The following is a 68,683-nucleotide window of genomic DNA, read 5'->3' as shown; positions in this document are numbered from 1 at the left end:
TATATAGAACAGACAACTAATTAACGTAGGACTGGCAGAAAATGCATTGCATTATTCTGCACTAAGGCAAAAAAAATTGACTTACAGAGCATGTTTTCTTTATATTTGTCATTAAAGGTACTTAACAATATTGAAGAGATGTGTGGAGATAACTTTGTGCTCTAAAGATACTGCTGAATTTGCAATGAATTGCAAATTTGTCAATGAATTTACACTGCTTGCTTCCAATAATTTTTTGATCTGTTGTCTCAATGTCACAGCAAATTCCTCTTGAAAGTGGAAATTTACTATACACCTGTTTGTCTCTTTATAACATTGTGATAAGAATCACTTTGGCCCCACTTCTGAAATCCTGTGAAAAGCTAAACCTATTCAGCTCCTAAGCATTTAGTACTCACCTGAAAATACACCACTGATAACTCCACTTTGATCTGTCCAAAATTTACATTCACTGCTCATATGTCTCCACTGTCAGAGTCAGTAATTTATGTGTGGATTAATGAACATTAACAGAAGCAAGGAGTGAGAGTCTAAAAGTTACTACACCTAATACAAGGACAAGCTCCTGTTCTATTAACAAGATGTTTGCACAGGCATTTTGAAGTTTTGGGTTTCATTTTTATCCCTCCAACAGTCCCTTGAAAGGTACAATGGAGATTAATACTTCAATTATTTAACAACAGGAGAATTTCTCTAGTGATGTTTAACACCTCTCTGTTTAATATCTTTGTGGGTGACATGGACAGTGGGATTGAGCGCACCCTCAGCAAGTTTCCTGACGACATCAAGCTGTGTGGTGCGGCCGACACGCTGGAGGGAAGGGATGTGCCATCCAGAGGGACCTGGACAGGCTGGAGAGGTGGGCCCGTGCAAACCTCATGAAGTTCAACAAGGCCAAGTGCAAGGTCCTGCACATGGGTTGGGGCAATCCCAAGCACAAATACAGGCTGGGGAAAGAGTGGATTGAGAGCAGCCCTGAGGAGAAAGACCTGGGAGTAGTAGTGAATGGAAAACTGACTATGAGCCAGAAATACGCACTTGCAGCCCAGAAAGCCAGCCATATCATTGGCTGCCTCCAAAGAAGTGTGGCCAGCAGGTCAAGGGAGGTGATTCTGCCACTCTACTCCACCCTTGAGAGTCCAGCTGCAATACTGTGTCCAGCTCTAGGGCCCCCAATGTAAGAAGGCCATGGACATGTTAGAGCAAGTCCAGAGGAGGCCACAAAGATGATCACGGAGCTGGAGAGCCTCCCTTATGAGGCCAGGCTGAGAGGGTTGGGGTTGTTCAGCCTGGGGAAAAGAAGGCTCCGGGGAGACCTTATAAGAGGCCTGCCAGTACTTATAGGGGGCCTACAGGAAAGATGGGGAGGGGCTTCTTATCAGGGGGTGTAGTGCTAGGACGAGGTGTAACAGTTTTAAACTGAAAGAGGGTAGATTTAGATTAGATATTTGGAAGAAATTATTTTCTGTGAGGTGGTGAGACACTGGAACAGGTTGCCCAGAGCAGTGGTGGCTGCCCCCTCCCTGGCAGTGTTCAAGGCCAGGTTGGACGTGGCTTTGAGCAGCCTGGTCTAGTGGAAGGTGTCCCTGCCCATGGCAGGGGGGTTGGAACTAGATGATCTTTAAGGTCCCTTCCAGCCCAAATGATTCTATGATTCTATGATGCCTAATATTTTTCTGTAGAGATAGGCTAGTTATCATTGGCTTAAGCACTTGATTTTTTCATAAAATGGGCACTGTTTCAATGGTCATAAAGAAAAGCATGTTGTAAAGGTATGGCACCAAAACGCCTTAACCTCAAGGAATGAATATCCATCTGCATTGCCAGACAAACAGCCACAGCATACCCTGTCCACTGAACAAAAAGCAGCAGAACTGCAAATCTCTACCCTGTCCTGTCACTCACATATCCACTCCTGTATGCCGATGATACTGTACTTACTACCCCTGATTATAGACATGTCAATAAAAAGAGAATTTGGACCACACACATCTCAATTTGAGCAGAATTGATGCATATAGTTACTGAGTTTCATTTCCTGCTATTACTTGTTATGCTACAGATAAAATTGCAATTTCAGCCATCTTATCAAACCAAATCTCACCTTTAAGCACTTATCAGGCCTTAGCTAGAAAATACAGAATGCTGTTATAGGCAAGATATCACTTATCTCCTCATCTGTTTGTTGCCCAGCAAACTATCCCTGTTTAGTTTCATTCATAGTATAGGGCATACGTTTTGTACTCATATTTAACTGCTGAAAGGCTGGTGTCCCAGCTCCGAAGGAGCAGTTTTCAAAACCATTTGTGAAGACAACAAATACTTATCGGATTAAGCTCTTTTTACCAACATTATATTTAATTACTGAAATTATGAGACAGTTTAATTATAACCAGCTATGCAAGCTTACAAAACATTTGAAAGATAGTCCCAGGTTCAAATACATTTTCTTCCTTTGTTCCCACCACGAAGTACAGCAGCACAACCCTGAAGTGTACATCACGGTATTGCTGTGAAGTCTTTTTCTTTGGATGAAAGCTGGTGAGGAAGACTGATGTAGCAACAAAGGGCCATCTCCTGCAACCCCAGAAACAGTGGTTCATAGGAGACATGCAGAAAAAGAGTTGCTCATTCAAGTACAAGTTCAGCTGTTAGCCACCTGAGATCTGACTTTATAAACCCAGGAGAATACAACAACTACAGGTGCCTTCTTGGCCAAAATGAATATATTTGTGCCTCAGTAGCCAGTCTGACTGTGGTGCTTCTTTTTGTTAATGTGAGCCCACATTTAAATTATAAAGTTATTTCACAATTCAAAGCTTAGTGCCTAGAGCTACTTTCTGTGCTATAGAAAGCTACACTGTGATTTTCATGAAGAATAATACCTGTATTGTTTACAGAGCAGGGCTAGAGACAGCTCTGCTCACTACCACCTGCAGGCATTGAAAATTAGAACAAGTACATGCTTAATCATTTACCAGGGAAATGGAACAACTACAATAACAACAGAAAAGAAAAAAATAAAGGTTTTACTAGATTAAAACAATATTATGAATAATGCAATATGCTACAAGAGTGTCAAACACCAGCTCTTTTTAACCAAACTCTCAACAAGCAGTTTCTCAAACAAAACCCCTCATTTGCTAGTAGACACCTTTTTGGAGGCTGGCTACTTGGAGGCAGCTGAGAACATTTAGTGAGAGTAAATCCAATTGCAAGTGGAAGCTCAGCTTCTTAAAGCACTGTGCTCAATTATAGCATTATTTGTATATGACAGTCATAGGTAGGAAAGTGATTGGTAATTCTTTAGCTTTGATTTAGTACAGTGGGTTGATTTGGTCAAGCAGTAAAGTACCTGAGAGACTACCAGGTGTATGCCATTCATCACTGGCTGCCTCATACACACAGCTCTCCAGCTGGGCTTCTTTTACTCCCTGATTGGATGCACTTAGAGTGAAGGCACATTTTAGTCTACTCATAATATAAGCTGCTTCACCATGGACTGAAACAATAATGCTCAGGATCAGAGCCTGGCTAAAGTTTTCTTCTGGTGGGTTTCTGGTGAAGGTAGTTGAATCTCAGGGTAGCACCAAAAGGAACCCAAGAAGGTCTGAGCAAACCTGGTAGAATAAATAAATAAATAAATATTTCTCATTGTTTAACTTGTTAATATCCTTATTAGTTCAGTTGTTAATTAAAAGCAAAATAAATTTAATGGGAATTAAAATTAATAAAGGGCAAAAATGTATTCAGTTTATATGCACCGTGTTCTGAAGGAAAAGGCAACTGATGTACCTGTTTCATCTTGAAAATACAAATAAACAGCCACAATTAACATTATTAACCACATTACAAGGATATAGAGATTCCTTTCTTTCCATTTAACCCTTATATTAAAAACAAGATTTTTTTAGCATAATTACCGTCCTTCAGGATGTACAATTCTTGTACAGTAATTGTGTCCCAGGACACAAGAGGTGCCTATAATGCCTAATGTCCAAGAACTTGATGTCACAGGTGTAAGGTGCTACAGAGGGATAAGCAACTTATTTTTATTAATGACACCATTTTAACCTTGAAAGCTGTACTTCACATATTCTTGAGTATCAACACACTGTGCCGGTCAAGCAGCAATCAACCACCTATTGGATTTGCTGACATGCACCTCTTACAGCTGCTTACAATAGCATTTCAGACTCAGACAACCACCAACATCATGGTTTCAAAACATGTTGGATGGATTTTACCCACTACAATCAAGAGCTTCTGGTAATGCATGCTCCCAAAAATGTCTCTACAAAGGCAACCAATTTGGGAATGCTACTGGAATCAGGCAGAGAAGAAGCAAGGGAGCTGGCCTTGGGAATCCCACGGAATGGGAGATGCTGACCCATGCAGAGGAAGCTGGTTTGCCAGTCACTCCTCGCTCATTACAGACAATGAAAAAAGTCACCTGTCTCAAATAATTTCAGTTGCACATTATAAAGCTATGATGACAAGGCTTGCTAACCTTTATTTCTATTGTGTCTGCCTTGGATTCATGAACTTTGTCCCTGTACCTGTCCCAGGACAACTACTGGGATTGCCTCCCTTTCAGACAGGACCATTCTGGGGACTATGTATTGTGAGAGAGGCTGATCTGCGTTTTAAGAACAAGTGCAAATGCTTCTAAACTCCAGTGATCAATGATGTATTGATCATAAGTCTTCTTGAAAGAGAACATTAGAGGGAAATATCCACCACGAATTTGTGTCATCCATGTTTACTTGTCACCCCAAATTATTCCAGGTAAGCTGCCTCTTAATTTCCAAGAGTGGCATAAAACACAGTTCAGAGTTTCTAACAAAGCCCAGATGCACATGCAAATCTGTGGATAATGCTGTTCATAGAAGTATCATCTTGACCTCCTGAGCAACGCTGGCAGAGGTGCTCACCAACGGTACGGCCTGCATCACCAGCAACACCAGCACGCTCCCAACAACAAACCTGGCCGACACAAGCACCCTTGCACCAGTATTACAACACCTGCAATGAGAGCTTTTGCTGGCATTGCTAAGCAGGCCAGGGTAAGCAGTGGGGATATTTTCACACTTCCTTGCAAAAGTGCTGAAACAGCAAAACTGGAACAGTTCTCCAGCTCCAGCCTTGTTTATCTGAACTACTTGTGACCAAACTAATTTTAGTGCTCCCCAGAACAGCAGGCAGTGGGTGTCTTGGCTTGTTTCCTTGCCACACACAAACATCAAGGTTAAGGAACCTGAAAGCAAGGTCTTCCTCTTTCTTGCCCTGTCCTCCTTATGTGCTCATGCCTGCATGGAGCAGGACTCCCACCATCAGGCCCACTACAATCACGTAAGGCTTACGGCAGATACAGGATCACTGTAACAGACACAGATCATCGTCTTTGGGCGGGCCTTCACAACTGCTACATCCTTATATTTTCCTAGCCAAAGGAATAAAAAGGAAGGAAAAACCTAGTAGGATTTATGTATAACATGACAGACACTAGCATACATGGAGACAATGAGTGCTTTTATTTTTCTGTTAAATAAAAGCCTCTGTATTTTGTCTCAAGTGGGCATCCAAATATTGGGTTACCCCAACATTTCTTGGGGTTTGTATATTGTGTATAAAATATTTTGTATATTTTGCCTTCAGCATTCTCTGAGCTACTTGCATTTTTGCCATTGGGAAGCAGCAGCAGTTTATGATAAGAGGTCACCCGAGTAGTTAACCTAGTTTAGGGAGCTAATGATGCAATTGTAAAAGAGGGGGGAAAAAGTGCTAAGAGACCTCATTTTCATTTTCTTTGGGTTGAATGGCTTACTGGAAAAAAGTTTTTGTTCACCTGGTTTCACCCTTTAAAAAATGAAAAAATCTTTGGATTACTGATACATGCACAAGACCAAAAAAAAAAGGCTTTTGAGACCTATGTGAGTTTGTGGTGATAAATGGGTCAGTCTGGGCTCAGAGTCAGGATCTGTGCCCAGCTGCTACCGCTTCAGCATGTTTGGGGAACACAAAAAGAAAATACATATAATACAGCCAAATAAAGGTCACTAAGAGCCCTCTTTATTTCCAATGAGAAAGTAAGAGCCTACAGGGGTAGGAATAAATTAGGCAAAAATTAATAGCTTTTTAAATTCTAACTAGTAAGCATATCACCCAGAGCTAGGCAAACTGCTCAAAAGAAAAAAAAAAAAATCCAAACCCTATGATTTTTGTTTTTGAGTAGCTGGGAATACTAATCCAAGAGCTCAAGGCAAATACATTAATCCCCCCTAGCTATGCAGAAATAAAATGTTATGTTCAGCACTGCTTTCTTCAATGCCATTTTAACAAGCGTTTTTTCCACCAGCTTCCTCTCACCAATAAAATTTAATTTCTTTTAAATAACAAAATATTACCCTAAACAAAACCTAAGAAAGGTGGACATTAATTAGAAAGCATTCAAGTTCTGGCTTTGAGGTAGATTACATCTTTTCTACAGTTTAAAAACCACATTTTATTTTTTTTCTTTGTGTTCAAAGTCACCAGTGAGGTGCTTGGAGTCCAGCGATGTTGAAACAGGAGCACCCACACACATCCACAATGCAGGCTTTTTCCCTTAGCAGTGTTGGAAAATAATCTGGCACATGCACAGGTACAGAAAATGATGGTCTACCAGCAGTGCAAATGTAAGTTTGACAGCAAAGCAGAGAAGCACCGTAATGTCATGCCTGCATGCAGAAGAATCCATTTAATTACCACTCTGATAAACTTGATTTAACTTAGAAATAATAGAAGAGTGTCCTTGAGAAAAGGGGCATCGGGGTTAAGGAGTAAAAGTGTTTGAGTCCCATCCTGTTTAAAAACACCTGCAATGCTGACACTGCCCTTCCCAGTATCGTTGGAAGATGTTAACGTTTTCAGTATGGGTAATTATATTAATTTTAAATGCAAAGACAAGTAATCTTAACACATTTGTTCCAAGCATTTCTCAGTCACTAGAATCAAGCAGAACCTAACAAGCAGGTCTAATCAGCTATCACTTTTCTGTTATCTGAGTTTGACTTGCATGAAATTTCTCATGTAGATGAGAAGATAAAACACATTACAACAATCTGTCCCAACAGTTTTCTAAATACAAGACAAAGTTAAGAAAAACAAACTAGTCAAGAAAGAACCCTCCAAAATACTTCCTATGCTTTCTTTCAGCAAAATAAAGTTGCAGGAATGCAGCATTGCTCCCTTTATTTGTGTGTCATTTGACTCGGGAGATTTCCACAAGACATAAATCAGATTAATTTCTTCAGAGGCCTAGAATAAAGATCAATGCTCTTGATCTTTTTAAACCTTGTACCGTCTGCAAGCCTATCTAGACATACAAACTGCAACTAAAATCTTCCCCGCCTTGTCCTTAGTTCATTTCCCATTCCACTATGATTACAAACCAACTCTGATTTACCATAAAAAAGTTACTAGGAACATAGTGCACCGATGAACCTCGTGTTAACGTGATTTTTAAGAACACATTCATGCTTTCAAAAGTGTGGAGAGAAACAGAGACAGATGAAACCTCTTGAGGGGAATCTGAAGACAGGTGCTCTTCAAAAACCTTAATTTAATACAACGTTTCCTACAGATCAGAAAGTGCGGGTGAAACATCTGACATCAAACAAGCAGAGGATGGGGAAAGTTACAGTGGCTGAACATGGTTTCAGACTTAAAGAATTGATGCATTTGATAGGAGTGTTTTTCTTTCCTGCTTTCTAAAGAAATCCTGTGAGCAACTGTGAGTCTCTACTGATGTTGAACATCCCCTGGGCTAGGGAGCAGGTGTGTGGCGGTGAGGCAACCACCCTGGTGAGATTGATAGAAAATCTTCTGAGGGCCTTATGTGCTACAAGTCCCTCCTGGTTGAAGAGAAATGTTTCTGTGTGGTGGCAGACAGGCACTGTCTCTGCAGGGTGCCCGCTGACCCAATGACACACCTAGAGCAGAATTTCCACTTTCAAAAAAATACCAATAAAAAAAGCTTTCACCATCATGATTGCAAATGATCTTGAAAATGTGAACTGGGAAGGACTGAAGACATTACCTGCGCCTGTGTCCACAGAGACTTGATAAAGGCTCTCCCTGGGGTCTGCCCCTGTCCTGTTCTCCTCCCTGGGGTTCATTCCACACCCAGCATCCCCTCAGCACCACGAACCAACTAGCGCTGTTAAAAAAGAAAAAAACCAAACCAAAACAAAAAACCCTTTACTGAAACAAAGGAGTTGGGTTTGTCCCAGAAGATGTGACTCTCAGAAATGCTACTGAAGATTCAAATCTGTTCCAAGCCTCCTAGATGAATCTGGATTGCCAGGTGGTAAAACCAACCTGGTCTCTGCGGTCTTCACTTTCAGTAGGACCAAACAGTGTTTCTACAGCTCCTTCAGGACTGACATCTACTTTTCAATCTGGATGAGTACAGATGATCTCGGAGCTGCCCTCCCTATTTCTGCTCTACCCAGTTACACTCCTCTTGCTGTGTTCCCCCATCTCCTCAGGCACTTGGGACGATACTCATCACTGACAAGTCCCTCGGTGGAAACTCTGAGTGCTCTCAGCTATCACTCGCTCCTTTGCTGACTCTCTGCTCTTGATACTTCCTTGATATTATACTCCTCAAAACTTGTGCAGATTGTTATGACTACTCATCACACACCAATCATGTTAAAGCAACATATATTTCCTGCACAATCATGGCTGGTATTTGCTATGTCTTGAAATGACATTTTAGGAAGAAGAGATTCATTTAGCTGGTAACACCAGCGTGGTGGACACAACAGTGTGGATCAAACATAGCCCTTAGATGAAAATATGCAAGTACATTTATTCCGTGCATTATGTTTCCCTCTATGGAAGAAGTCTTGTTGTTTACACAATACAATTGAGGCATATGTCCAACAATGCTTGTAACATGAATATTTTTTAAAGATGAAGGAAGATAAAACCGAAAGCTCACTGTCACCGAGTAAGTTGCCTCAGAAATGAAAATAAACTTAAAATCATACCATTTTCCCAGGTGAGAAGCAAATCATAAAGACAACCTGATAAAAAAAGGAAAGAGGCCGGAAAACACTTATTCTCACCCAGATTTTTCTTACCAAACCTTGAAATCTAGCAAATGCTTAGATGATTTAAAAACCTGACAACAATGATACACATAAGAGACAAATATTTTTATTCAGTGCATTCCACTCCAAGTCCTCCTGATGTCAGGAGGACATGACTTGAGAGAGGAGTGTTTAAGTGTGAAGAAACCTTAGGTTTGCAGCTCTGGGCCATCACAAACATTAGACTACAAACTGGCGTGATAGGTGCCAGAGCTGCAGAAACCAGGGCCTAATTGGTCTAGGCTGTGTGCTGAGCATGGCAGGTATATTTGGTACATGATGATTTAAATTGAATTCCTCTTATTTTGCATCGCAGGTCATGCTTAAGTCAATTCCCTACCTATGGGCTATAATTCAGAACACAAACACCAAATTTGATGGTTGATGGAAAAACTGATACGCAGATGGTAAAAACAGCATTCCTTGTTTTCATTTTTTATTTGTATTGGATTAGTACCCAAAAGCTCCAGCTGGGATTAGGATCTGATTGCTACTGTCCTTGTGTGCATTATTCAGTGCTATTTCATTCTTGGCAAGATTTCCAATATACATATATATGTATATGGAAAAATATATATTCAAGAAAAGAGATGCAGTGAGGAATCCTTGCTTTCTTGGAAATTTTTGATAGAAAAAGTAATAGCAGTGAAAAATGGACTTAACATGTAAATGCAACAAACCCTTTTCATAACAACTTGTCCTTTGCTTAGAAATTTTTCTTTTTATTATTCTTGTCTTTTATTGTTTTCAGAGAACATTTTAAGTAGCAAAAGCCAGGATCCCTTAAACTAGGAAGATTTAAAGCTGTAACATATATCAATATTGTTTTGCTGAGCGCATTTTCTCTGTGAAAGTGGACAGATAATGATGTCTTGAACTCTTCTCTCATCAAGAATTAGGTTTCTAGTTTTCACTCCCAAAAGAAACTGGTACACCACAGCCTCAGTGTTGCCGTAATTTGACCTGATACAGTGTTGTAGTAATTTAATCGCTTCAGTAAGAGAACCATAAAAGCTTAACCCTTTTGGGTTTTGCTTTGTTTGTTCTCCCGTTCTGTTTTATTATTAGTGAAGAATGTGCAGCAGGCTGGGAGAGAGGAGAAAAAAAAATTAATAAAAATCAAGCTTTTTCCTAGGAAGGTCCAACTGTTATGTCATTAGCCATAATATTTTCAGGGCATAACCAGCCCAGGTTCTCCCTGACCCCATAGCATTCTGCAAAGCTGTGATGGATCCAAAAGCCATAGGGTGAGTTGTAGCTGGCTGCATCATTTGATACGCACCCTTACTGCTCCTCACATTCTCAGATGTGAGTTTGTCCCTGTTAGCCACCAGCAAGAGCAGATTAGGAAAAGGTGCTGAGCAACAAACAAAACCCAATGCTCAGGTTTAGTGCTGGGGGCTATGTTGTATATTATGACTGTGTTATGACAGTCACAGGGCTGATCCTTACCACCAGCGGTATTACATAAAGTCTCTTTGCTAGAACCCAGCCATTAGATTTGGATAAAGGCCAGCTGGATAATTACATTGCACCTTATTAAAATTTTAGAGCAATTTCAATTGGAGAAGAGTCTTATTATTGAGCCTTCCATGATTAAACTCTGCTACTACTTCCCTACTCTTGGTGTTATTTAAAGGACGTGTACAATAATCCATGCATAATCAGGGCCAGATAACAGATCCCATGAGAAGGAAGGGAGTAGCAGGGGAGGGAGGATGGTTTTTTGCACATCTCTAGGGGAGGCAATCAGGAGCACTGGCCCTTGCATCACTTGTGCGTGAATTGTAGCTGTCAAGTAGTGACCAAGACTTTGCATGGCAATGGGAACAGAACAGGCACAAAATCAAAGCCATCAATACACCAACCCCCTACTGTGTCTGGGAAGAAAACTGGGAGCAGCCATCACCAAGTATCACCGGAGTCCTGTATGTATCTGGGCTCTACCACAGTACAGGCTTTATGAACAGAGAAAAGAAAAATCCAGCTCAGCTTGTAAAACAGCATAGCACAAAAGCCCTGTAGGGGATATCTGCCTGCAGTGTTCACTTTCTTACTGCAGTTACCCTTCAACATTATGCTTGACTTTTTCTCTGTCTCCCCAGTTTTTTTCCTCCTTCTGTTTCCAAACAAGAAGACTGTTTTGCAAACAGCATATTCCCACTCTGCTCCCCAGATACAGCTTGTGGTGGTTTAGCCCCTGCCGGGGTCTGAGACCACGCGGCCGCTGCCCCTCCCCCACAAAGGGAGTGAAATACAAAGCCCCAAGACTGAAATAAGGAAAGGTTTAGTACAACAATGCAATAGCAACACAACAAACAACAACAATAACAGTAATAGTGATAGCAATGAACAGAGCAAAATAGCTACCAAATCCAGCAGTTTGAAGCACGATGTACAAAACCACGAGTGCACCGCGCTCCGCGCCAGGAAAATGTGACCTGCCAGGATGTGACGTCCGCATGGTATCTGAATAACCCGGCTAGAGCTCCCCCCCACTGCTGGGGAAACTTAACCCTATCCTGGTGTGGTGGTTTGACCTTGGCTAAATGCCAGGTACCCACCAAGTCGCTCTATCACTTCCCCCCCCTTTCCCCTTTTTTTCTCAATAGGGCAAAGAAGGGAAAGAAAATAAGATAGGAAAACAAAACAACCCTTGTGGGTAAAACAACAGCAGTTTTAATATAAGCAAAGCGAAGCAAAGGTCCGTGCGCGGAAGCAAAAAAAAGAAAACAGATTTATTCTCTACTTCCCATTAACAGGCGATGTCAGCCCTTCTCAGGAAGCAGGGCTCCAATACGCGTAGTGGTTGCCTCGGAGGACCAAGGGTGACCCCCACCCCCTTCGTCCTTTCTCCCAGCTTTATACTGAGCAGACGTCATATGGTCTGGAATATCCCTTTGGTCAGTTCGGGTCAGCTGTCCTGGTTGTGTCCCCTCCCAAGATCTTGCCCACCCCGTCCCACTGTGGGGGGCGGGGGGAAATGTCAGAAAGAGCCTTGGTGCTGTGTAAGCACTACTCAGCAGTAGCCACACCACCAGTGTGCTATCAACACCCTGCCAGCTCCCAACATAAAACACAGCACCATGAGGGCTGCTACAGGGGAAAACCAATTCTGGCTCAGCCAGACCCGATACACCTGGTTAAACCAGGACAAGCTTCATGTGAAGCTGCTTTTGCTGACTTCCTCTCCTCTAGTAACCAAACATCCTGGTTAACAACTTGTTGTCACAAGGCTTGTGGGGTATGGAAGGGCTGCAGTGACAGCCAGTGTGATATTTACTTCTTGTGCTCCAGCGTTGCAAGGGGCACTGTGAAAAAGGAACTAGTCCATACAGGGACACATTGAGCTCAGAGTGGCAATCCCTACCTCCCAAGGCAGGGGTGGCCCGCTCGTTACTGTAGCCCTGGCTGGGTAGATTACAGGACTGTGCAAAAGCTTCAGGTTGTGTTGAACACCACTGTATGCTATGGCACAGCCACAGAAAATGTGGCCCTTACACAAAAACTTTTCCCTCTCCATAAATATACCTGCATACTGGCTTCATTATGTAGTAAGTAAAATCAGTCCACCTCAATCACTCCCACGTGTTTCAGGGGATATAGTTACAAAGGGTGAGGAAAAGGCTGAGGTACTTAATGCCTTCTTTACCTCAGTCTTTAATAGTAAGACCAGCTGTTCTCCAGGTACCTGGCCCCCTGAGCTGGAAGATAGGGAAGGGGAGCAGAATGAAGCCCCCATAATTTGCCAGTGAAGGAAGAATTGGTATGTGAACTATTACAGGAGCTTGACCCCTACAAATCGATGGACCCTGACATTATCTGAGGGTGTTAAGAGAGCTGGCTAACGTCATTGCAAAGTCATTCTCCATAATCTTTGTGAAGTTGTGGAGATTGGGCACATCCCAGAAAACTGGAAGAAAGCTAATGCCACCCCCCATCTACAAGAAGGGTTTAAAGGAAGATCCAGGAAATTACAGGCCATCAGTCTTACTTCTGTCCCTGACAACATCATGGAATGACTCCTCCTGGGTGCTATCACAAGTCAAATGAAGCATATGATTGGGAAAAGCCAGCATGGATTCACTAAGGGCAAATCATGCTCGACAAACCTGATCACCTTCTATGACAAAGTAACCAGCTCAGTTGATGTGGTGGACATAGTCTACCTGGATTTCTCCAAGACTTTTGATACAGTTCCCCACAGCCTCTTCCTAGAGAAACTGATGTGTCACGGTCTGGACAAGTGGTCTGTGTGGTGGGTGGGGAACTGGCTGACAGGCCACAGCCAGAGAGTGGTGGGAAATAGCTCCTTCTCAAACTGGCAACCTGTCACAAGTGTGGGTCCCCCAGAGATCGATATTGGGCCCAGTGCTGTTTAATATCTTCATCTGGATCATGGGATCAAGTGTACCCCGATGAAATTTGCTGATGATACCAAACTGAGTGGGGAAGTAGACACTGTGGAAGGGAGATCCACCCTGCAGAAAGACTTAGATAGGTTGGAAGAGTGGGCTAACAAAAGCCTTATGAAGTTCAACAAGGATAAGTGTAAGGTCTTGTACCTGGGAAAACATAGTCCAGGAGTGCAGCACAGACCTGGCTGGGGAACAGCTCTGTGGAAAGGGACCGGGGGGTCCTGATGGACAACAAGCTCAGTATGAGTGATCAGTGTGCTGCAGCAGCAATGAAAGCCGATAGGATGCTGGGTTGCATCAACAAGGGCAGCACCAGCAGAGATAAGGAAGTCATTATCACACTCTACTTGGGCCTGATAGGCCACACCTGGAATACTGTGTCCAGTTTGGTCCCCGCTATACAAAAAAGCTGTGGACAGGCTGGAGAGGATCCAGAGAAGGGCCACAAAGCTGATCAAAGGCCTGGGAAGCCTGTCATATGAGGAAAGGCTGAGAGAATTGGGTTTGTTCAGCCTTGGGAGGAGAAGGCTTAGGGGGGGACCTTATCACCATGTTCCAGTACTTAAAGAGTGGCTACAAAGAAGATGGAGACCCCGTTCTACAAGGAGTCACATGGAAAAGACAAGGGGTAATGGGTACAAGTTACTCCTGGGGAGATTCCAGTTGAACACAAGAGGAAAGTTTTTCAGAGTGAGAACAATCAGCCATTGGAATATTGTCCCCAGGCAAGTGGTGGATTCCCCAAAATTGGACCTTTCTAAGATTCAGCTGGACAGGGTGTGGGGCCATCTTGTCTAGACTGTGCTTTTGCCAAGAAAGGTTGGACCAGATGATTCTTGAGGTCCCTTCCTACCTGGTGTTTTATGATTCTATGATAATCCAAGGGGAAATTATAAGCAACCTATTACACCACGCACGTCTGTGTATGGGGCTGGATGGGATCCATCCCAGGGTACTGAGGGAGCTGGTGGAAGTGCTCAGCAAGCCACTTTCAAACATTTATCAGCAGTCCTGGCTAACCAGGGAGGTCCGAGATGACTGGAGGTTAGTAAATTTGATGCCCATCTACAAGGGCTAGAAGGAGGATCTGGGGAATTACAGTCCTGCCAGTCTGACCTCGATGCCAGGGGAAGTTATGGAGCAGATCATCTTGAGTGCCATCACACAGCATGTACATGACAACCATGTGATCAGGCCCAGTCAGCATGGGTTTATGAAAGGCAGGTCCTGCTACTAATCTGATCTCCTTCTGTGACAAGGTGACCCGCTTAGTGGAGGAGGGAAAGGTTGTGGATGTTGTCTACCTAGATTTTAGTAAAGCCTTTGATGCTGTTTCCCACAGCATTCTCCTGGAGAAACTGGCTGCTCATGGCTTTGATGGGCGTATGCTTCTCTAGGTAAAAAACTGACTGATGGTCAGGCCCAAAGAGTGGTGGTGAGTGGAGTTAAATCCAGTTGGTGGCCAGTCACAAGTGATGTTCCCTGGGGCTCAGTACTGGGCCAGTTCTGTTTAATATCTTTATCAACAATCTGGATGAGGGGATCGAGTGCACCTTCAGTCAGTTTGCAGATGACAACAAGTTGGGCGAGAGTGTTGATCTGCCTGAGGATAGGAAGGCTCCTCAGAGAGATCTGGAAAGGCTGGGTCAATGGGATGAGGCCAATTGTATGAGGCTTAACAAGGCTTAGTGCTGGGTCCTCCACTTAGATCACAACAACCCCATGCAACACTACAGGCTTGAGGAAGTGTGGATGAAAAGCTGCCTGGTGGAAAGGACCTGGGGCTGTTGGTCAACAGCTGCCTGAATATGAGCTGGCAGTGTGTCCAGGTGTCCAAGAAGGCCAACAGCATCCTGGCTTGTATCAGAAATAGTGTGGCCACTTTTGGGCTCCTCACTACAAGAAAGATGTTGAGGTGCTGGAGTGTGTCCAAAGAAGGGCAATGAAGCTGGTGAAAGGTCTAGAGAACAAGTCTTATAAGGAGCAGCTGAGGGAACTGGGGTTGTTTAGCCTGAAAAAAAGGAGGCCCAGGGGAGACCTTATCAATCTCTACAACTACCTGAAAGGAGGTTGTAGCAAGGTGGGTGTTGGTCTCTTCTTCCAAGTAACAAGCAATAGTACAAGAAGAAATGCCCTCAAGTTGCACCTGGGGAGATTTAGATTGGATATTAGGAAAAATTTCTTCACCAAAAGTGTTTTCAAGCATTGGAACAGGCTGCCCAAAGAAGCAGTAGAGTCAGCATCCCTGGAGGTTTTCAAAGGACGTGTAGATGTGGCGATTAGGGGCATATTTTAGTGGTGGACTTAGCAGTTAGGTTAATGGTAGGACTCAATGATCTTACAAGTGCTTTCTCACCTAAATGTTTCTATGATTCTATGATTCAAGATACTTAATTTAAATTTCATATGCAACAGCAGTAACCATCAAGAGGTGTTGTTCAGAAAACACACCACATGCTTGAATTTGTGGTAGTCACTGCAAAAAGACAACTCACGGCTAAATGTTGGACTTTGAAGTATTGAAACAGCACTGAATTATGTACTAAATCCCAAATAAACACTGGAAAAAGTAGCAAAACATTTTATATTCCTTTATATGAAGTTGGAAGAAAGAAATTTTGTTCAGAAAATACAGTTGAAGATGGCTTCCTGGGAAGGTGAGCAGGAAAGCAAATTCTATTTCAGCTAGCAGTACTATTTATCTGAACTGAGCAAAAGTTAAATCAGGTTTTCTAGTGAGGCAGGAGGAGGATACCTAAGGATCAACAGGCAGGAGATTAATCCTAATGGAACTGGTAGATAAATCTCCATGCATCAACAACAGGCTCCAAACTATCCTAATCAGTAAAATCACACTAGCCCTGCTGCAACACTAACTACTATTAGCCGTGGTAAGGTAGTTACATGTTTTAGAGCAGATTTTACCTTTGTTTCTTGCACAATTTCTATTAGCACAGAAGCACTGCAGTCTTGAATGTGAACTGGGATTGCTCCATGGTGAACTTGGCTACCACCTTCATAGAAATGGACACTCAGCTCTCATGTTACATATCTTCTGTTCTACTTTCTCCTAATGATGTGATGCTGTTATATCTCCTCATATGATACATCGCAGACATGGCTAAGGCCCTTCTACATGTGCCTTAGTCCAGGTAAGGGTCTTGATTACTGAAAAAAAATGGGGGAAAAAAAAAAAGAGGCTATCTACTGTCTTTCTGTTCAAGGCTCCAGAACAGTGAGGGCTTTGAGGCCCAGCAAAAAACTATCTGTAGTGCTTCTGTACAGCACTTGCACTCTGCACTCGCAGGTAAACTTCTCCATAAACTAAAGTTGACTTCAGTATTGGAGCTGGCATGCTCATTATCACTGATTCCACAGAGACCAATATCATAGCTTCTCTTAGACACCATTTTTGGGGCCAGGATTATACCTTACTCTATTTATTTGTCCCTGAAGTATAGGGAAGCTAGAGCTTCCTAGAGCCAGATGGGTTTGTCAGCCCCCCTCAGCAAGAAAGAATCAGAGATGCCAGGGTGTTGCATCTAATGGTGACCCCAGAAATGGGTCTTCCCAGAGAGAACCAAGACAGGTTTACTTATCTTATTTAATAAATTGAGTCTGGAATGACACCTTGAAGTCCAGTGGTACAAAGTTCCCACTGGCAACCATTTAAAAAAGCCATTGAAACTGTTATAAAAGAATAGCTCTTCCAGTCTTCAAGTGCAAAAAGTTGCTGCTAGAAATGTAAGCCAAAATGTCTTGTTGTCTATATAGCTGAAGTGCTAAGGCTTGGACAATAGGCCCAAGCCAGAGTTGACCTATAGATGAATCCTGTATATTTTATAACTGATAACCATTGTGCTAACAGGTATTATACAACGTTATAACAAACCACCTGTTCTGATGTAAAAGGTGGAAGTGTTGAAGCCTGAGCAACAGGCCCTGCACCGAAACTGTTAACTCAGTATGTAATCATTAATGAAATCTGCATGGAGGATGGAGCTATGATGAATGTATCTTTCCCTTCCTTTGTATGTGAATAGAATAACAGAGTCATGGAGAAAGGTGTCTGTCCTCGAGACCTGATGTGAGACCTTGTGCATAATCCGATCAGATAAACAAAGAAACACCCTTAGCTTCTCCCTTGAGCCCTGACCAGCTCTGGGGGGAACATAATATGAGATTGAAACCAGATATTTCCGCTTAAAACAGAGGTGCCAGCTATTCTGGCTTGCTGATTTTGGGCTATATAAGGCTGGACCCGCTCACAGCGACTTTGGAAGCCTCACCTACGGGTGGACGCACCGCGTAGGATTTCCCACTTGCCGGGAAAGGCTCTCCAAATCCTCGCTGTAACCGGGGCTGCCCAGCCACTGCGGATCCGGATGATGGTAAAGTATGCAAGTGGTGATGGATCTTTCTTAATCCCTATTCTCTCCCTCAGGTAGTAATGATTTGATGCATGACCCTGTATTTTCCTATTTGTTTAGGTGCGCTATTGTGTCTTTTCGTACTGTATGTTTTCTGTATTATTCTGTTACATTATTTAGCTATTTCCAGTAAAATATGCCTGCTCTTTTCACTCTGGTGTCTGAGTTTAATTGGTATCCCTAATCAGCAAAGCACGGGCCCACAATCTTTCTGGTTGGAGTGTAAAATAGCCAAAAGATGCCGGTTTCCTGCATTCTTCCTGCAAAGACTCTGATTTCCTGCATTTTTCCTCAAAAGGGCAGGTTTTGAACTCTCTTCATCGCTCCTATTTTAATCAAGGCATCGCGCAGTATCAACAGTTCCACCAGACACACGCCATCCAAAGCTGACTATGGATCCCCTTTTTGCCACGGGGAGGGCCTTTCGCACAGACGTGTCCCTGGCTGTGCTGGCTGCTCGGTGGGTGAAGGTCGTGGCTCACAGTGGAGTCTGTCTTTCGCCACGATGGTCATTTCCAGGGAGAGCAGCTTGTTGTATTGACCAGGACCCTACAGGGAGAACAGAAGGGCAGGGATGCAGACGCAACACTTGCCACAAGTCCAGCGGAGCAGCTTGCTCCAGCGCGGCCCACTGTGACTTTCTGTGCTGCTGGAGCTGTGCGGATGCTCAGGGGACAAAGGGTTAAACCTGAGTTACCTGCATGAAACACAGCTGTCGCCAGCCTCGGTGCAAGCTGACGCAGGAGCTGGTCCTGACAACCACCAACCCAGGGCACGGAAGGCTTTGAACAGCTGTGACTGTTCTGGAACAGACCGTGCCTCGTGCATCCGCTTCTATTAACAACTCTTCTCCTGCAGCAGAAAAGGAGTTTGAGCTCTTGCTCACGGCTACAGGAGGACGGTGGTGGCCTCGGATGGTGCGTGAGGCTCGGGGCTTGCCTTGCCTATGAGCAGCTATGCCCACAGAGTGACAGAGGCTTTCCCTGGGGAAGAGCCATCAGCGCCCATGTGAAATGGAGGAAAACTTCACTACGGTTTTGGTTGTAGGTGGAAAGTTGTGGATCAGAGAGGAATTCTGCATCTTCCATAGCGTAACAGAGGCAACTGGCTGTAGAGCAATTTTTTGGTTTGTCTAATTCTTCCGGGAAGAGTCTTATGCTGGTACCGAGTAAGGCAGAGTGTCAGACAAAGTAGCTCATTGAATGGGCATGATACGGGGAAATTTACTTGCCTATTAAAAGCCCCATTGCTCTAGGAGTTGCATCTTTTTTCTCTAGTCCTTTCTCTTGGAAGGGGGTGGGCGGAGGGGCATGGAGGGTTTATCTTCATACCTCCTAAAACATGCATTGTAGCAGTCAGGATAGAATATGCCTTCCTCCTGTAGCTTTTCTTTTTTGAACGTGCTGAGTTCAGTCAATTGCCCACTGAGTTCAACAGACACCTCTGATTTTTACCCTTTGGCTGAACAGCTAGATGCAGCCTCCCGTCACTGGCGTTAGCACCATTAATGCAGATCATCTGCTCTCTACTACTCTAGGCTACCTACTATCTAACAGTCTAGGCGAGAGTACAGCCTGATGCAACGTTGCACGTAAGGTCAGTACTACCAAGGGGTGTGACATTCCAATGGAAAACGAGAGAGCCTGTACACCTTTAATTGGCTTCAAGGGATGACAGGGAGAAGCACCATATTTGTAATACACACACACACACAGAAAAGTGGATCTTCCCCCTCAATTTCTGATCATTCTGTGAGAAAGCCGTGCGCCGCACGATGCACGCGCTGTCCACATTCAGTGATGCGGATGACGGGGCAGAGCGCACCCTCAGACAGCTTGCAGAAGGCACACGACCGGGAGGAGAGGCTCCTGCAGCCGGGAGTTGTGTTGCCAAGCAGAGGGCCCTTGACAGGCTGGAGAAAGGGGCTGCCAGGTGCCTGCTGTCGTTGAAGAAGGGGAAGAGGGAAGAGCAAAGTGCTGGACCCGGGCAGGAAGAAGCCTTTGGAGCCGTATGTGCTGGGGGAGACCCAGCTGGCAAGCAGCTGTGCAGAGCCCTGGGGTCACGGTGGACCCGAAGTTGAGCAACTTGGAGCCAGCAAAGTACCCCTGGGGCAACGGGGGCTAAGTGCATCCCGGGCTGCAGCAGGCAAACCACTGGCAGCAGGCGGAGGGAGGGGGTGCTTCCCCTCTGCTCTGTCCTGCTCTGGGCTCCCCAGCGCAAGACAGCCAGGGCCACGCTGGAGAGCACCCCCGGCACGAGGCCCCGCCCACTTTCCGTTGGCCTCCCAGCGGCGGCCATTTTGGAGCCAGCAGCCACCAGAGCCGGCAGCAGGGGGCTCTGCTGGCACCGAGCAGCGCCGGCAGGAGGCAGGCTCTGGCCGAGCAGCACTCCCCGGCACCTGCACCTCACTTGCCATCCTCGCTGTCGCCGGCTGGGCCGCATCCCAGAGCGGTGCAGAGCGAGGGTCCTCCTGTCCCGGGCAGGATGGGCCAGGCCAACTGCTGCTGGCACTCCAGGTAGGATCCCCCCTGCGGCTCAGGGATGGGTGGGCACGGCCGGGCCTCGCAGCTGCAGCCTTTCTCATGCCCGCCGCTCTCTGCTCCGCAGGGAGGCTCTCACCGACGCCGAGGCGGTGCTGAGCACAGACGTGTGGCTGACCCGGGGCCACAGGAGGAGCGAGAGGCGCCTTCTCCTCCTCCAGGAGGAACTGGTCATCGCCAAGTTGCGGTAAGACCCTCAGAGCCCCACTGCCTTTCCCCCATCCCTGGCCCTGCCACCAGGCCAGGGACACTCTGGCACCAGCCCCAGGCCCTGGGGCCTTGGTGCTGGATGCACCAATGTCCATCCCAAGGTGTCCTGGTTTAGCCAGGATAGGGTTAAGTTTCCCCAGCAGTGGGGAGGGAGCTCTAGCCGGGTTATTCAATACCATGCTGACGTCAGGTCCGGGCGCCCAAGCGCGGGAAGATTGGTAAACGCGTGGGGTGGGGTCGCTTCCCTCACTGCTGTATCTGTATATCCCTTGTTCTGTTTATTGTTATTACTGTTATTGCTATTGCTATCGTTCTTGTTGTTCGGTTTGTTGCTGTTGCACTGTTGTATCAAACCTCTCCTTATCTCAGCCCCGGGGTCTGTATTTCACTCCCTGCCCCGTTCCGGTCGGTGGGTGGGTGGGGGAGGGGCAGCGGCAGCGTGGTCTCGGGTCCCGGCGGGGCCTAAACCACCACAGCCTTTTTGGTGCCCAACGTGTGGCACGAGAGGGTTGAGATAAGGACACAAGGAGAAGGTGTGTTAGAGCCATCTGTTAGGTGCCATTTTTCTGGTTTTATTCGTATTTGTTTGATAAGGAACATTTGCAGTGCTGGCCAACTTGCTTGCGTGGTGGGGCTGGATTAATCCTTATATCCCCTGTGTGTTCCCAGTGCTGGCGTTTGTTATCGGTGGAAAATGCGTCAAGGGTTTTATTTTGCTATACTGGCTACTGACTGCTTATAATGTGCTTGCATCACTGCTTGTGCGGGTGAACCGGTAGCTGTTTGCTGCCTGGGCTTTCGTTAGGGGTCTCACCGCCTCTGTGGGTGAGCCAGGGGAAGAGATGCTCTCGGTTTTTGAGAGTTTTAGCTATCCTTGGAGCACCCAGGCCAGTGTGTTTGCGGCACAGCGCTTTCTGAATGTCTGCCAGATCTTGTTTTGGGCCATGCGGTACTTCTCCAATAATGGCACCACCCGGAAACCTGCCCCGAGGGCAGATAGTTATAAATGGCAAGGTGTGTGGGAAAAGATGGGCAAGTGCCTGAGTCAGTGGTCACCCCCAGTGCTTTGGGATCTCACTCCCAAACAAGTGCAGAGTCCTGATAAACTGGTGGAGTGTTTGGAAAAGGTGTGTTGCCAATCTGACAAACCCCGGGAGACACAACTCGTTGCGATGTGCTGGGGGCTTGCCCATGCCTACCGTGTCATCTTTAACACTGATCACTGCCCTCAAGGGGGAGAAAGGGCTGCAGGATCTGAAAGTGAACCTGCTGGTACAGCAGCTGGGCCAGGGGGACAGGCAGTGCCAGTACCAGTCGCCTCCACCAGCACAGCAGCTGGGCCAGGGGGACAGGCAGTGCCAGTATGAGTCGCCCCGACACAGAAAACCAAATATACCAAAAAATCCCCTCGCAGTGCACAGGGTGATGATGAACCAGGCCCATCACGAGAGCAGGAGGAAGAGCCGGAGGTAACCATCCGATCTCTATCCCTCAGTGAGTTGCGAGATATGCGGAAGGATTTCAGATGCCTTCCAGGCGAGCAAATTTGCACCTGGCTGCTCTGATGCTGGGATAGTGGAGCTGGTGTTTTGGAATTGGAGGGGAGAGAGGCCAAGCAGCTGGGACCTTTAGCCAGGGAGGCTGGTATTGACAAGGCCATAGGGAAACAGGCTCAAACCCTCAGCCTTTGGAGGTGACTCCTGCTCAGTGTAAGGGAGAGGTGCCCCTACAAGGATGATGTTCTATGTCGGTTAGGCAAGTGGACCAACACGGAGAAAGGCATTCAGAACCTCAGGGAATTGGCTGTGTTTGACATGGTTTATGGTGATCTCAATGATGGCCCATGGATCCAGATCAGGTCCCTTGCACACAGCTGATGTGGCAGAAGTTCCTGCAAAGTGCACCAGAGGCACATTCCAAAGCACTGGCAGTAGCGTCCTGGTGGCGAGACACCCACACTCAGACAGTGGACGAAGTGGCTGGCCAGCTCCGGCAATATGAGGGAAATCTCCCTTCCTCCCAACATGCCTGGGTTTCAGCTGTAAGGGAACTGTCTCAGAGGCTCCAGAAAGTGGAAGAGGACATGTCCTACATTCCACCTGCACGGGCCGATGTCTCAGCCATTAGAAGCAGGCACTTCCCCACCCAAGAGAAGGGCAGTGGAAGGGACACAGCACGGGGTACCCTGTGATTCTTCCTCCGCGACCATGGAGAAAACGTGAGGAGGTGGGATGGACAGCCCACTCCCGCCCTAGCTGCACAAGTACAGCACCTGAAAGGGAAAGCCACCATGAAAGGGGAGTCTTCCAAGAGAGACGCAGCTCCAGTGTCCAGTCGGAAATCCCCCAGACAGAATAGAATGGCCAACGTTATGCTTGACCTTCTTGAGGGGACAAGTGAGTCATTCTTGCAGGAGTCACTCTTAGAACAAGTGAGTGATGGTGAGCAGGATTAGAGGGGCCCTGCCTCCAGCCAGGTGGAGGAAAGGGATAATCGGATTTACTGGACGCTGTGGATCCGATGGCCTGGCACATCAGACGCACAAGCATACATAAGGCCTTGGTAGATACTGGCGCACAGTGCACCCTGATGCCATCAAACTACAGTGGGGTTGAACCCATCTGCATCTCCGGAGTGACAGGGGGATCCCAACAGCTGACCCTATTAGAAGCTGAAGTAAGCTTAACTGGGAAGGACTGGCATAAGCACCCCATTGTGACTGGCCCAGATGCCCCGTGCATCCTAGGTACAGATTACCTGAGGAGAGGGTACTTTAAAGACCCAAGAGAGTACTGGTGGGCCTTTGGTATAGCTGCCCTGGAGGAGGTTGAGCAATTGTCTCCCTTACCCGGCCTCTCAGAAGATCCCTCAGTGGTGTGGGATTACTCAGTCGGTAAACGCGTGGTGTGGGGTCGCTCTCCTCGCTGCTGTATCAGTATATCCCTTGTTCTGTTTATTGTTATTACTGTTATTGCTATTGTTATCGTTCTTGTTGTTCGGTTTGTTGCTGTTGCACTGCTGTATTAAACCTCTCCTCATCTCAGCCCCGGGGTTTGTATTTCCCTCCCTGCCCCGTTCCGGTCGGAGGGTAGGGGAGGGGCAGTGGCAATGTCCTCTCGGGTCCCGGCAGGGCCTAAACCACCACACAGGGGCAGGTGGGGGGCAGGGCTCTGCCCGGGGGCACCCCAAGGCGGCCACCTCCAGCTCACTGCCTGTCTCTCTTCTCCGCAGACGTGGCACCACCCTGCGCCCACAGCTCCGCCTGGCCCTGGACCAGCTGTGGGTGCTGAGCAGCGGGAAGGAGGCGGCGGGGGACGTCAAAGAGGAAGAGGAGGAGGAAGGCAGCGACGACGACAGGACCTCCATCATCTTCATCTGGCCCAGCGGCACCTGTGTTGCCACTTTCGGGTGAGTCATGGTGCCACGTCCCACAGCCGGGCAGGAGAGGGTCCCAACCGTGCCCACGCCACCCTGTGAATGGCCTCTGCCCTCCGTGCAGAGCCTGGACAGGGAGCGGGCTGCACGCCGGCAGGGAGGGATGGGGGTGCGTTTCCACATCCTGCATCCCCTGGTCACCTTTTGGTCCCCAGGAGGCAAGGGCAGGAGCAGCTGCTCTGGCAGGACACAGGGAGCCAGGGCTTGGGCAGCACCCCTGTCCTGCCCCACGGGGCCTCGTGCTGCCCCTCAGCCCTTCCCAAGGGGCAAGGCTGTGCAGGGGCCCGGGGGCTGGGGGGCAGCGGGGCCTGACGCTGGTTCTCCTCTCTTTCTGCAGCTCCCGGGCACTGAAGCAGCTGTGGCTGGGCAAGCTGCTGGGGTAAGCTAGGGGGGTGCTTCAGGCGCGGCCGGATGGGGGAACACAGCTCCCCAGATGGGGAGAGCTGCCGCTGCGGCTGCGGGCAGCTCTCAGGCAGAGCTGCCTGACAAGGGAGAAGAGGTGGCTTGGGGCTCAGCCAGCTCTCTCCCTGTCCTTTCCCGGTGACAGGACACCCGAAGGAGCCACGGGAGCCCGAGTGACCACCGTCCCATCCATCAAACTCCTGCAGAAGGAGCTGAGCCGACGCCACGCCGTAAGTGTCTCTCTCGTCTGGCCGCTGTCCCCGAGCGCTGGCCCTCCAGCCGAGCAGCAGAGGCGTCGCTGCTCACCTCCTTCCACTCTTTCTCTCCTGCCCAGTGGAAGACATTCAGCGCCAAGAAGAGCCTGGAGAGGCTGATGGAGGACCAGGCAGAGGTGAGAACGGCTGCCTTTCACCCGCCTCTGGCTGTGCCGGGGTGCCAGGGCTGTGCGGCGAGTGGGGTGAGCCTGTGCAGGGGGGAGGGAGGGTCCCGCGGTGCCACCCCGGGTGCAAAGAGCGTTGGGGAGCCACCAGGAACGCCGCATGTCCCCGCTGGTGGTGCTGGGAGGAAACCTGCCGCGTGAGGCAGAGAGCCCAGGAGGGCAGAGGGTCCTGGTTCTTGCAGGCTGATCCCAAGCAAGGGCATCCAACAGCCCCACCTACCAATGAAGGCGGACTTTGCCGCTCACCAGGTGAGTTTGGGGACGAAGGGCAGGGAGGGCCTTCTTTTCTCCTGGACCGGCACGTCTGCACAACTGAGGATGCTGTTGCTGCTGCCCTTTGGCCAGAGGAAATCGGTGCGCATCACGCTGCAGCAGGAGAGAGCTGAGCGCTCGGGACCCTTCGACAGTGCTGAGCACTCGAGGTGCTGCCTGCCTGAGCTCTGTCCCCAGAGCCGGGCAGATGGGTCCCTGCTCCTCGGCCAGAGCCGGGAGGAGCCGTGCTCCCTTGTTCCCTGAGTGTCACCCCGCAGGTCGGGCACCCCAAGGGAGGACGGATGTCACCCGGACGAGCAAGGACACCCGCTGGGCAGCGGCCGCCGGACGTGATTCTGCGGGACAGGGAGCCTCCCTCTGCTGCGGCTCGCGGCCTGGGGGAGGGCAGGGCGAGGGCTGGGCGGGGCTGTCCCGCTGTGCCGCCGGTTCTCAGGAGACTGCGAGCCGGAGCCGCTGAGCCAGAGCCCTGGTTCCAGCTGCCGGCTCCCTGCCCGTCCCGTCCCGTCCCGCCGCACCGCTCAGCACCGCGCTGCAGGCAGGGCAGGGCAGGGCAGGGCAGGGCAGGCTCCGGGAGCGCTGGCCTGGCGGTTCCCACTGACGGGCTCTTGCTCTCTTTCCCTTTGCAGCGGGAGGGAGCGGCGGCCGCACCAGCAGGAAGAGGAGGGGGCTGCCCTGGCCGTTTGCGCTGCGGCGGAGCCCGTCCGCTGCCCCGGCGCCAGGGCAGGCGGGCTCCGACTGCAGCAGGGCGCTCTTTGGGCAGCCCCTGGCAGCCCTCTGCGGGGAGGCCGGCACGCTGCCCCGGCCCATCCAGGTAGGCCAGCCTGGACAGGGAAGCCCCAGCCCTCCCTGCGGCTGCTCCAGAGCCACTGTCCCCAGCGGCTGCGGGGGTGGCTGGGGCACGGGGCTTTTCACCCACGGCCACCGCTTCTGTCGCCAGACCCTTTGCGGGGGGGGTGGGGGGGCGGATCCCAGCCTGGGGCAGAGCTCTGGCCTCTGCCGTCACTTGTTTCTTCAGCCAAGCAGCTGTTCTCCTGCGTCTCCCGCAGGAGCTCGTGGACATCCTGCACCAGCGAGGACCGTCGACGGAGGGGATCTTCCGCAGATCCGACAGGGGGACGGCGCTCCAGAAGCTGAAGGAGGACCTCGACCGCGGCGCAGATGTGGACCTGGCAAACCAGCCTGTCATCCTGCTGGCTGCCCTCCTGAAGGTGAGCGCTTCTGCCCTGCAGCTGGAAGAGCTCCTGGCTGGCCTGGAACCTTCAAAGGCTCACCTGAAGCCCTTGGCCTTGCAGGACTTTCTCCGCAGCATCCCGGGCAAGCTGCTCGTTGTCGGCCTCTACGAGGACTGGATGCAGGCCATGGAGAGGCCAAGCAAGGAGGCCAGGGTGGAAGCGCTGAAAGTGTGAGTGTGGCCAGCAGCCTGCCTGTTGAGTAGGGAGTGGCAGAGTCCTGGGACTTGCCTGAAAAGGGACGGGCTCCTTAGAAGGTTGCACTTTCTGGCAGCTCGCATTTGCTGGGCTGGGGTTGCATTTCGGGGGAAAGGGCGTGGGCAGGGAGCCTTCCCTTGCGTGGGCTTGGGTGAAACCAGGAGCTGGGAAGCAGCAGGGTGTGTTCTTCCTGAAGCACAGGAGCCCTGATCACTGCCTGAGAGCACCTGGAAAGTGGCACAACACAGACACTGGCTCCCACCTGCCCTTGTGCAAGCTTCAGGGACAGCTGTGGGCAGCATCTGCTTCCATAACGTTGTGTTCCTGCTCCCTCAGGGTGGCCGAGAAGTTGCCTGCAGCCCATCTCCTCCTCCTCCAGCGCCTGATCTCGCTGCTGCAGAGCATTGGCCACCACGTGTCCACCAGCAGAATGACCGCCAGCAACCTGGCCATCTGCCTGGGGCCAAACCTGCTGGGCCCACCCGACGAGGACCTGCTCCCGCTCGAGGCCATGCTGAAGGTGACCGAGAAGGTACGCTGTATTGACCGGCTGCCTGCAGCCTGCCTGGACCGTCAGAGCTTGCTCCTCTCTTGAGTAAATGATGGTGGAGTGGCTGCCTGGAAGAGCAGCCCCACAGCCACAGCCTTCTGTGCAGAAGCAAGGGTCAGGAGCAGGAAAGGCTGCCTGGCACATTTTCAGACACCTGCGCTGAAACCAAGGCTTTGATGTGTGCAGGTGAAGCTGCTGGTGGAATTTCTCATTGAGAACGGCAGTGACATCCTGGGGGAGGAGATGGCTGTCCAGATGTCACCAGAGCCCATGGGCAGATGCACAGGTAGGAGGAGGGACTGAGGGCTGTCACAGCCTGAGCAGACAGCGGGGGTAGGGCTTGGTGTGGGTTTTGCTTTAGCTGTTGTCCACTTCCAACAAGTCACTTTGCTGCACACGCTTTTGCTTTCCAGAGCTGCCTTTGGGAAAGGAGCATGGCCCGGCAGGCGAAGCAGACGTGGAGCACCAGGCAAAAGCCTTCCTGGATGCACCAGCCTCTCTGCTCATCCTCCAGAGAGCAGCAGGGGGAGACGCGGTGGTGGGAGCAGAATGGGCGGAGGTATGGCAGCTCCACGAGCGCTGCGACAATGTGTCTTAGGTAGGAGGGTAGTTCCTGTTGGGTCCAAGCAGCTGCTGTGCCTCTTCCTGGCATTCGATCTCTTGTGGCTTTGCATTTTATTTCCCCCCACCCCGGAATAACACGCTGTAAGTAAAACTTGGGAGGGCGGAAGAAATTCTGGCAGAAGGAAGTGGGCCAGCCTTCTCTTGCCCGGCAGGGGATCGCAGGCTCTCTGCTGAATGGCCCCACAAATGAACTGTCACACCCCCACGTGAACCCTGTGTTCCAGAGTGAGATCCTTGGGAGAAAGGGCTAATGCAAACCGGCCAAAGGGATCTCCTCTGTAGAGCTAAGGCAGCAACGTGCCAAGCAGTTGCTTACTACTTCAGGGCATCCCTTGCCACCTGCTAATGACGACCTTTCTGTTTTAGGCACGCATTGCTCCGTCTCCAACCACCCCCGAGACCACGGTAGAGGCCCTGGGATGCACAGAGGAACCAAAGAGCCTCTCAGAGCAAAGAAGGTAAAATGAGTCAGCTTTGGTTAAATCAAGAACTGATTCCAACTGATCCTGGCTTTACCTATCTAACCATGCTGTGGGATGGAAAGGTTTGCAGGCTCCTGCCAGGAGAGCGCCAGCCAAAGGAAAAGAAAGAGAGAAGAGGCCTGGGCAGAAGAGACGGAACCCCACCAGGCGAAGAAGAGAAGAAAGAAGAAGATGGGGACTGCAAAAAAAGCAGGGAGGTGCAAAAGATCAGGAAGCCCCAGGTACGTACCAGGCTCTGCTGCCCATCTTTGCCAACTCTCCACACTGCTCTAAGTCAGTCCAACTCTCTGGCAAGGGACGGCGAGGGGATGGTGCTATGCAGGGTTTGGAAATAACCCCGTGGCAGCTCCCCAGGGGAGCCCTGCTGTGTGGCACGGGGGCACTCTGCACCTCTGCATATGCGCAGGTCTGTAAGGGCATTACCCATGGGGATAAGGGGCCAGAGCCACCCCAGAGCCAATGCCAGCAGTAGCTCTCTTCTGGGATATCAACAATTCCTGTTCCCCAAAGAAAGGGGAACCAAGCCATGCCTGTTCCTGCCTTTGTGCTTTACCAGTGCTTTCTGGCTCTGTCGTTGTAGGTGCTGATTTCCTGTTGCCACCTGAAGCCCTGTGACTCCTGGGCTCCTGCAGTTAATGTCCACAATAAAAGGACATTTTGTCTCTTCTGAATGTGTGTGCCATACGATATTCTGGACGAGGTAGAAGTTGTTTTGTGACGCACGCATCCTTGTGGAAGAGTTTGGGATCATCCCTTGCGCCAGAATCCTTTCCAGCAGGCATCGGGGCTGAGTTCAGGTGCTTGAGGCGTCAAACCAAAGCACAGCATCACATAGAACCGCTGAGGCTGGGAGGGACCTGTGGAGCTCCTCTGGTCCAACCTGCCTGCTCAAGCAGGGTCACCTAGACCGGATTGCTCAGGACTGTGGACTAATGGGCACCTTCCCTTGTCACACGGAGCATCCTCATGGGGGGAAAAGGGATGCTCTGGAGAGTTTCTGGCAAATCTCTGGAGAAGAGCTTCTCCCTGCCCCTCTACCAGGGGCTTTTTCAGCTGGTGGGTGCAGTCAGCACTGCAGGAAAGAACAGGCAGCAGCCACCACAGTCAGCACTGCGGGAAAGCTGGGACCGCGGAGACCCTCCCAGGCTCTCCAAGCCCAGCCTAGCCCAGTCCAGACAGCGTCCACAAGAGTGGTCTTCCATCCCTTTTCCCAACGTGCTGAACTGCCCTTAAAGCATTAACCACCGGGCTGAAGTGCTAAGGCTTGGACAATAGGCCCAAGCCAGAGTTGACCTATAGAGGAATCCTGTATATTTTGTACCTGATAACCGTTGTGCTAGTAGGTATTGTACTAGGTTATAACAAACCGCCTATCCTGATGTAAAAAGCGCTAAAGTGTTGAAGTGTTGAAGCCTGAACAACAGGCCCCGAGCCAAAGCTGCTAACTTAGTATGTAGTCATTAACGATATGTGTATGGTCATTAATGAAAGATGTAGCTTAGATATCATAGACTCCTGACTGATGATGAGTGTAATGGAAACATGTCTATCCTGAATGTATCTTTCTTCTTCTTGGCATAGAGGTAAGTTAACAAGGCCATGAAGCCTGCTGTCCGGCCTTGGGACCAGACGTGTGGCCTTGTTCTAAAAAGAACATAAATAAATTAGATAAGCAGGGAAACTCCCTTAGCTTCTCCCTTGAGCCCTGGCCAGGCTCCGGGGGAATCTAATGTGAGAGTGAAACCAGACGTTCCGCTCAAATCAAAGGTGCCAGCTATTCTGGCTTGCTGATTTTGGGCTATATAAGGCTGGACCCGCTCACAGCGACTTTGGAAGCCTCACCTACGGGTGGACGCACCGCGTAGGATTTCCCACTTGCCGGGAAAGGCTCTCCAAATCCTCGCTGTAACCGGGGCTGCCCAGCCACTGCGGATCCGGATGATGGTAAAGTATGCAAGTGGTGATGGATCTTTCTTAATCCCTATTCTCTCCCTCAGGTAGTAATGATTTGATGCATGACCCTGTATTTTCCTATTTGTTTAGGTGCGCTATTGTGTCTTTTCGTACTGTATGTTTTCTGTATTATTCTGTTACATTATTTAGCTATTTCCAGTAAAATATGCCTGCTCTTTTCACTCTGGTGTCTGAGTTTAATTGGTATCCCTAATCAGCAAAGCACGGGCCCACAATCTTTCTGGTTGGAGTGTAAAATAGCCAAAAGATGCCGGTTTCCTGCATTCTTCCTGCAAAGACTCTGATTTCCTGCATTTTTCCTCAAAAGGGCAGGTTTTGAACTCTCTTCATCGCTCCTATTTTAATCAAGGCATCGCGCAGTATCAACAGTTCCACCAGACACACGCCATCCAAAGCTGACTATGGATCCCCTTTTTGCCACGGGGAGGGCCTTTCGCACAGACGTGTCCCTGGCTGTGCTGGCTGCTCGGTGGGTGAAGGTCATGGCTCACAGTGGAGTCTGTCTTTCGCCACGATGGTCATTTCCAGGGAGAGCAGCTTGTTGTATTGACCAGGACCCTACAGGGAGAACAGAAGGGCAGGGATGCAGACGCAACACTTGCCACAAGTCCAGCGGAGCAGCTTGCTCCAGCGCGGCCCACTGTGACTTTCTGTGCTGCTGGAGCTGTGCGGATGCTCAGGGGACAAAGGGTTAAACCTGAGTTACCTGCATGAAACACAGCTGTCGCCAGCCTCGGTGCAAGCTGACGCAGGAGCTGGTCCTGACAACCACCAACCCAGGGCACGGAAGGCTTTGAACAGCTGTGACTGTTCTGGAACAGACCGTGCCTCGTGCATCCGCTTCTATTAACAACTCTTCTCCTGCAGCAGAAAAGGAGTTTGAGCTCTTGCTCACGGCTACAGGAGGACGGTGGTGGCCTCGGATGGTGCGTGAGGCTCGGGGCTTGCCTTGCCTATGAGCAGCTATGCCCACAGAGTGACAGAGGCTTTCCCTGGGGAAGAGCCATCAGCGCCCATTTGAAATGGAGGAAAACTTCACTACGGTTTTGGTTGTAGGTGGAAAGTTGTGGATCAGAGAGGAATTCTGCATCTTCCATAGCGTAACAGAGGCAACTGGCTGTAGAGCAATTTTTTGGTTTGTCTAATTCTTCCGGGAAGAGTCTTATGCTGGTACCGAGTAAGGCAGAGTGTCAGACAAAGTAGCTCATTGAATGGGCATGATACGGGGAAATTTACTTGCCTATTAAAAGCCCCATTGCTCTAGGAGTTGCATCTTTTTTCTCTAGTCCTTTCTCTTGGAAGGGGGTGGGCGGAGGGGCATGGAGGGTTTATCTTCATACCTCCTAAAACATGCATTGTAGCAGTCAGGATAGAATATGCCTTCCTCCTGTAGCTTTTCTTTTTTGAACGTGCTGAGTTCAGTCAATTGCCCACTGAGTTCAACAGACACCTCTGATTTTTACCCTTTGGCTGAACAGCTAGATGCAGCCTCCCGTCACTGGCGTTAGCACCATTAATGCAGATCATCTGCTCTCTACTACTCTAGGCTACCTACTATCTAACAGTCTAGGCGAGAGTACAGCCTGATGCAACGTTGCACGTAAGGTCAGTACTACCAAGGGGTGTGACATTCCAATGGAAAACGAGAGAGCCTGTACACCTTTAATTGGCTTCAAGGGATGACAGGGAGAAGCACCATATTTGTAATACACACACACACACAGAAAAGTGGATCTTCCCCCTCAATTTCTGATCATTCTGTGAGAAAGCCGTGCGCCGCACGATGCACGCGCTGTCCACATTCAGTGATGCGGATGACGGGGCAGAGCGCACCCTCAGACAGCTTGCAGAAGGCACACGACCGGGAGGAGAGGCTCCTGCAGCCGGGAGTTGTGTTGCCAAGCAGAGGGCCCTTGACAGGCTGGAGAAAGGGGCTGCCAGGTGCCTGCTGTCGTTGAAGAAGGGGAAGAGGGAAGAGCAAAGTGCTGGACCCGGGCAGGAAGAAGCCTTTGGAGCCGTATGTGCTGGGGGAGACCCAGCTGGCAAGCAGCTGTGCAGAGCCCTGGGGTCACGGTGGACCCGAAGTTGAGCAACTTGGAGCCAGCAAAGTACCCCTGGGGCAACGGGGGCTAAGTGCATCCCGGGCTGCAGCAGGCAAACCACTGGCAGCAGGCGGAGGGAGGGGGTGCTTCCCCTCTGCTCTGTCCTGCTCTGGGCTCCCCAGCGCAAGACAGCCAGGGCCACGCTGGAGAGCACCCCCGGCACGAGGCCCCGCCCACTTTCCGTTGGCCTCCCAGCGGCGGCCATTTTGGAGCCAGCAGCCACCAGAGCCGGCAGCAGGGGGCTCTGCTGGCACCGAGCAGCGCCGGCAGGAGGCAGGCTCTGGCCGAGCAGCACTCCCCGGCACCTGCACCTCACTTGCCATCCTCGCTGTCGCCGGCTGGGCCGCATCCCAGAGCGGTGCAGAGCGAGGGTCCTCCTGTCCCGGGCAGGATGGGCCAGGCCAACTGCTGCTGGCACTCCAGGTAGGATCCCCCCTGCGGCTCAGGGATGGGTGGGCACGGCCGGGCCTCGCAGCTGCAGCCTTTCTCATGCCCGCCGCTCTCTGCTCCGCAGGGAGGCTCTCACCGACGCCGAGGCGGTGCTGAGCACAGACGTGTGGCTGACCCGGGGCCACAGGAGGAGCGAGAGGCGCCTTCTCCTCCTCCAGGAGGAACTGGTCATCGCCAAGTTGCGGTAAGACCCTCAGAGCCCCACTGCCTTTCCCCCATCCCTGGCCCTGCCACCAGGCCAGGGACACTCTGGCACCAGCCCCAGGCCCTGGGGCCTTGGTGCTGGATGCACCAATGTCCATCCCAAGGTGTCCTGGTTTAGCCAGGATAGGGTTAAGTTTCCCCAGCAGTGGGGAGGGAGCTCTAGCCGGGTTATTCAATACCATGCTGACGTCAGGTCCGGGCGCCCAAGCGCGGGAAGATTGGTAAACGCGTGGGGTGGGGTCGCTTCCCTCACTGCTGTATCTGTATATCCCTTGTTCTGTTTATTGTTATTACTGTTATTGCTATTGCTATCGTCCTTGTTGTTCGGTTTGTTGCTGTTGCACTGTTGTATCAAACCTCTCCTTATCTCAGCCCCGGGGTCTGTATTTCACTCCCTGCCCCGTTCCGGTCGGAGGGTGGGGGAGGGGCAGCGGCAGCGTGGTCTCGGGTCCCGGCGGGGCCTAAACCACCACAGCCTTTTTGGTGCCCAACGTGTGGCACGAGAGGGTTGAGATAAGGACACAAGGAGAAGGTGTGTTAGAGCCATCTGTTAGGTGCCATTTTTCTGGTTTTATTCGTATTTGTTTGATAAGGAACATTTGCAGTGCTGGCCAACTTGCTTGCGTGGTGGGGCTGGATTAATCCTTATATCCCCTGTGTGTTCCCAGTGCTGGCGTTTGTTATCGGTGGAAAATGTGTCAAGGGTTTTATTTTGCTATACTGGCTACTGACTGCTTATAATGTGCTTGCATCACTGCTTGTGCGGGTGAACCGGTAGCTGTTTGCTGCCTGGGCTTTCGTTAGGGGTCTCACCGCCTCTGTGGGTGAGCCAGGGGAAGAGATGCTCTCGGTTTTTGAGAGTTTTAGCTATCCTTGGAGCACCCAGGCCAGTGTGTTTGCGGCACAGCGCTTTCTGAATGTCTGCCAGATCTTGTTTTGGGCCATGCGGTACTTCTCCAATAATGGCACCACCCGGAAACCTGCCCCGAGGGCAGATAGTTATAAATGGCAAGGTGTGTGGGAAAAGATGGGCAAGTGCCTGAGTCAGTGGTCACCCCCAGTGCTTTGGGATCTCACTCCCAAACAAGTGCAGAGTCCTGATAAACTGGTGGAGTGTTTGGAAAAGGTGTGTTGCCAATCTGACAAACCCCGGGAGACACAACTCGTTGCGATGTGCTGGGGGCTTGCCCATGCCTACCGTGTCATCTTTAACACTGATCACTGCCCTCAAGGGGGAGAAAGGGCTGCAGGATCTGAAAGTGAACCTGCTGGTACAGCAGCTGGGCCAGGGGGACAGGCAGTGCCAGTACCAGTCGCCTCCACCAGCACAGCAGCTGGGCCAGGGGGACAGGCAGTGCCAGTATGAGTCGCCCCGACACAGAAAACCAAATATACCAAAAAATCCCCTCGCAGTGCACAGGGTGATGATGAACCAGGCCCATCACGAGAGCAGGAGGAAGAGCCGGAGGTAACCATCCGATCTCTATCCCTCAGTGAGTTGCGAGATATGCGGAAGGATTTCAGATGCCTTCCAGGCGAGCAAATTTGCACCTGGCTGCTCTGATGCTGGGATAGTGGAGCTGGTGTTTTGGAATTGGAGGGGAGAGAGGCCAAGCAGCTGGGACCTTTAGCCAGGGAGGCTGGTATTGACAAGGCCATAGGGAAACAGGCTCAAACCCTCAGCCTTTGGAGGTGACTCCTGCTCAGTGTAAGGGAGAGGTGCCCCTACAAGGATGATGTTCTATGTCGGTTAGGCAAGTGGACCAACACGGAGAAAGGCATTCAGAACCTCAGGGAATTGGCTGTGTTTGACATGGTTTATGGTGATCTCAATGATGGCCCATGGATCCAGATCAGGTCCCTTGCACACAGCTGATGTGGCAGAAGTTCCTGCAAAGTGCACCAGAGGCACATTCCAAAGCACTGGCAGTAGCGTCCTGGTGGCGAGACACCCACACTCAGACAGTGGACGAAGTGGCTGGCCAGCTCCGGCAATATGAGGGAAATCTCCCTTCCTCCCAACATGCCTGGGTTTCAGCTGTAAGGGAACTGTCTCAGAGGCTCCAGAAAGTGGAAGAGGACATGTCCTACATTCCACCTGCACGGGCCGATGTCTCAGCCATTAGAAGCAGGCACTTCCCCACCCAAGAGAAGGGCAGTGGAAGGGACACAGCACGGGGTACCCTGTGATTCTTCCTCCGCGACCATGGAGAAAACGTGAGGAGGTGGGATGGACAGCCCACTCCCGCCCTAGCTGCACAAGTACAGCACCTGAAAGGGAAAGCCACCATGAAAGGGGAGTCTTCCAAGAGAGACGCAGCTCCAGTGTCCAGTCGGAAATCCCCCAGACAGAATAGAATGGCCAACGTTATGCTTGACCTTCTTGAGGGGACAAGTGAGTCATTCTTGCAGGAGTCACTCTTAGAACAAGTGAGTGATGGTGAGCAGGATTAGAGGGGCCCTGCCTCCAGCCAGGTGGAGGAAAGGGATAATCGGATTTACTGGACGCTGTGGATCCGATGGCCTGGCACATCAGACGCACAAGCATACATAAGGCCTTGGTAGATACTGGCGCACAGTGCACCCTGATGCCATCAAACTACAGTGGGGTTGAACCCATCTGCATCTCCGGAGTGACAGGGGGATCCCAACAGCTGACCCTATTAGAAGCTGAAGTAAGCTTAACTGGGAAGGACTGGCATAAGCACCCCATTGTGACTGGCCCAGATGCCCCGTGCATCCTAGGTACAGATTACCTGAGGAGAGGGTACTTTAAAGACCCAAGAGAGTACTGGTGGGCCTTTGGTATAGCTGCCCTGGAGGAGGTTGAGCAATTGTCTCCCTTACCCGGCCTCTCAGAAGATCCCTCAGTGGTGTGGGATTACTCAGTCGGTAAACGCGTGGTGTGGGGTCGCTCTCCTCGCTGCTGTATCAGTATATCCCTTGTTCTGTTTATTGTTATTACTGTTATTGCTATTGTTATCGTTCTTGTTGTTCGGTTTGTTGCTGTTGCACTGCTGTATTAAACCTCTCCTCATCTCAGCCCCGGGGTTTGTATTTCCCTCCCTGCCCCGTTCCGGTCGGAGGGTAGGGGAGGGGCAGTGGCAATGTCCTCTCGGGTCCCGGCAGGGCCTAAACCACCACACAGGGGCAGGTGGGGGGCAGGGCTCTGCCCGGGGGCACCCCAAGGCGGCCACCTCCAGCTCACTGCCTGTCTCTCTTCTCCGCAGACGTGGCACCACCCTGCGCCCACAGCTCCGCCTGGCCCTGGACCAGCTGTGGGTGCTGAGCAGCGGGAAGGAGGCGGCGGGGGACGTCAAAGAGGAAGAGGAGGAGGAAGGCAGCGACGACGACAGGACCTCCATCATCTTCATCTGGCCCAGCGGCACCTGTGTTGCCACTTTCGGGTGAGTCATGGTGCCACGTCCCACAGCCGGGCAGGAGAGGGTCCCAACCGTGCCCACGCCACCCTGTGAATGGCCTCTGCCCTCCGTGCAGAGCCTGGACAGGGAGCGGGCTGCACGCCGGCAGGGAGGGATGGGGGTGCGTTTCCACATCCTGCATCCCCTGGTCACCTTTTGGTCCCCAGGAGGCAAGGGCAGGAGCAGCTGCTCTGGCAGGACACAGGGAGCCAGGGCTTGGGCAGCACCCCTGTCCTGCCCCACGGGGCCTCGTGCTGCCCCTCAGCCCTTCCCAAGGGGCAAGGCTGTGCAGGGGCCCGGGGGCTGGGGGGCAGCGGGGCCTGACGCTGGTTCTCCTCTCTTTCTGCAGCTCCCGGGCACTGAAGCAGCTGTGGCTGGGCAAGCTGCTGGGGTAAGCTAGGGGGGTGCTTCAGGCGCGGCCGGATGGGGGAACACAGCTCCCCAGATGGGGAGAGCTGCCGCTGCGGCTGCGGGCAGCTCTCAGGCAGAGCTGCCTGACAAGGGAGAAGAGGTGGCTTGGGGCTCAGCCAGCTCTCTCCCTGTCCTTTCCCGGTGACAGGACACCCGAAGGAGCCACGGGAGCCCGAGTGACCACCGTCCCATCCATCAAACTCCTGCAGAAGGAGCTGAGCCGACGCCACGCCGTAAGTGTCTCTCTCGTCTGGCCGCTGTCCCCGAGCGCTGGCCCTCCAGCCGAGCAGCAGAGGCGTCGCTGCTCACCTCCTTCCACTCTTTCTCTCCTGCCCAGTGGAAGACATTCAGCGCCAAGAAGAGCCTGGAGAGGCTGATGGAGGACCAGGCAGAGGTGAGAACGGCTGCCTTTCACCCGCCTCTGGCTGTGCCGGGGTGCCAGGGCTGTGCGGCGAGTGGGGTGAGCCTGTGCAGGGGGGAGGGAGGGTCCCGCGGTGCCACCCCGGGTGCAAAGAGCGTTGGGGAGCCACCAGGAACGCCGCATGTCCCCGCTGGTGGTGCTGGGAGGAAACCTGCCGCGTGAGGCAGAGAGCCCAGGAGGGCAGAGGGTCCTGGTTCTTGCAGGCTGATCCCAAGCAAGGGCATCCAACAGCCCCACCTACCAATGAAGGCGGACTTTGCCGCTCACCAGGTGAGTTTGGGGACGAAGGGCAGGGAGGGCCTTCTTTTCTCCTGGACCGGCACGTCTGCACAACTGAGGATGCTGTTGCTGCTGCCCTTTGGCCAGAGGAAATCGGTGCGCATCACGCTGCAGCAGGAGAGAGCTGAGCGCTCGGGACCCTTCGACAGTGCTGAGCACTCGAGGTGCTGCCTGCCTGAGCTCTGTCCCCAGAGCCGGGCAGATGGGTCCCTGCTCCTCGGCCAGAGCCGGGAGGAGCCGTGCTCCCTTGTTCCCTGAGTGTCACCCCGCAGGTCGGGCACCCCAAGGGAGGACGGATGTCACCCGGACGAGCAAGGACACCCGCTGGGCAGCGGCCGCCGGACGTGATTCTGCGGGACAGGGAGCCTCCCTCTGCTGCGGCTCGCGGCCTGGGGGAGGGCAGGGCGAGGGCTGGGCGGGGCTGTCCCGCTGTGCCGCCGGTTCTCAGGAGACTGCGAGCCGGAGCCGCTGAGCCAGAGCCCTGGTTCCAGCTGCCGGCTCCCTGCCCGTCCCGTCCCGTCCCGCCGCACCGCTCAGCACCGCGCTGCAGGCAGGGCAGGGCAGGGCAGGGCAGGGCAGGCTCCGGGAGCGCTGGCCTGGCGGTTCCCACTGACGGGCTCTTGCTCTCTTTCCCTTTGCAGCGGGAGGGAGCGGCGGCCGCACCAGCAGGAGGAGGAGGGGGCTGCCCTGGCCGTTTGCGCTGCGGCGGAGCCCGTCCGCTGCCCCGGCGCCAGGGCAGGCGGGCTCCGACTGCAGCAGGGCGCTCTTTGGGCAGCCCCTGGCAGCCCTCTGCGGGGAGGCCGGCACGCTGCCCCGGCCCATCCAGGTAGGCCAGCCTGGACAGGGAAGCCCCAGCCCTCCCTGCGGCTGCTCCAGAGCCACTGTCCCCAGCGGCTGCGGGGGTGGCTGGGGCACGGGGCTTTTCACCCACGGCCACCGCTTCTGGCGCCAGACCCTTTGCGGGGGGGGTGGGGGGGGTGGGGGGGCGGATCCCAGCCTGGGGCAGAGCTCTGGCCTCTGCCGTCACTTGTTTCTTCAGCCAAGCAGCTGTTCTCCTGCGTCTCCCGCAGGAGCTCGTGGACATCCTGCACCAGCGAGGACCGTCGACGGAGGGGATCTTCCGCAGATCCGACAGGGGGACGGCGCTCCAGAAGCTGAAGGAGGACCTCGACCGCGGCGCAGATGTGGACCTGGCAAACCAGCCTGTCATCCTGCTGGCTGCCCTCCTGAAGGTGAGCGCTTCTGCCCTGCAGCTGGAAGAGCTCCTGGCTGGCCTGGAACCTTCAAAGGCTCACCTGAAGCCCTTGGCCTTGCAGGACTTTCTCCGCAGCATCCCGGGCAAGCTGCTCGTTGTCGGCCTCTACGAGGACTGGATGCAGGCCATGGAGAGGCCAAGCAAGGAGGCCAGGGTGGAAGCGCTGAAAGTGTGAGTGTGGCCAGCAGCCTGCCTGTTGAGTAGGGAGTGGCAGAGTCCTGGGACTTGCCTGAAAAGGGACGGGCTCCTTAGAAGGTTGCACTTTCTGGCAGCTCGCATTTGCTGGGCTGGGGTTGCATTTCGGGGGAAAGGGCGTGGGCAGGGAGCCTTCCCTTGCGTGGGCTTGGGTGAAACCAGGAGCTGGGAAGCAGCAGGGTGTGTTCTTCCTGAAGCACAGGAGCCCTGATCACTGCCTGAGAGCACCTGGAAAGTGGCACAACACAGACACTGGCTCCCACCTGCCCTTGTGCAAGCTTCAGGGACAGCTGTGGGCAGCATCTGCTTCCATAACGTTGTGTTCCTGCTCCCTCAGGGTGGCCGAGAAGTTGCCTGCAGCCCATCTCCTCCTCCTCCAGCGCCTGATCTCGCTGCTGCAGAGCATTGGCCACCACGTGTCCACCAGCAGAATGACCGCCAGCAACCTGGCCATCTGCCTGGGGCCAAACCTGCTGGGCCCACCCGACGAGGACCTGCTCCCGCTCGAGGCCATGCTGAAGGTGACCGAGAAGGTACGCTGTATTGACCGGCTGCCTGCAGCCTGCCTGGACCGTCAGAGCTTGCTCCTCTCTTGAGTAAATGATGGTGGAGTGGCTGCCTGGAAGAGCAGCCCCACAGCCACAGCCTTCTGTGCAGAAGCAAGGGTCAGGAGCAGGAAAGGCTGCCTGGCACATTTTCAGACACCTGCGCTGAAACCAAGGCTTTGATGTGTGCAGGTGAAGCTGCTGGTGGAATTTCTCATTGAGAACGGCAGTGACATCCTGGGGGAGGAGATGGCTGTCCAGATGTCACCAGAGCCCATGGGCAGATGCACAGGTAGGAGGAGGGACTGAGGGCTGTCACAGCCTGAGCAGACAGCGGGGGTAGGGCTTGGTGTGGGTTTTGCTTTAGCTGTTGTCCACTTCCAACAAGTCACTTTGCTGCACACGCTTTTGCTTTCCAGAGCTGCCTTTGGGAAAGGAGCATGGCCCGGCAGGCGAAGCAGACGTGGAGCACCAGGCAAAAGCCTTCCTGGATGCACCAGCCTCTCTGCTCATCCTCCAGAGAGCAGCAGGGGGAGATGCGGTGGTGGGAGCAGAATCGGCGGAGGTATGGCAGCTCCACGAGCGCTGCGACAATGTGTCTTAGGTAGGAGGGTAGTTCCTGTTGGGTCCAAGCAGCTGCTGTGCCTCTTCCTGGCATTCGATCTCTTGTGGCTTTGCATTTTATTTCCCCCCACCCCGGAATAACACGCTGTAAGTAAAACTTGGGAGGGCGGAAGAAATTCTGGCAGAAGGAAGTGGGCCAGCCTTCTCTTGCCCGGCAGGGGATCGCAGGCTCTCTGCTGAATGGCCCCACAAATGAACTGTCACACCCCCACGTGAACCCTGTGTTCCAGAGTGAGATCCTTGGGAGAAAGGGCTAATGCAAACCGGCCAAAGGGATCTCCTCTGTAGAGCTAAGGCAGCAACGTGCCAAGCAGTTGCTTACTACTTCAGGGCATCCCTTGCCACCTGCTAATGACGACCTTTCTGTTTTAGGCACGCATTGCTCCGTCTCCAACCACCCCCGAGACCACGGTAGAGGCCCTGGGATGCACAGAGGAACCAAAGAGCCTCTCAGAGCAAAGAAGGTAAAATGAGTCAGCTTTGGTTAAATCAAGAACTGATTCCAACTGATCCTGGCTTTACCTATCTAACCATGCTGTGGGATGGAAAGGTTTGCAGGCTCCTGCCAGGAGAGCGCCAGCCAAAGGAAAAGAAAGAGAGAAGAGGCCTGGGCAGAAGAGACGGAACCCCACCAGGCGAAGAAGAGAAGAAAGAAGAAGATGGGGACTGCAAAAAAAGCAGGGAGGTGCAAAAGATCAGGAAGCCCCAGGTACGTACCAGGCTCTGCTGCCCATCTTTGCCAACTCTCCACACTGCTCTAAGTCAGTCCAACTCTCTGGCAAGGGACGGCGAGGGGATGGTGCTATGCAGGGTTTGGAAATAACCCCGTGGCAGCTCCCCAGGGGAGCCCTGCTGTGTGGCACGGGGGCACTCTGCACCTCTGCATATGCGCAGGTCTGTAAGGGCATTACCCATGGGGATAAGGGGCCAGAGCCACCCCAGAGCCAATGCCAGCAGTAGCTCTCTTCTGGGATATCAACAATTCCTGTTCCCCAAAGAAAGGGGAACCAAGCCATGCCTGTTCCTGCCTTTGTGCTTTACCAGTGCTTTCTGGCTCTGTCGTTGTAGGTGCTGATTTCCTGTTGCCACCTGAAGCCCTGTGACTCCTGGGCTCCTGCAGTTAATGTCCACAATAAAAGGACATTTTGTCTCTTCTGAATGTGTGTGCCATACGATATTCTGGACGAGGTAGAAGTTGTTTTGTGACGCACGCATCCTTGTGGAAGAGTTTGGGATCATCCCTTGCGCCAGAATCCTTTCCAGCAGGCATCGGGGCTGAGTTCAGGTGCTTGAGGCGTCAAACCAAAGCACAGCATCACATAGAACCGCTGAGGCTGGGAGGGACCTGTGGAGGTCCTCTGGTCCAACCTGCCTGCTCAAGCAGGGTCACCTAGACCGGATTGCTCAGGACTGTGGACTAATGGGCACCTTCCCTTGTCACACGGAGCATCCTCATGGGGGGAAAAGGGATGCTCTGGAGAGTTTCTGGCAAATCTCTGGAGAAGAGCTTCTCCCTGCCCCTCTACCAGGGGCTTTTTCAGCTGGTGGGTGCAGTCAGCACTGCAGGAAAGAACAGGCAGCAGCCACCACAGTCAGCACTGCGGGAAAGCTGGGACCGCGGAGACCCTCCCAGGCTCTCCAAGCCCAGCCTAGCCCAGTCCAGACAGCGTCCACAAGAGTGGTCTTCCATCCCTTTTCCCAACGTGCTGAACTGCCCTTAAAGCATTAACCACCGGGCTGAAGTGCTAAGGCTTGGACAATAGGCCCAAGCCAGAGTTGACCTATAGAGGAATCCTGTATATTTTGTACCTGATAACCGTTGTGCTAGTAGGTATTGTACTAGGTTATAACAAACCGCCTATCCTGATGTAAAAAGCGCTAAAGTGTTGAAGTGTTGAAGCCTGAACAACAGGCCCCGAGCCAAAGCTGCTAACTTAGTATGTAGTCATTAACGATATGTGTATGGTCATTAATGAAAGATGTAGCTTAGATATCATAGACTCCTGACTGATGATGAGTGTAATGGAAACATGTCTATCCTGAATGTATCTTTCTTCTTCTTGGCATAGAGGTAAGTTAACAAGGCCATGAAGCCTGCTGTCCGGCCTTGGGACCAGACGTGTGGCCTTGTTCTAAAAAGAACATAAATAAATTAGATAAGCAGGGAAACTCCCTTAGCTTCTCCCTTGAGCCCTGGCCAGGCTCCGGGGGAATCTAATGTGAGAGTGAAACCAGACGTTCCGCTCAAATCAAAGGTGCCAGCTATTCTGGCTTGCTGATTTTGGGCTATATAAGGCTGGACCCGCTCACAGCGACTTTGGAAGCCTCACCTACGGGTGGACGCACCGCGTAGGATTTCCCACTTGCCGGGAAAGGCTCTCCAAATCCTCGCTGTAACCGGGGCTGCCCAGCCACTGCGGATCCGGATGATGGTAAAGTATGCAAGTGGTGATGGATCTTTCTTAATCCCTATTCTCTCCCTCAGGTAGTAATGATTTGATGCATGACCCTGTATTTTCCTATTTGTTTAAGTGCGCTATTGTGTCTGTTCGTACTGTATGTTTTCTGTATTATTCTGTTACATTATTTAGCTATTTCCAGTAAAATATGCCTGCTCTTTTCACTCTGGTGTCTGAGTTTAATTGGTATCCCTAATCAGCAAAGCACGGGCCCACAATCTTTCTGGTTGGAGTGTAAAATAGCCAAAAGATGCCGGTTTCCTGCATTCTTCCTGCAAAGACTCTGATTTCCTGCATTTTTCCTCAAAAGGGCAGGTTTTGAACTCTCTTCATCGCTCCTATTTTAATCAAGGCATCGCGCAGTATCAACAGTTCCACCAGACACACGCCATCCAAAGCTGACTATGGATCCCCTTTTTGCCACGGGGAGGGCCTTTCGCACAGACGTGTCCCTGGCTGTGCTGGCTGCTCGGTGGGTGAAGGTCGTGGCTCACAGTGGAGTCTGTCTTTCGCCACGATGGTCATTTCCAGGGAGAGCAGCTTGTTGTATTGACCAGGACCCTACAGGGAGAACAGAAGGGCAGGGATGCAGACGCAACACTTGCCACAAGTCCAGCGGAGCAGCTTGCTCCAGCGCGGCCCACTGTGACTTTCTGTGCTGCTGGAGCTGTGCGGATGCTCAGGGGACAAAGGGTTAAACCTGAGTTACCTGCATGAAACACAGCTGTCGCCAGCCTCGGTGCAAGCTGACGCAGGAGCTGGTCCTGACAACCACCAACCCAGGGCACGGAAGGCTTTGAACAGCTGTGACTGTTCTGGAACAGACCGTGCCTCGTGCATCCGCTTCTATTAACAACTCTTCTCCTGCAGCAGAAAAGGAGTTTGAGCTCTTGCTCACGGCTACAGGAGGACGGTGGTGGCCTCGGATGGTGCGTGAGGCTCGGGGCTTGCCTTGCCTATGAGCAGCTATGCCCACAGAGTGACAGAGGCTTTCCCTGGGGAAGAGCCATCAGCGCCCATGTGAAATGGAGGAAAACTTCACTACGGTTTTGGTTGTAGGTGGAAAGTTGTGGATCAGAGAGGAATTCTGCATCTTCCATAGCGTAACAGAGGCAACTGGCTGTAGAGCAATTTTTTGGTTTGTCTAATTCTTCCGGGAAGAGTCTTATGCTGGTACCGAGTAAGGCAGAGTGTCAGACAAAGTAGCTCATTGAATGGGCATGATACGGGGAAATTTACTTGCCTATTAAAAGCCCCATTGCTCTAGAAGTTGCATCTTTTTTCTCTAGTCCTTTCTCTTGGAAGGGGGTGGGCGGAGGGGCATGGGGGGTTTATCTTCATACCTCCTAAAACATGCATTGTAGCAGTCAGGATAGAATATGCCTTCCTCCTGTAGCTTTTCTTTTTTGAACGTGCTGAATTCAGTCAATTGCCCACTGAGTTCAACAGCCACCTCTGATTTTTACCCTTTGGCTGAACAGCTAGATGCAGCCTCCCGTCACTGGCGTTAGCACCATTAATGCAGATCATCTGCTCTCTACTACTCTAGGCTACCTACTATCTAACAGTCTAGGCGAGAGTACAGCCTGATGCAACGTTGCACGTAAGGTCAGTACTACCAAGGGGTGTGACATTCCAATGGAAAACGAGAGAGCCTGTACACCTTTAATTGGCTTCAAGGGATGACAGGGAGAAGCACCATATTTGTAATACACACACACACACAGAAAAGTGGATCTTCCCCCTCAATTTCTGATCATTCTGTGAGAAAGCCGTGCGCCGCACGATGCACGCGCTGTCCACATTCAGTGATGCGGATGACGGGGCAGAGCACACCCTCAGACAGCTTGCAGAAGGCACACGACCGGGAGGAGAGGCTCCTGCAGCCGGGAGTTGTGTTGCCAAGCAGAGGGCCCTTGACAGGCTGGAGAAAGGGGCTGCCAGGTGCCTGCTGTCGTTGAAGAAGGGGAAGAGGGAAGAGCAAAGTGCTGGACCCGGGCAGGAAGAAGCCTTTGGAGCCGTATGTGCTGGGGGAGACCCAGCTGGCAAGCAGCTGTGCAGAGCCCTGGGGTCACGGTGGACCCGAAGTTGAGCAACTTGGAGCCAGCAAAGTACCCCTGGGGCAACGGGGGCTAAGTGCATCCCGGGCTGCAGCAGGCAAACCACTGGCAGCAGGCGGAGGGAGGGGGTGCTTCCCCTCTGCTCTGTCCTGCTCTGGGCTCCCCAGCGCAAGACAGCCAGGGCCACGCTGGAGAGCACCCCCGGCACGAGGCCCCGCCCACTTTCCGTTGGCCTCCCAGCGGCGGCCATTTTGGAGCCAGCAGCCACCAGAGCCGGCAGCAGGGGGCTCTGCTGGCACCGAGCAGCGCCGGCAGGAGGCAGGCTCTGGCCGAGCAGCACTCCCCGGCACCTGCACCTCACTTGCCATCCTCGCTGTCGCCGGCTGGGCCGCATCCCAGAGCGGTGCAGAGCGAGGGTCCTCCTGTCCCGGGCAGGATGGGCCAGGCCAACTGCTGCTGGCACTCCAGGTAGGATCCCCCCTGCGGCTCAGGGATGGGTGGGCACGGCCGGGCCTCGCAGCTGCAGCCTTTCTCATGCCCGCCGCTCTCTGCTCCGCAGGGAGGCTCTCACCGACGCCGAGGCGGTGCTGAGCACAGACGTGTGGCTGACCCGGGGCCACAGGAGGAGCGAGAGGCGCCTTCTCCTCCTCCAGGAGGAACTGGTCATCGCCAAGTTGCGGTAAGACCCTCAGAGCCCCACTGCCTTTCCCCCATCCCTGGCCCTGCCACCAGGCCAGGGACACTCTGGCACCAGCCCCAGGCCCTGGGGCCTTGGTGCTGGATGCACCAATGTCCATCCCAAGGTGTCCTGGTTTAGCCAGGATAGGGTTAAGTTTCCCCAGCAGTGGGGAGGGAGCTCTAGCCGGGTTATTCAATACCATGCTGACGTCAGGTCCGGGCGCCCAAGCGCGGGAAGATTGGTAAACGCGTGGGGTGGGGTCGCTTCCCTCACTGCTGTATCTGTATATCCCTTGTTCTGTTTATTGTTATTACTGTTATTGCTATTGCTATCGTTCTTGTTGTTCGGTTTGTTGCTGTTGCACTGTTGTATCAAACCTCTCCTTATCTCAGCCCCGGGGTCTGTATTTCACTCCCTGCCCCGTTCCGGTCGGTGGGTGGGTGGGGGAGGGGCAGCGGCAGCGTGGTCTCGGGTCCCGGCGGGGCCTAAACCACCACAGCCTTTTTGGTGCCCAACGTGTGGCACGAGAGGGTTGAGATAAGGACACAAGGAGAAGGTGTGTTAGAGCCATCTGTTAGGTGCCATTTTTCTGGTTTTATTCGTATTTGTTTGATAAGGAACATTTGCAGTGCTGGCCAACTTGCTTGCGTGGTGGGGCTGGATTAATCCTTATATCCCCTGTGTGTTCCCAGTGCTGGCGTTTGTTATCGGTGGAAAATGCGTCAAGGGTTTTATTTTGCTATACTGGCTACTGACTGCTTATAATGTGCTTGCATCACTGCTTGTGCGGGTGAACCGGTAGCTGTTTGCTGCCTGGGCTTTCGTTAGGGGTCTCACCGCCTCCGTGGGTGAGCCAGGGGAAGAGATGCTCTCGGTTTTTGAGAGTTTTAGCTATCCTTGGAGCACCCAGGCCAGTGTGTTTGCGGCACAGCGCTTTCTGAATGTCTGCCAGATCTTGTTTTGGGCCATGCGGTACTTCTCCAATAATGGCACCACCCGGAAACCTGCCCCGAGGGCAGATAGTTATAAATGGCAAGGTGTGTGGGAAAAGATGGGCAAGTGCCTGAGTCAGTGGTCACCCCCAGTGCTTTGGGATCTCACTCCCAAACAAGTGCAGAGTCCTGATAAACTGGTGGAGTGTTTGGAAAAGGTGTGTTGCCAATCTGACAAACCCCGGGAGACACAACTCGTTGCGATGTGCTGGGGGCTTGCCCATGCCTACCGTGTCATCTTTAACACTGATCACTGCCCTCAAGGGGGAGAAAGGGCTGCAGGATCTGAAAGTGAACCTGCTGGTACAGCAGCTGGGCCAGGGGGACAGGCAGTGCCAGTACCAGTCGCCTCCACCAGCACAGCAGCTGGGCCAGGGGGACAGGCAGTGCCAGTATGAGTCGCCCCGACACAGAAAACCAAATATACCAAAAAATCCCCTCGCAGTGCACAGGGTGATGATGAACCAGGCCCATCACGAGAGCAGGAGGAAGAGCCGGAGGTAACCATCCGATCTCTATCCCTCAGTGAGTTGCGAGATATGCGGAAGGATTTCAGACGCCTTCCAGGCGAGCAAATTTGCACCTGGCTGCTCTGATGCTGGGATAGTGGAGCTGGTGTTTTGGAATTGGAGGGGAGAGAGGCCAAGCAGCTGGGACCTTTAGCCAGGGAGGCTGGTATTGACAAGGCCATAGGGAAACAGGCTCAAACCCTCAGCCTTTGGAGGCGACTCCTGCTCAGTGTAAGGGAGAGGTGCCCCTACAAGGATGATGTTCTATGTCGGTTAGGCAAGTGGACCAACACGGAGAAAGGCATTCAGAACCTCAGGGAATTGGCTGTGTTTGACATGGTTTATGGTGATCTCAATGATGGCCCATGGATCCAGATCAGGTCCCTTGCACACAGCTGATGTGGCAGAAGTTCCTGCAAAGTGCACCAGAGGCACATTCCAAAGCACTGGCAGTAGCGTCCTGGTGGCGAGACACCCACACTCAGACAGTGGACGAAGTGGCTGGCCAGCTCCGGCAATATGAGGGAAATCTCCCTTCCTCCCAACATGCCTGGGTTTCAGCTGTAAGGGAACTGTCTCAGAGGCTCCAGAAAGTGGAAGAGGACATGTCCTACATTCCACCTGCACGGGCCGATGTCTCAGCCATTAGAAGCAGGCACTTCCCCACCCAAGAGAAGGGCAGTGGAAGGGACACAGCACGGGGTACCCTGTGATTCTTCCTCCGCGACCATGGAGAAAACGTGAGGAGGTGGGATGGACAGCCCACTCCCGCCCTAGCTGCACAAGTACAGCACCTGAAAGGGAAAGCCACCATGAAAGGGGAGTCTTCCAAGAGAGACGCAGCTCCAGTGTCCAGTCGGAAATCCCCCAGACAGAATAGAATGGCCAACGTTATGCTTGACCTTCTTGAGGGGACAAGTGAGTCATTCTTGCAGGAGTCACTCTTAGAACAAGTGAGTGATGGTGAGCAGGATTAGAGGGGCCCTGCCTCCAGCCAGGTGGAGGAAAGGGATAATCGGATTTACTGGACGGTGTGGATCCGATGGCCTGGCACATCAGACGCACAAGCATACATAAGGCCTTGGTAGATACTGGCGCACAGTGCACCCTGATGCCATCAAACTACAGTGGGGTTGAACCCATCTGCATCTCCGGAGTGACAGGGGGATCCCAACAGCTGACCCTATTAGAAGCTGAAGTAAGCTTAACTGGGAAGGACTGGCATAAGCACCCCATTGTGACTGGCCCAGATGCCCCGTGCATCCTAGGTACAGATTACCTGAGGAGAGGGTACTTTAAAGACCCAAGAGAGTACTGGTGGGCCTTTGGTATAGCTGCCCTGGAGGAGGTTGAGCAATTGTCTCCCTTACCCGGCCTCTCAGAAGATCCCTCAGTGGTGTGGGATTACTCAGTCGGTAAACGCGTGGTGTGGGGTCGCTCTCCTCGCTGCTGTATCAGTATATCCCTTGTTCTGTTTATTGTTATTACTGTTATTGCTATTGTTATCGTTCTTGTTGTTCGGTTTGTTGCTGTTGCACTGCTGTATTAAACCTCTCCTTATCTCAGCCCCGGGGTTTGTATTTCCCTCCCTGCCCCGTTCCGGTCGGAGGGTAGGGGAGGGGCAGTGGCAATGTCCTCTCGGGTCCCGGCAGGGCCTAAACCACCACACAGGGGCAGGTGGGGGGCAGGGCTCTGCCCGGGGGCACCCCAAGGCGGCCACCTCCAGCTCACTGCCTGTCTCTCTTCTCCGCAGACGTGGCACCACCCTGCGCCCACAGCTCCGCCTGGCCCTGGACCAGCTGTGGGTGCTGAGCAGCGGGAAGGAGGCGGCGGGGGACGTCAAAGAGGAAGAGGAGGAGGAAGGCAGCGACGACGACAGGACCTCCATCATCTTCATCTGGCCCAGCGGCACCTGTGTTGCCACTTTCGGGTGAGTCATGGTGCCACGTCCCACAGCCGGGCAGGAGAGGGTCCCAACCGTGCCCACGCCACCCTGTGAATGGCCTCTGCCCTCCGTGCAGAGCCTGGACAGGGAGCGGGCTGCACGCCGGCAGGGAGGGATGGGGGTGCGTTTCCACATCCTGCATCCCCTGGTCACCTTTTGGTCCCCAGGAGGCAAGGGCAGGAGCAGCTGCTCTGGCAGGACACAGGGAGCCAGGGCTTGGGCAGCACCCCTGTCCTGCCCCACGGGGCCTCGTGCTGCCCCTCAGCCCTTCCCAAGGGGCAAGGCTGTGCAGGGGCCCGGGGGCTGGGGGGCAGCGGGGCCTGACGCTGGTTCTCCTCTCTTTCTGCAGCTCCCGGGCACTGAAGCAGCTGTGGCTGGGCAAGCTGCTGGGGTAAGCTAGGGGGGTGCTTCAGGCGCGGCCGGATGGGGGAACACAGCTCCCCAGATGGGGAGAGCTGCCGCTGCGGCTGCGGGCAGCTCTCAGGCAGAGCTGCCTGACAAGGGAGAAGAGGTGGCTTGGGGCTCAGCCAGCTCTCTCCCTGTCCTTTCCCGGTGACAGGACACCCGAAGGAGCCACGGGAGCCCGAGTGACCACCGTCCCATCCATCAAACTCCTGCAGAAGGAGCTGAGCCGACGCCACGCCGTAAGTGTCTCTCTCGTCTGGCCGCTGTCCCCGAGCGCTGGCCCTCCAGCCGAGCAGCAGAGGCGTCGCTGCTCACCTCCTTCCACTCTTTCTCTCCTGCCCAGTGGAAGACATTCAGCGCCAAGAAGAGCCTGGAGAGGCTGATGGAGGACCAGGCAGAGGTGAGAACGGCTGCCTTTCACCCGCCTCTGGCTGTGCCAGGGTGCCAGGGCTGTGCGGCGAGTGGGGTGAGCCTGTGCAGGGGGGAGGGAGGGTCCCGCGGTGCCACCCCGGGTGCAAAGAGCGTTGGGGAGCCACCAGGAACGCCGCATGTCCCCGCTGGTGGTGCTGGGAGGAAACCTGCCGCGTGAGGCAGAGAGCCCAGGAGGGCAGAGGGTCCTGGTTCTTGCAGGCTGATCCCAAGCAAGGGCATCCAACAGCCCCACCTACCAATGAAGGCGGACTTTGCCGCTCACCAGGTGAGTTTGGGGACGAAGGGCAGGGAGGGCCTTCTTTTCTCCTGGACCGGCACGTCTGCACAACTGAGGATGCTGTTGCTGCTGCCCTTTGGCCAGAGGAAATCGGTGCGCATCACGCTGCAGCAGGAGAGAGCTGAGCGCTCGGGACCCTTCGACAGTGCTGAGCACTCGAGGTGCTGCCTGCCTGAGCTCTGTCCCCAGAGCCGGGCAGATGGGTCCCTGCTCCTCGGCCAGAGCCGGGAGGAGCCGTGCTCCCTTGTTCCCTGAGTGTCACCCCGCAGGTCGGGCACCCCAAGGGAGGACGGATGTCACCCGGACGAGCAAGGACACCCGCTGGGCAGCGGCCGCCGGACGTGATTCTGCGGGACAGGGAGCCTCCCTCTGCTGCGGCTCGCGGCCTGGGGGAGGGCAGGGCGAGGGCTGGGCGGGGCTGTCCCGCTGTGCCGCCGGTTCTCAGGAGACTGCGAGCCGGAGCCGCTGAGCCAGAGCCCTGGTTCCAGCTGCCGGCTCCCTGCCCGTCCCGTCCCGTCCCGCCGCACCGCTCAGCACCGCGCTGCAGGCAGGGCAGGGCAGGGCAGGGCAGGGCAGGCTCCGGGAGCGCTGGCCTGGCGGTTCCCACTGACGGGCTCTTGCTCTCTTTCCCTTTGCAGCGGGAGGGAGCGGCGGCCGCACCAGCAGGAAGAGGAGGGGGCTGCCCTGGCCGTTTGCGCTGCGGCGGAGCCCGTCCGCTGCCCCGGCGCCAGGGCAGGCGGGCTCCGACTGCAGCAGGGCGCTCTTTGGGCAGCCCCTGGCAGCCCTCTGCGGGGAGGCCGGCACGCTGCCCCGGCCCATCCAGGTAGGCCAGCCTGGACAGGGAAGCCCCAGCCCTCCCTGCGGCTGCTCCAGAGCCACTGTCCCCAGCGGCTGCGGGGGTGGCTGGGGCACGGGGCTTTTCACCCACGGCCACCGCTTCTGTCGCCAGACCCTTTGCGGGGGGGGTGGGGGGGCGGATCCCAGCCTGGGGCAGAGCTCTGGCCTCTGCCGTCACTTGTTTCTTCAGCCAAGCAGCTGTTCTCCTGCGTCTCCCGCAGGAGCTCGTGGACATCCTGCACCAGCGAGGACCGTCGACGGAGGGGATCTTCCGCAGATCCGACAGGGGGACGGCGCTCCAGAAGCTGAAGGAGGACCTCGACCGCGGCGCAGATGTGGACCTGGCAAACCAGCCTGTCATCCTGCTGGCTGCCCTCCTGAAGGTGAGCGCTTCTGCCCTGCAGCTGGAAGAGCTCCTGGCTGGCCTGGAACCTTCAAAGGCTCACCTGAAGCCCTTGGCCTTGCAGGACTTTCTCCGCAGCATCCCGGGCAAGCTGCTCGTTGTCGGCCTCTACGAGGACTGGATGCAGGCCATGGAGAGGCCAAGCAAGGAGGCCAGGGTGGAAGCGCTGAAAGTGTGAGTGTGGCCAGCAGCCTGCCTGTTGAGTAGGGAGTGGCAGAGTCCTGGGACTTGCCTGAAAAGGGACGGGCTCCTTAGAAGGTTGCACTTTCTGGCAGCTCGCATTTGCTGGGCTGGGGTTGCATTTCGGGGGAAAGGGCGTGGGCAGGGAGCCTTCCCTTGCGTGGGCTTGGGTGAAACCAGGAGCTGGGAAGCAGCAGGGTGTGTTCTTCCTGAAGCACAGGAGCCCTGATCACTGCCTGAGAGCACCTGGAAAGTGGCACAACACAGACACTGGCTCCCACCTGCCCTTGTGCAAGCTTCAGGGACAGCTGTGGGCAGCATCTGCTTCCATAACGTTGTGTTCCTGCTCCCTCAGGGTGGCCGAGAAGTTGCCTGCAGCCCATCTCCTCCTCCTCCAGCGCCTGATCTCGCTGCTGCAGAGCATTGGCCACCACGTGTCCACCAGCAGAATGACCGCCAGCAACCTGGCCATCTGCCTGGGGCCAAACCTGCTGGGCCCACCCGACGAGGACCTGCTCCCGCTCGAGGCCATGCTGAAGGTGACCGAGAAGGTACGCTGTATTGACCGGCTGCCTGCAGCCTGCCTGGACCGTCAGAGCTTGCTCCTCTCTTGAGTAAATGATGGTGGAGTGGCTGCCTGGAAGAGCAGCCCCACAGCCACAGCCTTCTGTGCAGAAGCAAGGGTCAGGAGCAGGAAAGGCTGCCTGGCACATTTTCAGACACCTGCGCTGAAACCAAGGCTTTGATGTGTGCAGGTGAAGCTGCTGGTGGAATTTCTCATTGAGAACGGCAGTGACATCCTGGGGGAGGAGATGGCTGTCCAGATGTCACCAGAGCCCATGGGCAGATGCACAGGTAGGAGGAGGGACTGAGGGCTGTCACAGCCTGAGCAGACAGCGGGGGTAGGGCTTGGTGTGGGTTTTGCTTTAGCTGTTGTCCACTTCCAACAAGTCACTTTGCTGCACACGCTTTTGCTTTCCAGAGCTGCCTTTGGGAAAGGAGCATGGCCCGGCAGGCGAAGCAGACGTGGAGCACCAGGCAAAAGCCTTCCTGGATGCACCAGCCTCTCTGCTCATCCTCCAGAGAGCAGCAGGGGGAGATGCGGTGGTGGGAGCAGAATCGGCGGAGGTATGGCAGCTCCACGAGCGCTGCGACAATGTGTCTTAGGTAGGAGGGTAGTTCCTGTTGGGTCCAAGCAGCTGCTGTGCCTCTTCCTGGCATTCGATCTCTTGTGGCTTTGCATTTTATTTCCCCCCACCCCGGAATAACACGCTGTAAGTAAAACTTGGGAGGGCGGAAGAAATTCTGGCAGAAGGAAGTGGGCCAGCCTTCTCTTGCCCGGCAGGGGATCGCAGGCTCTCTGCTGAATGGCCCCACAAATGAACTGTCACACCCCCACGTGAACCCTGTGTTCCAGAGTGAGATCCTTGGGAGAAAGGGCTAATGCAAACCGGCCAAAGGGATCTCCTCTGTAGAGCTAAGGCAGCAACGTGCCAAGCAGTTGCTTACTACTTCAGGGCATCCCTTGCCACCTGCTAATGACGACCTTTCTGTTTTAGGCACGCATTGCTCCGTCTCCAACCACCCCCGAGACCACGGTAGAGGCCCTGGGATGCACAGAGGAACCAAAGAGCCTCTCAGAGCAAAGAAGGTAAAATGAGTCAGCTTTGGTTAAATCAAGAACTGATTCCAACTGATCCTGGCTTTACCTATCTAACCATGCTGTGGGATGGAAAGGTTTGCAGGCTCCTGCCAGGAGAGCGCCAGCCAAAGGAAAAGAAAGAGAGAAGAGGCCTGGGCAGAAGAGACGGAACCCCACCAGGCGAAGAAGAGAAGAAAGAAGAAGATGGGGACTGCAAAAAAAGCAGGGAGGTGCAAAAGATCAGGAAGCCCCAGGTACGTACCAGGCTCTGCTGCCCATCTTTGCCAACTCTCCACACTGCTCTAAGTCAGTCCAACTCTCTGGCAAGGGACGGCGAGGGGATGGTGCTATGCAGGGTTTGGAAATAACCCCGTGGCAGCTCCCCAGGGGAGCCCTGCTGTGTGGCACGGGGGCACTCTGCACCTCTGCATATGCGCAGGTCTGTAAGGGCATTACCCATGGGGATAAGGGGCCAGAGCCACCCCAGAGCCAATGCCAGCAGTAGCTCTCTTCTGGGATATCAACAATTCCTGTTCCCCAAAGAAAGGGGAACCAAGCCATGCCTGTTCCTGCCTTTGTGCTTTACCAGTGCTTTCTGGCTCTGTCGTTGTAGGTGCTGATTTCCTGTTGCCACCTGAAGCCCTGTGACTCCTGGGCTCCTGCAGTTAATGTCCACAATAAAAGGACATTTTGTCTCTTCTGAATGTGTGTGCCATACGATATTCTGGACGAGGTAGAAGTTGTTTTGTGACGCACGCATCCTTGTGGAAGAGTTTGGGATCATCCCTTGCGCCAGAATCCTTTCCAGCAGGCATCGGGGCTGAGTTCAGGTGCTTGAGGCGTCAAACCAAAGCACAGCATCACATAGAACCGCTGAGGCTGGGAGGGACCTGTGGAGCTCCTCTGGTCCAACCTGCCTGCTCAAGCAGGGTCACCTAGACCGGATTGCTCAGGACTGTGGACTAATGGGCACCTTCCCTTGTCACACGGAGCATCCTCATGGGGGGAAAAGGGATGCTCTGGAGAGTTTCTGGCAAATCTCTGGAGAAGAGCTTCTCCCTGCCCCTCTACCAGGGGCTTTTTCAGCTGGTGGGTGCAGTCAGCACTGCAGGAAAGAACAGGCAGCAGCCACCACAGTCAGCACTGCGGGAAAGCTGGGACCGCGGAGACCCTCCCAGGCTCTCCAAGCCCAGCCTAGCCCAGTCCAGACAGCGTCCACAAGAGTGGTCTTCCATCCCTTTTCCCAACGTGCTGAACTGCCCTTAAAGCATTAACCACCGGGCTGAAGTGCTAAGGCTTGGACAATAGGCCCAAGCCAGAGTTGACCTATAGAGGAATCCTGTATATTTTGTACCTGATAACCGTTGTGCTAGTAGGTATTGTACTAGGTTATAACAAACCGCCTATCCTGATGTAAAAAGCGCTAAAGTGTTGAAGTGTTGAAGCCTGAACAACAGGCCCCGAGCCAAAGCTGCTAACTTAGTATGTAGTCATTAACGATATGTGTATGGTCATTAATGAAAGATGTAGCTTAGATATCATAGACTCCTGACTGATGATGAATGTAATGGAAACATGTCTATCCTGAATGTATCTTTCTTCTTCTTGGCATAGAGGTAAGTTAACAAGGCCATGAAGCCTGCTGTCCGGCCTTGGGACCAGACGTGTGGCCTTGTTCTAAAAAGAACATAAATAAATTAGATAAGCAGGGAAACTCCCTTAGCTTCTCCCTTGAGCCCTGGCCAGGCTCCGGGGGAATCTAATGTGAGAGTGAAACCAGACGTTCTGCTCAAAACAGAGGTGCCAGCTGTTCTGGCTTGCTGATTTTGGGCTATATAAGGCTGGACCCGCTCACAGCGACTTTGGAAGCCTCACCTACGGGTGGACGCACCGCGTAGGATTTCCCACTTGCCGGGAAAGGCTCTCCAAATCCTCGCTGTAACCGGGGCTGCCCAGCCACTGCGGATCCGGATGATGGTAAAGTATGCAAGTGGTGATGGATCTTTCTTAATCCCTATTCTCTCCCTCAGGTAGTAATGATTTGATGCATGACCCTGTATTTTCCTATTTGTTTAAGTGCGCTATTGTGTCTGTTCGTACTGTATGTTTTCTGTATTATTCTGTTACATTATTTAGCTATTTCCAGTAAAATATGCCTGCTCTTTTCACTCTGGTGTCTGAGTTTAATTGGTATCCCTAATCAGCAAAGCACGGGCCCACAATCTTTCTGGTTGGAGTGTAAAATAGCCAAAAGATGCCGGTTTCCTGCATTCTTCCTGCAAAGACTCTGATTTCCTGCATTTTTCCTCAAAAGGGCAGGTTTTGAACTCTCTTCATCGCTCCTATTTTAATCAAGGCATCGCGCAGTATCAACAGTTCCACCAGACACACGCCATCCAAAGCTGACTATGGATCCCCTTTTTGCCACGGGGAGGGCCTTTCGCACAGACGTGTCCCTGGCTGTGCTGGCTGCTCGGTGGGTGAAGGTCATGGCTCACAGTGGAGTCTGTCTTTCGCCACGATGGTCATTTCCAGGGAGAGCAGCTTGTTGTATTGACCAGGACCCTACAGGGAGAACAGAAGGGCAGGGATGCAGACGCAACACTTGCCACAAGTCCAGCGGAGCAGCTTGCTCCAGCGCGGCCCACTGTGACTTTCTGTGCTGCTGGAGCTGTGCGGATGCTCAGGGGACAAAGGGTTAAACCTGAGTTACCTGCATGAAATACAGCTGTCGCCAGCCTCGGTGCAAGCTGACGCAGGAGCTGGTCCTGACAACCACCAACCCAGGGCACGGAAAGCTTTGAACAGCTGTGACTGTTCTGGAACTGACCGTGCCTCGTGCATCCGCTTCTATTAACAACTCTTCTCCTGCAGCAGAAAAGGCGTTTGAGATCTTGCTCACGGCTACAGGAGGACGGTGGTGGCCTCGGATGGTGCGTGAGGCTCGGGGCTTGCCTTGCCTATGAGCAGCTATGCCCACAGAGTGACAGAGGCTTTCCCTGGGGAAGAGCCATCAGCGCCCATGTGAAATGGAGGAAAACTTCACTACGGTTTTGGTTGTAGGTGGAAAGTTGTGGATCAGAGAGGAATTCTGCATCTTCCATAGCGTAACAGAGGCAACTGGCTGTAGAGCAATTTTTTGGTTTGTCTAATTCTTCCGGGAAGAGTCTTATGCTGGTACCGAGTAAGGCAGAGTGTCAGACAAAGTAGCTCATTGAATGGGCATGATACGGGGAAATTTACTTGCCTATTAAAAGCCCCATTGCTCTAGAAGTTGCATCTTTTTTCTCTAGTCCTTTCTCTTGGAAGGGGGTGGGCGGAGGGGCATGGGGGGTTTATCTTCATACCTCCTAAAACATGCATTGTAGCAGTCAGGATAGAATATGCCTTCCTCCTGTAGCTTTTCTTTTTTGAACGTGCTGAATTCAGTCAATTGCCCACTGAGTTCAACAGCCACCTCTGATTTTTACCCTTTGGCTGAACAGCTAGATGCAGCCTCCCGTCACTGGCGTTAGCACCATTAATGCAGATCATCTGCTCTCTACTACTCTAGGCTACCTACTATCTAACAGTCTAGGCGAGAGTACAGCCTGATGCAACGTTGCACGTAAGGTCAGTACTACCAAGGGGTGTGACATTCCAATGGAAAACGAGAGAGCCTGTACACCTTTAATTGGCTTCAAGGGATGACAGGGAGAAGCACCATATTTGTAATACACACACACACACAGAAAAGTGGATCTTCCCCCTCAATTTCTGATCATTCTGTGAGAAAGCCGTGCGCCGCACGATGCACGCGCTGTCCACATTCAGTGATGCGGATGACGGGGCAGAGCACACCCTCAGACAGCTTGCAGAAGGCACACGACCGGGAGGAGAGGCTCCTGCAGCCGGGAGTTGTGTTGCCAAGCAGAGGGCCCTTGACAGGCTGGAGAAAGGGGCTGCCAGGTGCCTGCTGTCGTTGAAGAAGGGGAAGAGGGAAGAGCAAAGTGCTGGACCCGGGCAGGAAGAAGCCTTTGGAGCCGTATGTGCTGGGGGAGACCCAGCTGGCAAGCAGCTGTGCAGAGCCCTGGGGTCACGGTGGACCCGAAGTTGAGCAACTTGGAGCCAGCAAAGTACCCCTGGGGCAACGGGGGCTAAGTGCATCCCGGGCTGCAGCAGGCAAACCACTGGCAGCAGGCGGAGGGAGGGGGTGCTTCCCCTCTGCTCTGTCCTGCTCTGGGCTCCCCAGCGCAAGACAGCCAGGGCCACGCTGGAGAGCACCCCCGGCACGAGGCCCCGCCCACTTTCCGTTGGCCTCCCAGCGGCGGCCATTTTGGAGCCAGCAGCCACCAGAGCCGGCAGCAGGGGGCTCTGCTGGCACCGAGCAGCGCCGGCAGGAGGCAGGCTCTGGCCGAGCAGCACTCCCCGGCACCTGCACCTCACTTGCCATCCTCGCTGTCGCCGGCTGGGCCGCATCCCAGAGCGGTGCAGAGCGAGGGTCCTCCTGTCCCGGGCAGGATGGGCCAGGCCAACTGCTGCTGGCACTCCAGGTAGGATCCCCCCTGCGGCTCAGGGATGGGTGGGCACGGCCGGGCCTCGCAGCTGCAGCCTTTCTCATGCCCGCCGCTCTCTGCTCCGCAGGGAGGCTCTCACCGACGCCGAGGCGGTGCTGAGCACAGACGTGTGGCTGACCCGGGGCCACAGGAGGAGCGAGAGGCGCCTTCTCCTCCTCCAGGAGGAACTGGTCATCGCCAAGTTGCGGTAAGACCCTCAGAGCCCCACTGCCTTTCCCCCATCCCTGGCCCTGCCACCAGGCCAGGGACACTCTGGCACCAGCCCCAGGCCCTGGGGCCTTGGTGCTGGATGCACCAATGTCCATCCCAAGGTGTCCTGGTTTAGCCAGGATAGGGTTAAGTTTCCCCAGCAGTGGGGAGGGAGCTCTAGCCGGGTTATTCAATACCATGCTGACGTCAGGTCCGGGCGCCCAAGCGCGGGAAGATTGGTAAACGCGTGGGGTGGGGTCGCTTCCCTCACTGCTGTATCTGTATATCCCTTGTTCTGTTTATTGTTATTACTGTTATTGCTATTGCTATCGTTCTTGTTGTTCGGTTTGTTGCTGTTGCACTGTTGTATCAAACCTCTCCTTATCTCAGCCCCGGGGTCTGTATTTCACTCCCTGCCCCGTTCCGGTCGGTGGGTGGGTGGGGGAGGGGCAGCGGCAGCGTGGTCTCGGGTCCCGGCGGGGCCTAAACCACCACAGCCTTTTTGGTGCCCAACGTGTGGCACGAGAGGGTTGAGATAAGGACACAAGGAGAAGGTGCGTTAGAGCCATCTGTTAGGTGCCATTTTTCTGGTTTTATTCGTATTTGTTTGATAAGGAACATTTGCAGTGCTGGCCAACTTGCTTGCGTGGTGGGGCTGGATTAATCCTTATATCCCCTGTGTGTTCCCAGTGCCGGCGTTTGTTATCGGTGGAAAATGCGTCAAGGGTTTTATTTTGCTATACTGGCTACTGACTGCTTATAATGTGCTTGCATCACTGCTTGTGCGGGTGAACCGGTAGCTGTTTGCTGCCTGGGCTTTCGTTAGGGGTCTCACCGCCTCCGTGGGTGAGCCAGGGGAAGAGATGCTCTCGGTTTTTGAGAGTTTTAGCTATCCTTGGAGCACCCAGGCCAGTGTGTTTGCGGCACAGCGCTTTCTGAATGTCTGCCAGATCTTGTTTTGGGCCATGCGGTACTTCTCCAATAATGGCACCACCCGGAAACCTGCCCCGAGGGCAGATAGTTATAAATGGCAAGGTGTGTGGGAAAAGATGGGCAAGTGCCTGAGTCAGTGGTCACCCCCAGTGCTTTGGGATCTCACTCCCAAACAAGTGCAGAGTCCTGATAAACTGGTGGAGTGTTTGGAAAAGGTGTGTTGCCAATCTGACAAACCCCGGGAGACACAACTCGTTGCGATGTGCTGGGGGCTTGCCCATGCCTACCGTGTCATCTTTAACACTGATCACTGCCCTCAAGGGGGAGAAAGGGCTGCAGGATCTGAAAGTGAACCTGCTGGTACAGCAGCTGGGCCAGGGGGACAGGCAGTGCCAGTACCAGTCGCCTCCACCAGCACAGCAGCTGGGCCAGGGGGACAGGCAGTGCCAGTATGAGTCGCCCCGACACGGAAAACCAAATATACCAAAAAATCCCCTCGCAGTGCACAGGGTGATAATGAACCAGGCCCATCACGAGAGCAGGAGGAAGAGCCGGAGGTAACCATCCGATCTCTATCCCTCAGTGAGTTGCGAGATATGCGGAAGGATTTCAGATGCCTTCCAGGCGAGCAAATTTGCACCTGGCTGCTCTGATGCTGGGATAGTGGAGCTGGTGTTTTGGAATTGGAGGGGAGAGAGGCCAAGCAGCTGGGATCTTTAGCCAGGGAGGCTGGTATTGACAAGGCCATAGGGAAACAGGCTCAAACCCTCAGCCTTTGGAGGCGACTCCTGCTCAGTGTAAGGGAGAGGTGCCCCTACAAGGATGATGTTCTATGTCGGTTAGGCAAGTGGACCAACACGGAGAAAGGCATTCAGAACCTCAGGGAATTGGCTGTGTTTGACATGGTTTATGGTGATCTCAATGATGGCCCATGGATCCAGATCAGGTCCCTTGCACACAGCTGATGTGGCAGAAGTTCCTGCAAAGTGCACCAGAGGCACATTCCAAAGCATTGGCAGTAGCGTCCTGGTGGCGAGACACCCACACTCAGACAGTGGACGAAGTGGCTGGCCAGCTCCGGCAATATGAGGGAAATCTCCCTTCCTCCCAACATGCCTGGGTTTCAGCTGTAAGGGAACTGTCTCAGAGGCTCCAGAAAGTGGAAGAGGACATGTCCTACATTCCACCTGCACGGGCCGATGTCTCAGCCATTAGAAGCAGGCACTTCCCCACCCAAGAGAAGGGCAGTGGAAGGGACACAGCACGGGGTACCCTGTGATTCTTCCTCCGCGACCATGGAGAAAACGTGAGGAGGTGGGATGGACAGCCCACTCCCGCCCTAGCTGCACAAGTACAGCACCTGAAAGGGAAAGCCACCATGAAAGGGGAGTCTTCCAAGAGAGACGCAGCTCCAGTGTCCAGTCGGAAATCCCCCAGACAGAATAGAATGGCCAACGTTATGCTTGACCTTCTTGAGGGGACAAGTGAGTCATTCTTGCAGGAGTCACTCTTAGAACAAGTGAGTGATGGTGAGCAGGATTAGAGGGGCCCTGCCTCCAGCCAGGTGGAGGAAAGGGATAATCGGATTTACTGGACGCTGTGGATCCGATGGCCTGGCACATCAGACGCACAAGCATACATAAGGCCTTGGTAGATACTGGCGCACAGTGCACCCTGATGCCATCAAACTACAGTGGGGTTGAACCCATCTGCATCTCCGGAGTGACAGGGGGATCCCAACAGCTGACCCTATTAGAAGCTGAAGTAAGCTTAACTGGGAAGGACTGGCATAAGCACCCCATTGTGACTGGCCCAGATGCCCCGTGCATCCTAGGTACAGATTACCTGAGGAGAGGGTACTTTAAAGACCCAAGAGAGTACTGGTGGGCCTTTGGTATAGCTGCCCTGGAGGAGGTTGAGCAATTGTCTCCCTTACCCGGCCTCTCAGAAGATCCCTCAGTGGTGTGGGATTACTCAGTCGGTAAACGCGTGGTGTGGGGTCGCTCTCCTCGCTGCTGTATCAGTATATCCCTTGTTCTGTTTATTGTTATTACTGTTATTGCTATTGTTATCGTTCTTGTTGTTCGGTTTGTTGCTGTTGCACTGCTGTATTAAACCTCTCCTTATCTCAGCCCCGGGGTTTGTATTTCCCTCCCTGCCCCGTTCCGGTCGGAGGGTAGGGGAGGGGCAGTGGCAATGTCCTCTCGGGTCCCGGCAGGGCCTAAACCACCACACAGGGGCAGGTGGGGGGCAGGGCTCTGCCCGGGGGCACCCCAAGGCGGCCACCTCCAGCTCACTGCCTGTCTCTCTTCTCCGCAGACGTGGCACCACCCTGCGCCCACAGCTCCGCCTGGCCCTGGACCAGCTGTGGGTGCTGAGCAGCGGGAAGGAGGCGGCGGGGGACGTCAAAGAGGAAGAGGAGGAGGAAGGCAGCGACGACGACAGGACCTCCATCATCTTCATCTGGCCCAGCGGCACCTGTGTTGCCACTTTCGGGTGAGTCATGGTGCCACGTCCCACAGCCGGGCAGGAGAGGGTCCCAACCGTGCCCACGCCACCCTGTGAATGGCCTCTGCCCTCCGTGCAGAGCCTGGACAGGGAGCGGGCTGCACGCCGGCAGGGAGGGATGGGGGTGCGTTTCCACATCCTGCATCCCCTGGTCACCTTTTGGTCCCCAGGAGGCAAGGGCAGGAGCAGCTGCTCTGGCAGGACACAGGGAGCCAGGGCTTGGGCAGCACCCCTGTCCTGCCCCACGGGGCCTCGTGCTGCCCCTCAGCCCTTCCCAAGGGGCAAGGCTGTGCAGGGGCCCGGGGGCTGGGGGGCAGCGGGGCCTGACGCTGGTTCTCCTCTCTTTCTGCAGCTCCCGGGCACTGAAGCAGCTGTGGCTGGGCAAGCTGCTGGGGTAAGCTAGGGGGGTGCTTCAGGCGCGGCCGGATGGGGGAACACAGCTCCCCAGATGGGGAGAGCTGCCGCTGCGGCTGCGGGCAGCTCTCAGGCAGAGCTGCCTGACAAGGGAGAAGAGGTGGCTTGGGGCTCAGCCAGCTCTCTCCCTGTCCTTTCCCGGTGACAGGACACCCGAAGGAGCCACGGGAGCCCGAGTGACCACCGTCCCATCCATCAAACTCCTGCAGAAGGAGCTGAGCCGACGCCACGCCGTAAGTGTCTCTCTCGTCTGGCCGCTGTCCCCGAGCGCTGGCCCTCCAGCCGAGCAGCAGAGGCGTCGCTGCTCACCTCCTTCCACTCTTTCTCTCCTGCCCAGTGGAAGACATTCAGCGCCAAGAAGAGCCTGGAGAGGCTGATGGAGGACCAGGCAGAGGTGAGAACGGCTGCCTTTCACCCGCCTCTGGCTGTGCCAGGGTGCCAGGGCTGTGCGGCGAGTGGGGTGAGCCTGTGCAGGGGGGAGGGAGGGTCCCGCGGTGCCACCCCGGGTGCAAAGAGCGTTGGGGAGCCACCAGGAACGCCGCATGTCCCCGCTGGTGGTGCTGGGAGGAAACCTGCCGCGTGAGGCAGAGAGCCCAGGAGGGCAGAGGGTCCTGGTTCTTGCAGGCTGATCCCAAGCAAGGGCATCCAACAGCCCCACCTACCAATGAAGGCGGACTTTGCCGCTCACCAGGTGAGTTTGGGGACGAAGGGCAGGGAGGGCCTTCTTTTCTCCTGGACCGGCACGTCTGCACAACTGAGGATGCTGTTGCTGCTGCCCTTTGGCCAGAGGAAATCGGTGCGCATCACGCTGCAGCAGGAGAGAGCTGAGCGCTCGGGACCCTTCGACAGTGCTGAGCACTCGAGGTGCTGCCTGCCTGAGCTCTGTCCCCAGAGCCGGGCAGATGGGTCCCTGCTCCTCGGCCAGAGCCGGGAGGAGCCGTGCTCCCTTGTTCCCTGAGTGTCACCCCGCAGGTCGGGCACCCCAAGGGAGGACGGATGTCACCCGGACGAGCAAGGACACCCGCTGGGCAGCGGCCGCCGGACGTGATTCTGCGGGACAGGGAGCCTCCCTCTGCTGCGGCTCGCGGCCTGGGGGAGGGCAGGGCGAGGGCTGGGCGGGGCTGTCCCGCTGTGCCGCCGGTTCTCAGGAGACTGCGAGCCGGAGCCGCTGAGCCAGAGCCCTGGTTCCAGCTGCCGGCTCCCTGCCCGTCCCGTCCCGTCCCGCCGCACCGCTCAGCACCGCGCTGCAGGCAGGGCAGGGCAGGGCAGGGCAGGGCAGGCTCCGGGAGCGCTGGCCTGGCGGTTCCCACTGACGGGCTCTTGCTCTCTTTCCCTTTGCAGCGGGAGGGAGCGGCGGCCGCACCAGCAGGAAGAGGAGGGGGCTGCCCTGGCCGTTTGCGCTGCGGCGGAGCCCGTCCGCTGCCCCGGCGCCAGGGCAGGCGGGCTCCGACTGCAGCAGGGCGCTCTTTGGGCAGCCCCTGGCAGCCCTCTGCGGGGAGGCCGGCACGCTGCCCCGGCCCATCCAGGTAGGCCAGCCTGGACAGGGAAGCCCCAGCCCTCCCTGCGGCTGCTCCAGAGCCACTGTCCCCAGCGGCTGCGGGGGTGGCTGGGGCACGGGGCTTTTCACCCACGGCCACCGCTTCTGGCGCCAGACCCTTTGCGGGGGGGGTGGGGGGGCGGATCCCAGCCTGGGGCAGAGCTCTGGCCTCTGCCGTCACTTGTTTCTTCAGCCAAGCAGCTGTTCTCCTGCGTCTCCCGCAGGAGCTCGTGGACATCCTGCACCAGCGAGGACCGTCGACGGAGGGGATCTTCCGCAGATCCGACAGGGGGACGGCGCTCCAGAAGCTGAAGGAGGACCTCGACCGCGGCGCAGATGTGGACCTGGCAAACCAGCCTGTCATCCTGCTGGCTGCCCTCCTGAAGGTGAGCGCTTCTGCCCTGCAGCTGGAAGAGCTCCTGGCTGGCCTGGAACCTTCAAAGGCTCACCTGAAGCCCTTGGCCTTGCAGGACTTTCTCCGCAGCATCCCGGGCAAGCTGCTCGTTGTCGGCCTCTACGAGGACTGGATGCAGGCCATGGAGAGGCCAAGCAAGGAGGCCAGGGTGGAAGCGCTGAAAGTGTGAGTGTGGCCAGCAGCCTGCCTGTTGAGTAGGGAGTGGCAGAGTCCTGGGACTTGCCTGAAAAGGGACGGGCTCCTTAGAAGGTTGCACTTTCTGGCAGCTCGCATTTGCTGGGCTGGGGTTGCATTTCGGGGGAAAGGGCGTGGGCAGGGAGCCTTCCCTTGCGTGGGCTTGGGTGAAACCAGGAGCTGGGAAGCAGCAGGGTGTGTTCTTCCTGAAGCACAGGAGCCCTGATCACTGCCTGAGAGCACCTGGAAAGTGGCACAACACAGACACTGGCTCCCACCTGCCCTTGTGCAAGCTTCAGGGACAGCTGTGGGCAGCATCTGCTTCCATAACGTTGTGTTCCTGCTCCCTCAGGGTGGCCGAGAAGTTGCCTGCAGCCCATCTCCTCCTCCTCCAGCGCCTGATCTCGCTGCTGCAGAGCATTGGCCACCACGTGTCCACCAGCAGAATGACCGCCAGCAACCTGGCCATCTGCCTGGGGCCAAACCTGCTGGGCCCACCCGACGAGGACCTGCTCCCGCTCGAGGCCATGCTGAAGGTGACCGAGAAGGTACGCTGTATTGACCGGCTGCCTGCAGCCTGCCTGGACCGTCAGAGCTTGCTCCTCTCTTGAGTAAATGATGGTGGAGTGGCTGCCTGGAAGAGCAGCCCCACAGCCACAGCCTTCTGTGCAGAAGCAAGGGTCAGGAGCAGGAAAGGCTGCCTGGCACATTTTCAGACACCTGCGCTGAAACCAAGGCTTTGATGTGTGCAGGTGAAGCTGCTGGTGGAATTTCTCATTGAGAACGGCAGTGACATCCTGGGGGAGGAGATGGCTGTCCAGATGTCACCAGAGCCCATGGGCAGATGCACAGGTAGGAGGAGGGACTGAGGGCTGTCACAGCCTGAGCAGACAGCGGGGGTAGGGCTTGGTGTGGGTTTTGCTTTAGCTGTTGTCCACTTCCAACAAGTCACTTTGCTGCACACGCTTTTGCTTTCCAGAGCTGCCTTTGGGAAAGGAGCATGGCCCGGCAGGCGAAGCAGACGTGGAGCACCAGGCAAAAGCCTTCCTGGATGCACCAGCCTCTCTGCTCATCCTCCAGAGAGCAGCAGGGGGAGATGCGGTGGTGGGAGCAGAATCGGCGGAGGTATGGCAGCTCCACGAGCGCTGCGACAATGTGTCTTAGGTAGGAGGGTAGTTCCTGTTGGGTCCAAGCAGCTGCTGTGCCTCTTCCTGGCATTCGATCTCTTGTGGCTTTGCATTTTATTTCCCCCCACCCCGGAATAACACGCTGTAAGTAAAACTTGGGAGGGCGGAAGAAATTCTGGCAGAAGGAAGTGGGCCAGCCTTCTCTTGCCCGGCAGGGGATCGCAGGCTCTCTGCTGAATGGCCCCACAAATGAACTGTCACACCCCCACGTGAACCCTGTGTTCCAGAGTGAGATCCTTGGGAGAAAGGGCTAATGCAAACCGGCCAAAGGGATCTCCTCTGTAGAGCTAAGGCAGCAACGTGCCAAGCAGTTGCTTACTACTTCAGGGCATCCCTTGCCACCTGCTAATGACGACCTTTCTGTTTTAGGCACGCATTGCTCCGTCTCCAACCACCCCCGAGACCACGGTAGAGGCCCTGGGATGCACAGAGGAACCAAAGAGCCTCTCAGAGCAAAGAAGGTAAAATGAGTCAGCTTTGGTTAAATCAAGAACTGATTCCAACTGATCCTGGCTTTACCTATCTAACCATGCTGTGGGATGGAAAGGTTTGCAGGCTCCTGCCAGGAGAGCGCCAGCCAAAGGAAAAGAAAGAGAGAAGAGGCCTGGGCAGAAGAGACGGAACCCTACCAGGCGAAGAAGAGAAGAAAGAAGAAGATGGGGACTGCAAAAAAAGCAGGGAGGTGCAAAAGATCAGGAAGCCCCAGGTACGTACCAGGCTCTGCTGCCCATCTTTGCCAACTCTCCACACTGCTCTAAGTCAGTCCAACTCTCTGGCAAGGGACGGCGAGGGGATGGTGCTATGCAGGGTTTGGAAATAACCCCGTGGCAGCTCCCCAGGGGAGCCCTGCTGTGTGGCACGGGGGCACTCTGCACCTCTGCATATGCGCAGGTCTGTAAGGGCATTACCCATGGGGATAAGGGGCCAGAGCCACCCCAGAGCCAATGCCAGCAGTAGCTCTCTTCTGGGATATCAACAATTCCTGTTCCCCAAAGAAAGGGGAACCAAGCCATGCCTGTTCCTGCCTTTGTGCTTTACCAGTGCTTTCTGGCTCTGTCGTTGTAGGTGCTGATTTCCTGTTGCCACCTGAAGCCCTGTGACTCCTGGGCTCCTGCAGTTAATGTCCACAATAAAAGGACATTTTGTCTCTTCTGAATGTGTGTGCCATACGATATTCTGGACGAGGTAGAAGTTGTTTTGTGACGCACGCATCCTTGTGGAAGAGTTTGGGATCATCCCTTGCGCCAGAATCCTTTCCAGCAGGCATCGGGGCTGAGTTCAGGTGCTTGAGGCGTCAAACCAAAGCACAGCATCACATAGAACCGCTGAGGCTGGGAGGGACCTGTGGAGCTCCTCTGGTCCAACCTGCCTGCTCAAGCAGGGTCACCTAGACCGGATTGCTCAGGACTGTGGACTAATGGGCACCTTCCCTTGTCACACGGAGCATCCTCATGGGGGGAAAAGGGATGCTCTGGAGAGTTTCTGGCAAATCTCTGGAGAAGAGCTTCTCCCTGCCCCTCTACCAGGGGCTTTTTCAGCTGGTGGGTGCAGTCAGCACTGCAGGAAAGAACAGGCAGCAGCCACCACAGTCAGCACTGCGGGAAAGCTGGGACCGCGGAGACCCTCCCAGGCTCTCCAAGCCCAGCCTAGCCCAGTCCAGACAGCGTCCACAAGAGTGGTCTTCCATCCCTTTTCCCAACGTGCTGAACTGCCCTTAAAGCATTAACCACCGGGCTGAAGTGCTAAGGCTTGGACAATAGGCCCAAGCCAGAGTTGACCTATAGAGGAATCCTGTATATTTTGTACCTGATAACCGTTGTGCTAGTAGGTATTGTACTAGGTTATAACAAACCGCCTATCCTGATGTAAAAAGCGCTAAAGTGTTGAAGTGTTGAAGCCTGAACAACAGGCCCCGAGCCAAAGCTGCTAACTTAGTATGTAGTCATTAACGATATGTGTATGGTCATTAATGAAAGATGTAGCTTAGATATCATAGACTCCTGACTGATGATGAATGTAATGGAAACATGTCTATCCTGAATGTATCTTTCTTCTTCTTGGCATAGAGGTAAGTTAACAAGGCCATGAAGCCTGCTGTCCGGCCTTGGGACCAGACGTGTGGCCTTGTTCTAAAAAGAACATAAATAAATTAGATAAGCAGGGAAACTCCCTTAGCTTCTCCCTTGAGCCCTGGCCAGGCTCCGGGGGAATCTAATGTGAGAGTGAAACCAGACGTTCTGCTCAAAACAGAGGTGCCAGCTGTTCTGGCTTGCTGATTTTGGGCTATATAAGGCTGGACCCGCTCACAGCGACTTTGGAAGCCTCACCTACGGGTGGACGCACCGCGTAGGATTTCCCACTTGCCGGGAAAGGCTCTCCAAATCCTCGCTGTAACCGGGGCTGCCCAGCCACTGCGGATCCGGATGATGGTAAAGTATGCAAGTGGTGATGGATCTTTCTTAATCCCTATTCTCTCCCTCAGGTAGTAATGATTTGATGCATGACCCTGTATTTTCCTATTTGTTTAAGTGCGCTATTGTGTCTGTTCGTACTGTATGTTTTCTGTATTATTCTGTTACATTATTTAGCTATTTCCAGTAAAATATGCCTGCTCTTTTCACTCTGGTGTCTGAGTTTAATTGGTATCCCTAATCAGCAAAGCACGGGCCCACAATCTTTCTGGTTGGAGTGTAAAATAGCCAAAAGATGCCGGTTTCCTGCATTCTTCCTGCAAAGACTCTGATTTCCTGCATTTTTCCTCAAAAGGGCAGGTTTTGAACTCTCTTCATCGCTCCTATTTTAATCAAGGCATCGCGCAGTATCAACAGTTCCACCAGACACACGCCATCCAAAGCTGACTATGGATCCCCTTTTTGCCACGGGGAGGGCCTTTCGCACAGACGTGTCCCTGGCTGTGCTGGCTGCTCGGTGGGTGAAGGTCATGGCTCACAGTGGAGTCTGTCTTTCGCCACGATGGTCATTTCCAGGGAGAGCAGCTTGTTGTATTGACCAGGACCCTACAGGGAGAACAGAAGGGCAGGGATGCAGACGCAACACTTGCCACAAGTCCAGCGGAGCAGCTTGCTCCAGCGCGGCCCACTGTGACTTTCTGTGCTGCTGGAGCTGTGCGGATGCTCAGGGGACAAAGGGTTAAACCTGAGTTACCTGCATGAAATACAGCTGTCGCCAGCCTCGGTGCAAGCTGACGCAGGAGCTGGTCCTGACAACCACCAACCCAGGGCACGGAAAGCTTTGAACAGCTGTGACTGTTCTGGAACTGACCGTGCCTCGTGCATCCGCTTCTATTAACAACTCTTCTCCTGCAGCAGAAAAGGCGTTTGAGATCTTGCTCACGGCTACAGGAGGACGGTGGTGGCCTCGGATGGTGCGTGAGGCTCGGGGCTTGCCTTGCCTATGAGCAGCTATGCCCACAGAGTGACAGAGGCTTTCCCTGGGGAAGAGCCATCAGCGCCCATGTGAAATGGAGGAAAACTTCACTACGGTTTTGGTTGTAGGTGGAAAGTTGTGGATCAGAGAGGAATTCTGCATCTTCCATAGCGTAACAGAGGCAACTGGCTGTAGAGCAATTTTTTGGTTTGTCTAATTCTTCCGGGAAGAGTCTTATGCTGGTACCGAGTAAGGCAGAGTGTCAGACAAAGTAGCTCATTGAATGGGCATGATACGGGGAAATTTACTTG

General features: G+C 53.8%; 4 protein-coding genes across 4 annotated transcripts; all 4 read left to right on the top strand.

The window, feature by feature from the left end:
• Positions 1–14,592: 14,592 nt before the first annotated feature.
• On the top strand, positions 14,593–27,874 carry LOC141921588 (T-cell activation Rho GTPase-activating protein-like). The gene is made up of 8 exons (XM_074820511.1): positions 14,593–14,602; positions 26,007–26,098; positions 26,334–26,495; positions 26,580–26,689; positions 27,051–27,246; positions 27,451–27,550; positions 27,678–27,802; positions 27,863–27,874. The coding sequence occupies exons 1-8, from the start codon at positions 14,593–14,595 to the stop codon at positions 27,872–27,874; spliced, it is 807 nt and encodes a 268-aa protein (XP_074676612.1).
• A 9,723-nt stretch (positions 27,875–37,597) lies between these two features.
• On the top strand, positions 37,598–41,844 carry LOC141921587 (T-cell activation Rho GTPase-activating protein-like). Its single transcript, XM_074820510.1, has 9 exons — positions 37,598–37,624; positions 38,373–38,459; positions 38,704–38,865; positions 38,950–39,059; positions 39,421–39,616; positions 39,821–39,920; positions 40,048–40,716; positions 40,803–40,961; positions 41,321–41,844. The coding sequence occupies exons 1-7, from the start codon at positions 37,598–37,600 to the stop codon at positions 40,230–40,232; spliced, it is 867 nt and encodes a 288-aa protein (XP_074676611.1). The 3' UTR covers positions 40,233–40,716; positions 40,803–40,961; positions 41,321–41,844.
• An 8,127-nt stretch (positions 41,845–49,971) lies between these two features.
• On the top strand, positions 49,972–54,190 carry LOC141921586 (T-cell activation Rho GTPase-activating protein-like). The gene is made up of 9 exons (XM_074820509.1): positions 49,972–49,998; positions 50,747–50,833; positions 51,069–51,230; positions 51,315–51,424; positions 51,786–51,981; positions 52,186–52,285; positions 52,413–53,081; positions 53,168–53,326; positions 53,686–54,190. Exons 1-7 carry the CDS (start codon positions 49,972–49,974, stop codon positions 52,595–52,597), a joined length of 867 nt encoding a protein of 288 aa, XP_074676610.1. The 3' UTR covers positions 52,598–53,081; positions 53,168–53,326; positions 53,686–54,190.
• An 8,146-nt stretch (positions 54,191–62,336) lies between these two features.
• LOC141921585 (T-cell activation Rho GTPase-activating protein-like) lies at positions 62,337–65,568 on the top strand. Its single transcript, XM_074820508.1, has 8 exons — positions 62,337–62,363; positions 63,112–63,198; positions 63,434–63,595; positions 63,680–63,789; positions 64,151–64,346; positions 64,551–64,650; positions 64,778–65,446; positions 65,533–65,568. Exons 1-7 carry the CDS (start codon positions 62,337–62,339, stop codon positions 64,960–64,962), a joined length of 867 nt encoding a protein of 288 aa, XP_074676609.1. The 3' UTR covers positions 64,963–65,446; positions 65,533–65,568.
• The last annotated feature ends 3,115 nt before the right edge of the window (positions 65,569–68,683 follow it).

The sequence above is a fragment of the Strix aluco genome, chromosome 3 (assembly GCF_031877795.1).
Source record: "Strix aluco isolate bStrAlu1 chromosome 3, bStrAlu1.hap1, whole genome shotgun sequence".
Lineage (NCBI taxonomy): Eukaryota > Metazoa > Chordata > Aves > Strigiformes > Strigidae > Strix > Strix aluco.
This window is presented reverse-complemented; position numbering and strand designations above follow the sequence as displayed.

Coding starts and splice junctions, on each gene's coding strand:
- LOC141921586 (XM_074820509.1), top strand. CDS start 49,972: ATGAAGGCGGACTTTGCCGCTCACCAG. Junction 50,834..51,068: donor CGCTGCCCCGGCCCATCCAG/GTAGGCCAGCCT, acceptor CGTCTCCCGCAG/GAGCTCGTGGACATCCTGCA. Junction 52,286..52,412: donor GCCCATGGGCAGATGCACAG/GTAGGAGGAGGG, acceptor TTTGCTTTCCAG/AGCTGCCTTTGGGAAAGGAG.
- LOC141921585 (XM_074820508.1), top strand. CDS start 62,337: ATGAAGGCGGACTTTGCCGCTCACCAG. Junction 63,596..63,679: donor TGCTGGCTGCCCTCCTGAAG/GTGAGCGCTTCT, acceptor TTGGCCTTGCAG/GACTTTCTCCGCAGCATCCC. Junction 64,347..64,550: donor TGCTGAAGGTGACCGAGAAG/GTACGCTGTATT, acceptor TGATGTGTGCAG/GTGAAGCTGCTGGTGGAATT.
- LOC141921588 (XM_074820511.1), top strand. Junction 26,099..26,333: donor CGCTGCCCCGGCCCATCCAG/GTAGGCCAGCCT, acceptor CGTCTCCCGCAG/GAGCTCGTGGACATCCTGCA. Junction 26,496..26,579: donor TGCTGGCTGCCCTCCTGAAG/GTGAGCGCTTCT, acceptor TTGGCCTTGCAG/GACTTTCTCCGCAGCATCCC.
- LOC141921587 (XM_074820510.1), top strand. CDS start 37,598: ATGAAGGCGGACTTTGCCGCTCACCAG. Junction 38,866..38,949: donor TGCTGGCTGCCCTCCTGAAG/GTGAGCGCTTCT, acceptor TTGGCCTTGCAG/GACTTTCTCCGCAGCATCCC. Junction 39,617..39,820: donor TGCTGAAGGTGACCGAGAAG/GTACGCTGTATT, acceptor TGATGTGTGCAG/GTGAAGCTGCTGGTGGAATT.